The sequence below is a fragment of the Oncorhynchus tshawytscha genome, linkage group LG12, assembly GCF_018296145.1.
Source record: "Oncorhynchus tshawytscha isolate Ot180627B linkage group LG12, Otsh_v2.0, whole genome shotgun sequence".
Taxonomy (NCBI): Eukaryota; Metazoa; Chordata; class Actinopteri; order Salmoniformes; family Salmonidae; genus Oncorhynchus; species Oncorhynchus tshawytscha.
In genome coordinates, this window is record NC_056440.1 from 61,236,858 (window position 1) to 61,308,585 (window position 71,728).

At 43.7% G+C, this 71,728-nt stretch overlaps 3 protein-coding genes across 5 annotated transcripts; 2 read left to right on the forward strand and 1 right to left on the reverse strand.

Annotated features, from left to right (window-relative positions):
• Nucleotides 1-5,091: 5,091 nt before the first annotated feature.
• LOC112263572 (7-dehydrocholesterol reductase) lies at nt 5,092-29,013 on the reverse strand. Of its 3 annotated transcripts, none has more exons than XM_042330861.1 (8): nt 28,909-29,013; nt 12,015-12,126; nt 8,688-8,910; nt 8,488-8,578; nt 7,134-7,347; nt 6,836-7,040; nt 6,561-6,692; nt 5,092-6,362 (listed from the first exon to the last, which is right to left on the reverse strand). In XM_042330861.1, the coding sequence occupies exons 1-8, from the start codon at nt 28,958-28,960 to the stop codon at nt 5,898-5,900; spliced, it is 1,494 nt and encodes a 497-aa protein (XP_042186795.1). In that variant the 5' UTR covers nt 28,961-29,013; the 3' UTR covers nt 5,092-5,897. The 3 variants fall into 3 exon arrangements, with proteins under 3 accessions (XP_042186795.1, XP_024295753.1, XP_024295752.1); XM_024439985.2 differs by lacking the exon at nt 28,909-29,013 and adding an exon at nt 28,756-28,778; XM_024439984.2 differs by lacking the exon at nt 28,909-29,013 and adding an exon at nt 13,497-13,608.
• nadsyn1 (NAD synthetase 1) lies at nt 14,582-27,888 on the forward strand. The gene is made up of 21 exons (XM_024439983.1): nt 14,582-14,830; nt 15,116-15,176; nt 15,420-15,536; nt 15,674-15,727; nt 15,828-15,917; nt 16,547-16,598; nt 18,329-18,417; nt 18,658-18,775; nt 19,299-19,430; nt 19,620-19,691; nt 19,995-20,119; nt 20,587-20,635; nt 20,758-20,860; nt 21,006-21,174; nt 21,315-21,450; nt 21,735-21,841; nt 22,011-22,142; nt 22,246-22,315; nt 22,784-22,912; nt 23,528-23,704; nt 27,454-27,888. The coding sequence occupies exons 1-21, from the start codon at nt 14,746-14,748 to the stop codon at nt 27,490-27,492; spliced, it is 2,106 nt and encodes a 701-aa protein (XP_024295751.1). The 5' UTR covers nt 14,582-14,745; the 3' UTR covers nt 27,493-27,888.
• Nucleotides 28,104-45,999, forward strand: tpcn2 (two pore segment channel 2). The gene is made up of 24 exons (XM_024439982.2): nt 28,104-28,596; nt 32,418-32,473; nt 32,603-32,679; nt 32,997-33,174; nt 33,322-33,438; nt 33,569-33,675; nt 33,965-34,037; nt 34,308-34,407; nt 34,501-34,566; nt 34,671-34,735; nt 34,843-34,952; nt 35,033-35,114; nt 35,236-35,322; nt 35,484-35,603; nt 35,719-35,907; nt 36,318-36,367; nt 37,532-37,631; nt 42,875-42,946; nt 43,089-43,162; nt 43,312-43,417; nt 43,836-43,918; nt 44,345-44,426; nt 44,532-44,623; nt 45,368-45,999. The coding sequence occupies exons 1-24, from the start codon at nt 28,458-28,460 to the stop codon at nt 45,441-45,443; spliced, it is 2,301 nt and encodes a 766-aa protein (XP_024295750.1). The 5' UTR covers nt 28,104-28,457; the 3' UTR covers nt 45,444-45,999.
• The last annotated feature ends 25,729 nt before the right edge of the window (nt 46,000-71,728 follow it).

Consider the following 71,728-nt stretch of genomic DNA (forward strand, 5'->3'; position numbering starts at 1 on the left):
TATTTGATAGAGTCCCTGTTGTATGTGTCCTTCAAAGTATCCTCTAACATGGTAGGGTGAGTAATCAGAAAACCAATATATATTTTAGTGCACACATAGCAGGACACTCCTTCTCTACTCCCTCAATTTTTTCCCTCATCCTTCTGCCTTGTTGTTTTCTCCCCCTAAAATTGTATCAATCAGTTTTAGATAGTTTACTCTTTTTTTCATTCAGCACATTTTTTCCCCCCATTTTTCTCTGTCAACCACGTTGCGTAAAAGCAGCTTTCCCCGTTCGACCTGGGAAACATTCTCATCACAGCTTAGTCAGAAGTGGGTCACATCAGCACTGGGAAGGGGAACATAGGTAAACAATCAATGGACCTTTTCCTGGAGATCACAAATACACCAAAAAACTCTGCATGTCATTGAAAGCTTACAAAGCAGCACTGCTACGGCCGATGCCCAAAGGAAGCAGGAACTGCTGCTGCTGATGACAATAGTGATAGCATTGTGTGTGCGTGTGTGTTTTAGGTGTGTGTGTTTGGGGGGAGTGGGTTGGCATCAGGGTTAGCTGTGTTATGCCCTAGTAATGGGCTTTTAGCATGTGAGCTGCAATGGTTTGGATAAAACAACTGGGACGTAGCAGCGGGGGGACGAGCGTGACGGAGCGAGCAACATGTGATTGTTCTAATGACCTTAGATGGAAATATGTCACGTTTTGTGGCATGCTGACAATTGGACATGCTGATGATGATTCAGCAGTCTGTGTGAGTGAGCGTTGAACCTCTTCCCTTACCAGTAAAACAGCACAATGATGAACACCATGTCAACATAAGTCAAATAATGCTGACGGGGCAGAATCTCTCACATCCGGCTCAGGCTCCACCACATCTCATAATAAATAGATGGAGAAGAAGAAACTGTAGGGGACTGACAGAGAATGGAAAATAATGAGGTTTAGAGTAAGGGAGCCTGGACGAGAAAGAGTGGGAGACAAACAGAAGGTAGAGAGCTGAAGAAAGAGAGGGGTAGAAATAGATGGATGATAGAGTATAAAAGAGTGAGCGACCGGCTAGGTTGGTTGGGAGGTTACATGGTTATGGAGTCTCTGTGGATCAGTTTTAGACTCTTTAAGTAGATATATCCACTCTAAATTCACATGTTTGCTTTTTATTTCCAGCACTGATTCTGGCATGGGTTATCTGGCTCTACATCAAGCCTGAAACGGTCACACAAAGGTCACTATCGATAATATGGCAAGTCAAGAGGTTTTCTAAACCTAAGCCATCATAATCTGTGTATAGTGTGTAGTATAATCGTCTGTATTCATTTCATGCGTGACTGAGTCTAATGGAAGAATGATCACCCACAATGATTTATTAAAGACAGGCCATTAAAGTTGTGCGCTCTGAGAAGCACTTTACTCTGTGGCTTGTTCGATAATGAGATCCGGTACAGACCAGACCATTTAACCACTGGAATGGGCTGAGCACTGCATGCGGTTCACTGGCCAGGTCTCTCTGCCCTGGGTATGGCTCAGTCCTGTCTGCCAGGGAGAACTGGATGACGGGGTGACCTTGCTGCCTGGTCTCTGCCAAGTTTGGCGATGGGTCCGTGGGCTGTATTACCACCCAGCCCCCCTGGACAACTGGCCACTGCCTCCACACCTGCCCCACCCTTTCACACCCATTCCAGGCCAAACGTCCGCTAGACTCCTAGATAACCAAACGTGTCGACCTCCTCCCACAGGAAACTCCCCCGCCTGTTCCCTGCTGGGTGGAGAGTTATTCGTTACGGGGTTAATGCTGCTGGACCTAGGGAGAGAATGGAGAAAAAACATCTGAGATATAAATGAAGTATAGTAGCATTGCATGTGAACGCAACACATGCTGACCACAAGAATGCCAAGTAAGCCTCCCATGGAAGAAACCCATCCCTTGCACCCTCCATCAGAATTTAATGGACTATTTCAGACTGCAGGCCTCCCCAGAGAGGGATTTGGGTAAGGTCAGGGTCAGGGTGTGTGCGTGCATACGTACATGAACATGCTTGTGTATACTGGTGTCTGCATACTGTCAGGGTGGGAATGTCCAGGGAGAAATACATTTCAAATTAAATCAAACTTTATTTATCACGCACCGAATACAACAAGTGTAGACTTTACCGTAAAATGCTTACTTACAAGCCCTTAACCAACAGTGCGGTTCAGGAAGCGTTTGCCACTCCTGTTGGATTTCTTCATAATAGTAGAGATTCAGGAAATCTGTCCAGCTGATTATGTTTTTCCACAGTAATGTTCTGCCTATAACTCCCAGACCACATGGGAAAGTTCTAATTACAGTACAGCATGTATAGTTCTACAGCACTGTCATTTCCTGTCAGTATCAAATACTTCTCAACTACACTGAGTGCCTTATCACAACGAGTTCATCTCCACACCTCCATCTTCCTGGCTCACCCAGCAGTCTTCTCCTGGGATTATTAACACTATCAGTGGTTAAGGGGATACAGCTGGTTCTATGGTTAGGGTCAGAGAGACAGGTGTTGAACAGGGGTTGGGGATACAGTTGGTGCTAGGGTTAGACATGGGATAGGAGTAGGAGACAAGGCTGGGCCTGGGTGTGTGTGTGTGTGGTTCTGTTGAACGGGAAGAGACTGAGGTCAGTGTCACTCTAAGGCTAGGTGTGTTTAGTCTGCTTTTTCTCTGGTCATCTCATCACTCCTCATGCTGGCAAGGAAGGGCAGGAGAGGGCAGGGAAGGGGTCAGAAGGGTAGAAGAGTCCTTAGCTCTTGTCTGTGACAAAGAGATGATCTCAGGCTGAGGGGGACGGGGGGGGGGCGGGGTGAGAGAGGAGAATCTCAGTTGCATACTCCTCGTGTCCTCTCTTCTCGCCTCCTTTTCAAAACCCATTGGAGGAAAAGGTCAGAAGGGAGGGACCTCTGGTTTTCTCATCCAATGGGTTTTGAGGAGATGAGGAGAGAGGACGCGAGACTGTGAGACATAGAGAAAGTACATTAACACTAAATACACCATAGTTCCTTCCCACGAGAAATATAGAAGCCCACTACTCAACATGTCTGCTCCATTAGCTCCTTTCCACCAGATCAGCCAGTCAACCAACCCCAATGACCACAATCTGACATCCTCTGTTCAGATCACTGCTTTTCTCTGCTGACACACACATCAAGCCCACATCCACCCTCTGCCTCCAAACTCCACTATAAAAACTAATTTGGCCTCTTGGGAAATCATCCAGATTTTATTCATAATTGGCACTGAGTCCAAATATTTCATTGTACTTTTTGTATATTTAGTTCCACTCGCTCTCACTCTCTCGCTCTTTCTCTGTCTGGCTGATCCTCAGTGCTTTGCAGATAAAACCATATTGTCTTTAAAGTCCGAATGAAAAACAGATAAAGAGGAAGTCAAAAGAAGTCAACATGTTAAGGCTGTTTGCATTTGGAAGTCATGTGTGGGGTGATATTTGGTCTAATTCTCACAAAACTATCCCTCAGTTTTTTCTACTCCGTTTTGTAATGAGAATCAATAATGTATACTAGGACATTAGTAATAATGTCATATTCAATCCGCTGTCGTGGCTTTGTCTCTTCTTCTTCAGTTCAGTCATCCTCTAAGTGGCATTCATTTAAAAAAGAAAAGCAATTTTATTCTATGTAAGTCAATGTAATGAATTTGCTGTACATTGGGTTCACTCTGAATAAAGACAGGGGAAATCAATGCATATTCCATTACCTTAACTGACTTGCGTCCATTATTGTCCTTGTGGAGCATCTTATCAGTGGTGTGGTACAGTCTCTGGGCAAGTGCTTACATTGTGTAATGGACCGTTTATTTGAATGAGAAATACCCCATTCTCCCCCTTGGTTATCACCATTGGTCATTGGTGTGTGAATGTTTCTGTATGTTGTGTAGTTTGAGGATTGGGAGCAGTCGTGTAGTGTTTCTGTGGATAGGACATTAGGGTCCAGTGTTTGTTTATTTGTGTCGGTGTGAAAAGCGATGGGAGAGGGGATTGAGTATGTGTGTATGTGAATGACTGAACAGGGAGTAGAAAAGCGCTCTGTGTTTATTTGTCTAAGTCTGTGTGAATAATGAGTAAAGATACGTGTGTCTGGGTGAATCATTTGGATCTTTTGTGTTGTCTTTAAAGTTCATGTTGAGGAGATGTTCATCATTAGGTGTGCTTGCTGAAGGCAAAGCACAGCTCTTGATTTCTTACATACTCCTATTATTATAATTTGATGACTTTAGCCCGCTCTAAAGCCTAAGCGATTTTCTCTATGAACACGAAACCAATTTCCAAAACGTACAGATGGCCCCAACTTAGATTGTCTGAGAAAACATTTTTGATAGCATTTCTACTTTTGAAAATGAGCTCCCAATACATTTCAATGGGGGAAAAAAAGGGTCCATAGACTTCAATGGTAAAAATAAATAAATAATTCTCTATGTTCAGGCTATTCTAACATCAAATTCTTTAAGATCTTTATCAACTATAAATATATAAAATGTACTTAAAATGACTCACCAACGCTCTTTGATTGTTTTATATCCCCTAGAACCAGTGTTCTTCTGCCACCTGCTGCTGAATGTCAGATTTGAGGGAAGAGAGGGATAGAAATATGAGGATTAGGGAGACATAAGAACAAAGAGGAAGAAAATAGTCAATGGAAGTGAAGAGTGCACTCTTGACATTAGTACAACCACCACCACTACCAGTGAGTGATCCCTGTCATACCCACTCCAGGGGTCTTTCCACCAGCCACCACTTCCACATCCTCCCCCTCCAACCTCTTGTCTGTCAGAGCCTAACATTAGCCTCACATCCAGCTTCAAACGTCAGTGTTTGTTTAACTCTTTTCCTGGCAGCTGTGGCGATCTGAAGGGGTTTGGGGTCAGGCCGGCCAGCATGAGGGACAGGAGGCCTGATCAACCTCTTCAGTCACAGCAGGAGGAAGTGTTGACCTCTCCAAGGCCGTGTCAGCACCCTTCAAAGCACAGGAACAACTCTGTGATGATGCAATGACACCTCCGTCATTGCCATTTCCTCCACTCACAAAATACATATGAATTGATTGGAATCAAAGTAAAGAAATCAGAATGTTAGGTTTATTTACTTTTCTAAGTTATCACTTTAGGAAAGGCAGATAAGGTAAAAAAGGAAAACACCTGAAATCAAATGGCAAAAAACACTGTTGGATAAAGTAAAAGCACTATTTGCACAAAACTTCAAAATAACAGGTACCTCAAACATATTGACAGGCATAAAGACAAATGAATTTTCGCAGGAACAATCATTGTATAGTTGTAACTGCTTCTTGAACATAATATACTAGTCTGCTGTTAGCATCATGTAATGTTGTACCGATCCCTAAGTAGAAGACACATTTGTCAGACAGTGCATTGTCAAAAAAACAAAAACATCTAGATTATTGCTCACTTGTAGCTGTAGTTACTTTACCCATGGCAACTAACTGCTACGGTATGGTTATGTGGTGTTCACACTTCAATACAGATTTGAATTAGAAATCAATTTCTGAGTTTCTCATAGTGTCTATGTACCATAGTACCAACATTTATGGAGAAATGCTCCTAGGCAGCAGTGAGAGAAGTTCTGAGAGTACCTGAGGGTTGCTTCTTGTAGTCAGACTGCCAGCTTTGTGCTCTAAGTGAAGATCTCACTCTGAGTACTACATATTTTCATACAGAGAAACATGGAAACACACATTGACATCCAAAGACACCACGGCACACACAGACACACACACACATTTTGCTCAAAATTTCATCAACATCTTTCCCATGGCATGTGAACAGTCCATTTAACACACATCTCCTTCTTCTGTTAAACTTCTTTCAGGAAGCAGGGATTCCTTCAACCTCTGTGTCGACTCTAGAAGATCCCAGGCAGCAGGCGATAGGGAACTGCATCCGTGTAGCGCTTCCAGTCTTTGCCGTACTTGCTGCTGCAGCGATGCTCGTCTCTCACACAGCGGTGCACCAGCAGGATGGTCATGTAGACGATGTAGAAGTAGGGGTGAATGTGGCCGAAGCCGCAGGCTGCACAGTAGGCCAGCGAGCCCATCAGGTCGCCCGTGTAGTTGAGGTGGCGTGCCACGCCCCAGAAGCCGGAGGTCATGAGCTTGCTGTGGTGCAGGCTGCCGTCACCCGAGCGGTAGGCACACTCAATGAAGGTGGGCTTCTTGCCCCAGACGGAGCACTTCCCCTCGGTACGGCGGAACAGGTCCTTCTGGTGGTTGGTGGAGCGGAAGACGTAGTAACCCACCAGACCCAAGAGGAGGACAGCAGCAGCATGGGTTGTGGAGAGCTGGACTGGGTTGTACACCAGATACAGGCCCTGTAGAAAGAGACATACAGTATGATGTCTTGGCCGTTGAACGGAAAACAAGAGACTCCATAACAGCTACATTTAACTCAGGGTGTATAATCGAAGCGCATCAACTCAACTACAATTTCCATGACTTATTCATATTTTTGCAGTGGCTTCTGTGTTGGGTGTCTGACTAGTTAATTATTTTACGATGATGTGACTTACCTGCAGCGTGTAGAGGAAGGGCAGCCACACACAGTCTCCCCAGCCCAGGTACCAGCCAAAGTGGTCATGGCAGATGTCAATCGTCTTCAGGTACCATGCCTCATTCCAGAAGAAGTCGAGAACATAGATTGCCTGGAGGAGTAGCTATTACATTAGTAGCCATTCATTGGAGGTAAAGCTTACCTAAACTGGTTCAGTCAAAGCTACCACTCTAAGGTCTAGTCACTCGCTAACATACACTGCCATCTAGTGGTAAAGGGAGAGGAGTGTCTCACCTGCAGCACATTAACCAGGATCATAGAGTTAGTCACATAGCCATAGAGCTCCTGCTGTTTGGCTGCATAGGAGAGGTTGATTAGAGTCCAGGCAACAATACCAGGTCTCCCGTTGAAGAAGAGCTTGAAGTCGAACCATTTCCCGATGCGGGGATTGAACTCAATGCCCATCATGTAGTTATAGAAGACGTTGCCTGTGAATTTGCTGGAAAATGATAAAGGCAATTCAGATTAAATAGGCCCAAAGTGACAAGTTTGAATGAAATATAACATATTATTGGACGCATCTAGTCCTCACCAGTCCTCGGCATTGGTGGGGAAGAGGTAGGCCTTGACAAAGGCAAAGGTGGACACAACATAGCCCAGTATGTTGGTGCACCACAGCAGTGGGATCCAGTTGTCGAAGATTATGGTGGGGGAAAACCAGTGGAAGTATTGAGCGTTGGCATACCATAGGGCATGGGTGATTAGCCACGACTGTAAACCGTTGATCTCATACTTGTTTATGAGGCCTAGGAGAGAACAAACAATGTGGGGTGAAACCAATGACTGCATATATGAATGGACAAAGCCAGGTGACACTATTCATTCCTATGTGAAGACTCAATAGCGCATTGAAGCTGTTGTTTCAGATGGCGTCTCATGGAGACAATGTGCGCAGTTTGAGCTACTCCTGGAAGTGGCATTGCAGGCTAGCTAGGCGCTGCCCTCTCTCATTGTGAATCAGGTTGAAGGTCGATCAGGGTACTGTAGGCTACCATTTTTTTTATTTTTTATTTTACCCCTTTTTCTCCCCAATTTCGTGGTATCCAATTGTTTTAGTGGCTACTATCTTGTCTCATCGCTACAACTCCCGTATGGGCTCGGGAGATACGAAGGTTGAAAGTCATGCGTCCTCCGATACACAACCCAATCAAGCCGCACTGCTTCTTAACACAGCGCACATATAACCCGGAAGCCAGCTGCACCAATGTGACGGAAGAAACACCGTGCACCTGGCAACCTTGGTTAGTGCGCACTGCGCCCGGCCCGCCACAGGAGTCACTGGTGCGCGATGAGACAAGGTCATCCCTACCGGCCAAGCCCTCCCTAACCCAGACGACGCTAGGCCAATTGTGGGTGGCCCAACAGACCTCCCGGTCGCGACCGGTTACGACAGAGCCTGGGCGCGAACCCAGAGTCTCTGATGGCACGCTGCAGTACAGCGCCCTTAACCACTGAGCCACCCGGGAGGCTACTGTAGGCTACCATTAGCAGCTAAATGATCCTTATAACTTTGTCTGTGTGTGATTTTTTTTATTTTTATGATCTATTCAAGGACATAAATCTTGTGTATTAGAAGCAATTATTGGTACCATTAACGGTCTAGATTTTTGGGGGGAATTTACACTACGATTGTCCTTTTTTCATTCACTACAATGGGGGATCATGTTTTCTGAAAACAATGCCTGCAGTACCGTGGTCAGGCTTGAACTTCTGTGCCTTCAATGAGAGGGGGCAGTAGTTCTCCCGGGTAGAAAAGAGCCAAGTGTTTGCAGACGACAACACTCAACACTATTGTGCACATAAAATATCTGTAAATATTAATAGAAACCAATCCTTCATGCAAGAAATCTCCAAAAACTAAAATGTTCTCTTCTCAGGTGCCTTACCTGCTGGGGTGCGAGCTCCATCCTGAACCCCACCAGCATAGCCAGGCAGGAACTTATGAGTGATATCAGGAACACACATGTAGAGCACCACCTGATGGAGAAACAGTGTCATTCCACAGAACTCCCATCGTTGAAATATTCTGATGCAATAAACCATAATAAAATGTCATTTACACACACGGCTCTACCTATGGCCTTACCTGGAAGGAGACCCAGACGGTGTAGATCTGAGCAGCGGTCCAGGTGAAGGAGGGGGCCTTTTCCCAGATGGAGCGCAGGGTGGCCTCTCCACTGTAGAGCTCTACCAGGGGCTGGCTGACCGAGCACTGGTATTGGTCACACACCATGACGAAGAAGAACACCAGGAAGGGGGCTGTGCACAGTAGCAGGATCACAGCGCTCAGAGAGAACCAGTCCACCTCCCTAACAGAATGGTAGGTGTGGAGGAGATAGGGGAAATAACATACAGAGTTGTTATGGTGAATAGGCATAATCATTGGAGCATTTATAATAATTCATCATTCCTGAAAATGTTTCCGTAAAAATGTTTTAATAAAAGAAAACACAAAAAAAACCACTTGATAGCCTACTGTAATTTATTTGAGAGTTGTTATTATTAGGCTGTAGATCTAATCTAACATAACGCTATGGGCAGAGGACTTTGCCTTGTGGTGTACTGCCAACTTTGTTAGAATTCACTTTTAAAGATAAGCATGACCAGTTTATCTTACAGGCTCATTTGAAAACCACTGATTATATGACAAGAATGATATAGGCCAACATTTCAGTGACTGTCTGTCCATGTAGTGACTGTCCATCAGTGGAGGCTGCAGAGGGGAGGAACGGAGTGAATAGAATGGCATCAAAATACCATGCCACTTATTCTGCTCCAGCCATTACCACGAACCCATCCTCCCCAATGAAGGTGCCACAAGCCTACTGTGCTGTCTATGTACAGCACAAATCAACATAAATCCTGAGAGCCTAGTTTTTCCTTTTTTAAAATTATTTCGTATTGAATCCATTCGCTAACCTGAGTTTTGTATAAGGGCTACAATAGCAAAGGGCTACAATAGCAAAGGGCTACAATAGCAAAGGGCTACAATAGCAAAGGGCTACAATAGCAAAGGGCTACAATAGCAAAGGGCTACAATAGCAAAGGGCTACAATAGCAAAGGGCTACAATAGCAAAGGGCTACAATAGCAAAAACATGTACAGTGGCAAGAAAAAGCATGTGAACCATTTGGAATGACCTGGACTTCTGCATAAATGGGTCATAAAATGTGACAACATTTCTCAACAATAGACAAACAAACAGTCTGCTTAAACTAATAACACAAACAATTATATGTTTTCATGTCTTTCTTGAACACACCGTGTAAACATTCACAGTGCAGGGTAGAAAAAGTATGTGAACCCTTAGATTTAATAACTGGTTCAACTTTCTTTGGCAGCAATAACCTCAACCAAACGTTTTCTGTAGTTGCGGCTCAGACCTGCACAACGGTCAGGAGGAATTTTGGACCATTCCTCTTTACAAAACTGTTCCAGTTCAGAAATATTCTTGGGATTTCTGGTGTGAGCCGCTCTCTTGGGATCATGCCACAGCGTCTCAATCGGGTTGAGGTCAGGACTCTGACTGGGCCATTCCAGAAGCTGTATTTTCTTCTGTTGTTGATTTACTTCTGTGTTTTGGGTCGTTGTCCTGTTGCATCACCCAACTTCTGTTGAGCTTCAATTGGCGGACAAATAGCTTAACATTCTCCTGCAAAATGTCTTAAACTTGGGAAATCACTTTTCTGTCGATGATAGCAAGCTGTCCAGGCCCTGAGGCAGAAAAGCATCTCCAAACCATGATGCTCCCTCCACCATACTTTACAGTTGGGATAAGGTTTTGATGTTGGTGTGCTGTGCCTTTTTTTCTCCACACAATGTTGTGTGTTCCTTCCAAACAACTCAACTTTAGTTTAATCTGTCCATAGAATATTTTGCCAGTTGCGTTATGGAACATCCAGATGCTCTTTTGCGAACTTCAGACATGCAGCAATGTTTTTTTTTGGACAGCAGTGGCTTCTTCTGTGGTGTCCTTCCGTGAACATCATTCTTGTTTCATGTTTTACGTATCGTAGACTCGTCAGAGATGTTAGCATGTTCCAGAGATTTCTGTAAGTCTTTAGCTGCACTCTAGGATTCTTCTTAACCTCATTGAGCATTCTGCGCTGTGCTCTTGCAGTCATCTTTGCAGGACGGCCACTCCTAGGGAGAGTAGCAACAGTGCTGAACTTTCTCAATTTTTAGACATTTTGTCAAGCCGTGGACTGATGAACATCAAGGCTTTTAGAGATACTTGATGTAACCCTTTCCAGCTTCATGCAAGTCAACACTTCTTAATATTGGGTCTTCTGAGATCTCTTTTGTTCGAGGCATGGTTCACACCAGGCAATGCTTCTTGTGAATAGCAAACTCAAATTTTGTGAGTGTTTTTTATAGGGCAGAGCAGCTCTAACCAACATCTCCAATCTCGTCTCAATGATTGTACTCCAGGTTAGCTGACTCCTGACTCCAATTAGCTTTTGGAGAAGTCATTAGCCAAGGGGTTCACATACTTTTTCCAACATACACTGTGAATGTTTAAATTATGTATTCAATAGAGACAAGAAAAATACAAGAATTTGTGTGTTATTAGTTTAAGCAGGCTGTGTTAGTTGAAGATCAGATCTAATTGTATGACCAATTTATGCAGAAATCCAGATAATTCCAAAGGGTTCACATACTTTTCCTTGCCACTGTGCGTCACTTTTTAACTTATTTTAGTGGCAGCAACCCATAACCCAATGAAATCTGGAATAGACATATCATGGAAATATAATGTGTGGGTGATGGAAGCTTGTGAACTGATTCAAACTGGTTGTTTATTTTCCCCAGTCAAATACTTTACTTCCTTTTCATACTACCTTTGTCTACTGAAGATTAAGCAGGTCCCCACACACAATCTTGCCCAATACTTTGAGCAGCTGCCCTCCCCAAACAAATATAAGGTCCCACTGTTCAGCAAGAATAGGAGCAGGGCAAGTTTCATTCCGACAGCCTGAACAGTGGGATATAGGACAGATGTAGGTCCAATGGTCAGACAGTAGCCCACAGGGACTGTGCATATGTGTGCATTAACTATGACATTTCCAGTGTTTTCTGTATTAGGTATTTGTAAACTGATTTCACACAATTAATTTCCATATAAATGGAGATTAAAGATGGAATCCGCAGATGGGGAAACAGCGCCACAGTCTGCCCCAAAGCCGTTTTTTGTTTTTCTTTGACGAAGCAGAGGTGGGGAGTGTACAAGAAATCGCAGTCTACATTGTTGCAAACAGATGTGTCAGTTTTGCCATTAAGGATTGCAGCTTTAAGTATATTTTATCATAATCAGTCCTGAACCAACAGACAGTGAACATAGTTACATGTGAACCCAGTTACCCGAGTAGAGCATTAATGACTATAGGCCTACAGTAGGTCAGCTTCATCTTACCATGCTCTTCCCCACTGCCCTGCAGGTTCCTCTGTTGTCTCAGACGCCCCCCCGTTAGAGCTGAGCCTCTGGCGCCTCCGGGTGGCCTCCATGGCCACTGCAGAAGACATCTCTAGAGAAACAGAGAGAGAGAGTAGAGAGTCATGGTAATGACCAAGACATAACAAACCGACTGTACCTTATAGCCAATAAGGTAATGTGGGATATCAAAGGACATCTGGTGGCCTTTGAGGACCTGACCTAAAACATTATGTGATGGTGCTGTACATGATACATGGTTAAATATTATTAGTAAACCTTAAGGATCAAAAGTCGATTACACAAGGCTGCATGGGGTGTGTGTCCAAGAGTGATAATGACAAGCCAGATGGCTACTATTTGATGCACACAGGATGTTGTATAATACAGATCAAAATGTCACAAATCTTTTGGTCCCAGTGTGGTAAGGCCTACAGTTTGTCTGTTTGACACATGCACAATTCTAAAGGTTTATGAATAGACATGAGCATGATAATTCTACAATGAGAGGTTTTAGCACAACACAGTTGTGTATGTTAGCAAATCTAATGCAAATGTTGAAACATATCAAACACACTGGAAAAAATGTGTACTTACACTTTAATAACACCATAACTGCATATGATTACTACATGGGCTCAAAGACACCATAGAACCAAACAAACTTTTTCACCCCCATTATTAAACTACTTCTAATGTTGCTCATCCCCTCCATTAATATTAACATGTATGCATGCATTACTTCATCGCTTTGGTTAAAAGTGTCTGCTAAATGGCATATATTATATTATTATACCATACATCAGAGGTAGGGCCTACACATGTACTGTAACAATCCACAGAAGGGGTAAAGCAGACACACAGGGATAGTAATAGCAGGTCTCTGGGTATAGGTCATGTTATGTCACCTGAAACGTTTTTGGACTAAATCCAACATACAGATACAACGATAATGCTGAGGGGAACACATTTTGTACGTAGTTGACAACAACACTTTCGGCAGAGTGACGGCTGTCACACATTCACATAGACCACTCAAATATTTTTGTATACAAGACTGATTGAAGTAAGTAGAAGATGAGTTTCATAAAAAGCATAGACTTCATTCTCCACCCTTTTAACGTTACTTAAAATTATTGATAGGCCTACAACAAGCGTCAGCTGCTTTTACACCCGATTATTGAATAAATACCCGCAAGTCCCTGAAATTGTATTGTCAATAATTCTGTACGAAATGTAGAAAACGGATCGAATGAATAGACGTTAGATAGAGGCTCTCACAAAACAATTGATAATAAATTGCCTAACGCTGCCATAACGCACCTCCAGAAAAAGCCATAACTCATATGGACAATAGATAATGCATAATGTCGAGGATCATAGACGGAAAAATAACATAAGCATTATAAGCAGACATTGAATTTCAATAGGTCTGTCTAAAATATAATTTCGTAGGCTACTCACCAACTTCTAGGACCTATGGGAAAACTCTTGGACCAGATGTGTATGATATAACGAATAAAAGGTTCTATATTAACAACAACTCCGCCCAAATAATAAATGCGTGCGAACCTACAGCCAATAATGTCTCAGTAGGGTACGCGCCGCACTGCCATATCGACCTCTGATTGGATAACACTGATCTGAAGCCACGAGCGCCTGATGAGCTCATGAATAGTTGGGCCATTAAAAATAATACATCCACATTCAACAAACCGACAGACCCAAATAAATCCTCAACATATTTTGAACCAATAAGTGGACAACATCAGACAGTCACACTGTCTTCATGATGACAATATCTGCATACAGCTGTCATATGATGACAGAATAATACAGGATGATGTAGCTAAAATAAATACAAATATTTATAGATTAAATAGTAGGCTACTTTTATATTGTATTTTTTTTCATGAAGTCGCAACTTTACACAACATGTGAAGTTTGAGATCTACTTTTCATCTTGGTTTCCACAATATTTTTATTTATGGAAGCATCAACATTTTTAAGTCTGAAATATGGACAAATTTTAAAACATATTGAAGACGACCGGTAGATCTACTCAATTACAGGCATCCTAATTTTGTACAGAAGAGGCACAGCAGCTTGTTGTATAAATAAGTTTCCTGTCTCTTTAATAAGACGTACGAGGAGGAGGGGCAGTACAAGCAAAGATTTGTATCCCTAAACCAAGATAAACCACAGCCTGTCGTTTCAAATGGTTCATAGTGGGCAGAACAAGCATGGAGGTGGGCAGGGCCAATAACGCTTTAGTGAGATCCTATTGGCGCGTTCTAGCAATGTTTTGAAACTTTGTCAAAGGGTAAAGTCTACAAAACCTTATCCACTCTGTTCGTAACATATTTTTGGGGGGGGAACTGTATTGAGATAAAATGATGAGAAAATTAGCACAATGTCGGCCAAAATCCATAGCATTCCATCTCTCCCACTGCCGGCCACTCAGCTTCCGCTCACTGTCATATTTGGTACATTATTTGAGCGAGTGAAAAGCCACTCGGGTGCTTCACATTTATGCATCCGGTGAAATATCTGTCTCGTTGTTCTATCTGTGGTAGAGGTTCCCGGATCGAAGTGACACAATTCCAATTTAGATATTTTTGAGTCGAGTGTTACAGTAACTCATTTGAGAATTTAAACTAAGGTTTCAACGTTTGAATATCAACAAGGCTACTTTGTTGCACCGTTTTATGAAATGGGACGAAAGGTTATATTAGCTACGTGCTCCTTGAATCAATGGGCACTAGATTTTGACGGAAACTTAGAGAGAATACTGAGAAGTAAGTCCGAATAAAATAATTGAGAATCACACTCTCCAAGCTTCTCCGAAGTAAAAATCGTCGAATTGAAGATGCATTGTCCATTTAACTTAAACTGTAGTGGGTTCATATACAGAGCTGTTTTAAAGGTAATATGGTGTGTTGTAATGATTTATAGATATTCCACTTAGAAGCCTGGAGTATACTATACTAGGCAACTTGCTCTGCGGGAATAGCTTGCAAGTCTTGCAATCAGGACTCTGGACATGCCATTCATTTTACTAATGATATCTTTCTCATGACTAGGTATCGCGATAGCCAAGTCTCAGGGGGCTAAATACAGACTGGGACCAGAACTGGAAATATGGTATATATAATCTACATCTCTTTCATCAAAGTTGTGATTGTTGAGTACATTACTGTATACAGTATGTAGACTAGAACAAAAATGTAGCTTATTAGACAAATGTATGTCTTTGTTTGTGGTCTTTTTATTTGACTCCTATAAAGCTCTGCATTTGCATATAATAAGCATCCTACATTGCCATGCCTGCTCTGAATTTCCATGAACTCTCCCTCAACCTCCTCTCTTTCTGTCCCTGGTCATCAGTGGGTATGGCTGTGCAGACCACTTCTACGAGTCAGACACCCTGCTGCACTGCTTCCAGGTACTCAGGAAGCTGCTGGAGTCACCTGTCACCCAGGACATCATCTGCGATGTTGGCATGTCAGTCACACTTCCCACAAGCACTTCAGCTCGGTTGTCCCTCTCTTTGCCTCCTGGACTATCATACCCCACTAAACAGTGTATGTTGTAGTAAGATTTCCGTAACCTGTGGCTAATGTTCTCCATGTCCCCCTCAGGCCCATCATGCATCATAATGTTCGGTATAACTGCAGAGTAATTTTCCTCAACGGGTAAGTCTCGGAAATAAGCAATTCTGCATTGATGTAGGTTATGTGCATTGTCAATAGTAAGTAGGTGTAATTGTTCACAATTCTTACCCACTTTTTAAAGGAAAATCTTGTTGATCCGACCCAAGATGCTGCTGGCCAACTATGGAAACAACCGGGAGTTCCGCTGGTTTTCACCATGGAATAAACTCAGGTAAGTGATCAACATTGAATCTGCACAAGAAACCCTTCCTTCTGAACATAATGATAATACTTTGATAAACAGTGAAATTAGAGAGATTCTCAGGTACTTTTGTATACTTTTTAGCCAGTAGTTCGGACAGTAAGGCTTACGAGCCAAAAGTAGTCTCAGAAAATTGCATACTATGTCACATATGTTCAGATATGTGCACCATGTCATTGCTCTCACTCTGCTGTGTGGGCATCTTGCTAGTTGACACTCAAATGGCGAGGGGCTGAAGGGGGAAAATGGTGCAGCACAGCTTCCAGAAAACAGTTGCTTTCAAACTAGGGATTTTGTGGCTAATTGAAGTAAGACAGTACTTCTGCTCATATATTATGCATATATGAACTACACATGGAGACTTCCGGTCCAAAGTGAGAGGTTTAAAAAATACTTGGTAGTCGCAAAAGTTCCGGAACATCTTTAGATGTTTAGGTCAAAGCAGATTTGGTACGTGGAAAAGGACACAAATCCATATTTTTCACATCACACGTAATAACATACGCATTTTGCTGCACCTGTCAAAAAACCTGCAAATCTCTCTACGTGACCATTAAACTTTGATTTGAACATGGCATTATTGTGTTTGTCTGCCACAGACATGTGGAGGAGTACTACCTGCCCAGGATGATCCAGGACATGACAGGACAGGTAGGATCCATCTCTCTCTAATGGCAGGGTGTTGGTATGCACTAACAAGGATCAGTGATAAGAGGATTATTTGCACGTTTCTTCATTTAAAGGAAATCTGCACCATTAATATACAGTACCAGTCAAAAGTTAGACACACCTACTCATTCAAGGATTTTTGTTAATTTTTACTATTTTCCACAATGTAGAATAATAGTGAAGACATCAAAACTATGAAATAACACATGGAATCATGTAGTAACTAAAAAAGTGTTAAACAAATCTAAATATATTTCATTTTTGATTCTTCAAAGTAGGCTTCTTTTGCCTTGATGACAACTTTGCCCACTCTTGGCATTCTCTCAACCAGCTTCACCTGGAATGCTTTTACAACAGTCTTGAAGGAGTTCCCACATATGCTGAGCACTTGTTAGCTGCTATTCCTTCACTCTGAGGTCCAACTCATCCCAAACCATCTCAATTAGGTTGATGTCAGGTGATTGTGGAGGCCAGGTCAACTGATGCAGCACTCCATCACTCTCCTTCTTGGTCAAATAGCCCTTACACAGCCGGGAGGTGTGTTGGGTCATTGTCCTGTTGAAAAACAACTGATTGGCCCACTAAGCGAAAACCAGATGGGATGGCATATCGCTGCAGAATGCTGTGGTAGCCATGCTGGTTAAGTGTGCCTTGAATTCAAAATAAATCTGACAGTGTCACCAGCAAAGCACCATCAGACCTCCTCTTCCATGCTTCACGGTGGGAACCACACATGCGGGGATCATCTGTTCACCTACTCTGCGTCTCACAACGACACAGCGTTTGGAACCAAAAATCTCACATCCACCGGTCTAATGTCCATTGCTCATGTTTCTTGGCCCAAGAAAGTCTCTTCTTCTTATTGGTGTCCTTTATTAGTGGTTTCTTTGCAGCAATTCCATGAAGGCCTGATTCACGCAGTCTCCTCTGGACAGTTGATGTTGAGATGTGTCTGTTACTTGAACTCTGTGAAGCATTTATTTGGGCTGCAATTTCCGAGGTTGGTATAACTCTAATGAATGTATCCTCTGCAGCAGAGGTAACTCTGGGTCTTCCTTTCCTATGGTGGTCCTCATGAGAGCCAGGTTCATGTTTTTTGCGACTGCACATGGAAACTTTCAAAATTCGTAAAGATGTCTGCTTTGACTGACCTTCATGTCTTAAAGTAATGATGGACTATTGTTTGTCTTTGCTTATTTGAGCTGTTCTTGCCATAATATGGACTTGGTCTTTTACCAAATAGGGCTGTCTTCTGTATACTACCCCTACCCCTACCTTGTCACAACACAACTGATTGGCTCAAACGCATTATGACGGAAAGAAATTCCACAAATTAACTTTTAAGAAGGCACATCTGTTAATTGAAATGCATTCCAGGTGACTACCTCATGAAGCTGGTTGAGAGAATGCCAAGAGTGTGCAAAGCTGTCATCAAGGCAAAGGGTGGCTACTTTGAAGAATCTCAAATATAAAATATATTTGGATTTGTTTAACACTTTCTTTTAGTTACTACATGATTCCATATGTGTTATTTCAAGTTTTGAGGTCTTCACTATTATCCTACAATGTAGAAAATAGTAAAAATAAAAACCCTGGAATGAGTAGGTGCGTCCAAACTTTAGAATGGTACTATATATGTGCAGCAATCAATAGTATCATCCATTTAATGTGATCGTTAATGAAATTCCTTTCCATTGTTCTGTCTCCTGAAGGACACTGTCCCCTTTGGTGACTGCATCCTCTCAACCAAAGACACCTGCATTGGGAGTGAAATGTGTGCAGAGCTGTGGAACCCTAGGAGGTACATTCAATGAAGAGTCTCAAATGAAGGCCTTTTCTTTTCAAAACATTACTCAATTTCTGTAATGAGTTGTGTAATACTGTGTGCCTTAGTTATTTGTGTAATGGATCAAAGGAGAGCTCAAATGTTTTTGAGAGATGAAGTGAGATTGCATATGTGAATAAATATATACTGTATGTGTGTTTTTCTAGTAAGCTACGGTATGTAATGATGTATGTGGGAATGTCATGTGCTTGGCAGCCCCCATGTGGACATGGGTCTGGACGGCGTGGAGATCTTCACAAACTCCTCAGCCAGCTACCACGAGCTACGCAAGGCAGACCACAGAGTGAACCTGGTTAAATCAGCCACCATGAAGGTGATTGTACACACACGAACGGACGGATACATGCATGAACACACGCGCATGTTAAACAGCCCTTCAAACTCAACTCTGGACCTGGAAGCTAGTTCCACTGCATTTTTTCATTGTTCCCCTCTAATCAGGGACTAATTTAGACCTGGGACACCAGGCGTGTGCAATTAATTATAAGGTAGAACAGAAAACCAGCAGGCTCCGGACTACGTAGGGTAAGAGCTGAGTACCTCTGTTGTGCAGTATGTTTAGTGAGAATAGAGGTACTGCATGTTGCCTGCCCAGTAACCACTTGGAGGCACTGTTTTGTCATTATAATACTGCTCCATTTCATACATTGTTTTGCCTACATGTATATTTTGACGAGTATGAGTTTGGGTAACACTTATCATCACATTGATCCTAGACGTGTGTAATAACACTACTACATAACAACATTGTTGTTACATGTTATTTTAGTCAATTGTTATTGCATAGTAATGAAGTTGAGTGATTTCTGATATTACAAGTGTGTTGTTTTGCACAGAGTGGGGGGATCTACATGTTTGCCAATCAGAAGGGTTGTGATGGAGACAGACTCTACTACGATGGTTGTGCCACGGTGGCCATCAACGGGGACATAGTGGCCCAGGGAAGACAGTTCTCCCTGGATGACGTGGTAAGGACAGGTTAAACATAACAAAATGTACATGTGAGAAGAATATCTTACAGCCTATTATTTCACCCTCACTTCACACACCAGGGTGAGATGTGTTTGATTATATGGGTTGGCCAAGTCAGCATGTTGTATAATGCTAGCCATTCCCGAAGTGAACTCTTGGACTGTGTGTGTGTGTGTGTGTTGCAGGAGGTTGTGACTGCCATTCTGGATCTGGAGGATGTCCGCAGCTACAAAGGAGAGCATTGCCACCCACATGTGGTGAGCTGACACCTCTCTTCAAAACAGGGCACTTTTTACTTCTCAGAAACGGTAGGTGTGATTCAGAAACACATTACTCCCCAAGTTAAACTAGCCACACAAGGGGAACCAGAGGTAATCCTGTTCAACATTCAACTCCCCAACCCAAGGCTCTGTCTCTGCCCGGTGTCGTCTTTCCTCCCTACACTGGGTACACACAGAGAGAGTCCCTTCAATTATTGACTCGGGACTCAAAATAGCATGCCGGTTACATTTGAAATGTCACATGGTTTGCTGATATGTCCTCTGCTCCACTGTGTCCAGGAGTATGAGCACAAGCCGTGCCATCGAGTCAAATTGGACTTCTCCCTGTCTGATTGTGAAGATGTCTACCTCCCCACTCACCAGCCCATTGAGTGGCAGTTCCACACCCCTGAGGAGGAGATTAGGTATGGCACCTCCTGACAAAGACTGTGATCACAAGAGTGTTGTGTGCTTTATATGCTTCCCAGAATGAATAGTAGCTATTTTTGACTGTATTTAGTATCTCCCTGTATTTAGTTTTTTTCACCATGGAATCATTGGAAACAGACAGCAATAGCAGCCTACTATATTGCCACACATTGGATTCAGGAGCTTGGCGTGTGACATTCATTTACCCTGACTGCTCCCTTTGTGTCTGAAACTGAGCTGCCTGTCTTTGGTGGAGCCAATCTCTGTCTGAGAGAAGTTAACTTGAGAAACACATTTTTTTAAAGCTACTTTCCATATCATGTGACTGCCCACCTCTTTACAGTTTACACATACATACCCTTCCATTCAGGTGACAAACAGCACAGGGCCTTCAATCTAACCTACAATTTGACCCATGTCAAATACATGCGTGTCTGTGTGATCTTGTCTTTGGTGTCTTCAGCCTGGGTCCAGCATGTTGGCTTTGGGACTACCTGAGGAGAAGTGGTCAGGTGAGTAGTGCTATATTTGGTTTAAATGATGTGTAAATGTGCTTATGCGTACCTGCTTATTACTGATTATTGGTATTGTCTGTATCTCTATCCATAAACACTCCTGTTATTCCCTGCTCCAGGCTGGTTTCCTCCTGCCTCTCAGTGGTGGTGTGGACAGTTCCTCTACAGCCTGCATTGTCTACTCCATGTGTGTGCTGGTCTGCCAGGCAGTCAGAGATGGCAGTGAGTACTGGACTGGATACTGGGGTGCCAACAGGCCCATAGTGTTTTGTTGTGTGACACAAAAGCACATGGCTCCTATTCTAAAGTTTGACATTGCATTCAGAGTTTGTCACTACAGCTTCAGCTTCTTCTCTCCCTGTATCAGACACCCAGGTGCTGGAGGATGTTCAACGGGTAGTGAATGATGGGTCCTACACCCCCCGGGACCCACGGGAGCTGTGCAGACGCATCTTTACCACCTGCTACATGGCCAGTGAGAACTCTTCAGAAGGAACCCGTAACAGGGCCAAAGACCTGGCCTCTCAGATTGGCAGGTGAGTGTCACTGGCCCCATCATAGTTGGGCAGTTGCAGACTAACAAACTAGAACACAATGAGACTCACATCTGTTATAAATCTCACCTTATGTTTTTCTTCTAAAGTTATTTTCCTTTGTATTTATCTTGTTTATTCAGCTCACACATGAACCTCAACATCGACATGGCAGTGAAAGGAATGCTGGGAATCTTCTCCATGGTTACGGGAAAGTGTCCCCAGTTCCGTGCTAACGGTGGAAGCACAAGAGAAAACCTTGCCTTACAGAATGTGCAGGTGGGTTGAGTGTCAAGGAGTACATTGTTCAGGTGTTACCTGAAACACTTCAACAAAGCAGAAACCCGTTATTGCAAAATTAATTTTAAAAATGGTTTCTGAGATGAGCAGAGCTTTTCCCCTCGCTTGCATTTCTCTTTAATCGCACCATTTACTTGCATTTTCACACATGCTCACCACAATCCTCACACTATCATGTTCCAGTTAAACGGTCTGATCTGAGTAAGCAATTGTGTGGTGTGTGAATTGTATGAAACCCTTATCCACTATCCTGTCCCTTCCAGGCCCGAATCAGGATGATTCTGGCCTATCTCTTTGCTCAGCTCAGTCAGTGGGCTGAGGGGAAACCTGGTGGCCTCCTAGTCCTTGGCTCAGCCAATGTGGATGAGAGGTTAGTGAGTACGAGAGAATGTCAATGTTTCTCTTTTTTTCTTCTTTTATTTTTTAACTATGTGCTATCTGCTTCAGTCCAACAGAAAAGTACAAAAGGTGTATGATCCCTCTCTGTATGGACCCCTCTCTGTATTTGACCTACACCTCAATACCCCTCTATTCTGCAGTCTCACTGGCTACTTCACTAAGTATGACTGCTCCAGTGCTGACATCAATCCCATTGGAGGCATCAGTAAGACAGACCTAAAAAGCTTCCTGCAGTACTGTGTCGAACAGTTCCAGCTCACCGCCCTCAAAAGGTGAAGCACGCTGCTCTGCAATCCCGTCTTCTTCTCTGGGACAATACAAAACAGTCAGTCAGGAGACTCACCATGTTGGCAACTGTCTTTATGTCCTCTGTAGTATCATGGCTGCACCTCCCACTGCAGAGCTGGAGCCCCTGACGGACGGCCAGGTGTCGCAGACTGATGAGGTAACGAGTCAGCATGTCACCTCAAGTGGAGCCAGATGTGGTCTTGAGCCCTCTGATTATGTTGATCGTTGTGGGTGTGGGCCAACCACATACGAAGTGACAACTTATTTTTCTTTCGATTTATTTATTTTCCTCACATACTGTGCACACACTGCTATGATTGACTGTTCTTTATACGTATTAAGAAAAGTTGACATTTCAGACTTACAGGTGAAAGTCATACCATAAACCCTCAGCTCTATTCAGCTTGACTACTGTTGTTATTGTCCCGCCATGTTTTTCTTCTGTGACTGTGTGACTCAACTTCCCCTGTCTATATATATACCACCTCACAAGCTTGGAAAATTAATGTCTCTTCAGGGATGTCATCTGCGCACATGGTTTGTTCAGTTATGGTGTAATCTGACCTCTTCCTTATTCCTTGCTGTCGTCCTCTCTCTTGCTCTCTCTGTGTCCCCCTCTCATTAGTCTGATATGGGGATGACATACTCAGAGCTGTCTGTGATTGGTCGGCTCAGGAAGATCTCCAAGTGCGGCCCGTACAGCATGTTCTGCAAACTCATCCACACGTGGAGGGAGGCCCTCTCCCCTCTACAGGTCACTCTACACCTCTGTATCGCACACCATTTACTATCTCAATGATAGTGTTCTGTGTCACACAAAGTCTACATGTTTACACTGAGTGGACAAAACATTAAGAACACCTTCCTAATATTGAGTGTCAAAAGCGTTCCACGGGGATGCTGGCCCATGTTGACTTCACTGCTTCCCACAGTAGTGTCAAGTTGGCTGAATGTCCTTTGGGTGGTGGACCATTCTTGATGATCACGAGAAACTGTTGAGCGTGAAAAACCAGCAGTGTTACAGTTCTTGACACAAACCAGTGCGCCTGGCACCTACTACCATAGCCCGTTCAAAGGCACTTAAATCTTTTGTTTTGCCCATTCACCCTCTGAATGGCACACACACACGATCCATGTCTCTCAATTGTTTTAAGGATTAAAGGTCCTTCTTTAATCTGTTTTACCCTTCATCTACACTGATTGAAGTGGATTTAACAAGTGATATCAATAAGGGATCATAGCTTTCCCTTGGATTCCCCTGGTTAGTCGGTCATGGAAAGAGCTGTTCATAATGTTTTGTACATTCAGTGTACGCTATCTATTTCTATGATTTGAGAATAACACTTCTTCTGACCATTTGACATTTCAGGTGGCGGCCAAAGTGAAACACTTTTTCCAGATGTATTCTGTGAACCGACACAAAATGACAACTGTGACACCATCCTACCACGCTGAGAGCTATGGCCCCGATGACAACCGCTTTGACCTCAGGCCATTCCTCTACAACACTCGCTGGTCCTGGCAGTTCAGAGCCATTGATAATCAGGTGGGGATCTGACAGTCAACATGACATTTTGTTTTATTTGACCTTTATTTAACTGGGGAAGTCAGTTAAGAACAAATTCTTATTTACAATGACGGCCTACCCCCGGCCAAACCCTCCCCTAATCCGGACGACGCTGGGCCAATTGTGTGCAACCCTATGGGACTCCCGATCACGGCCGGTTGTGATACGGCCCGGGATAGAACCTAGGTCTGTAGTGACGCATCTAGCACTGCGATGCGGTGCCTTAGACCGCTGCGCCACTCAGGATATTTTTTTTTTTTACTGTGGATCTCTCACATTTGGTTGTTCCCTCCTCAACGGCTTTATCAGATTTTATTTAATTTCACAAGAATTGTGAATGTCCATGGAACATGGTAAATTACACTGCCTGTCACCATCATTTTGTGTTAAATGCTCTACAACAAAGCTTTCTTAGTGTCCAACAAGCTTTCTCTACGCTTAACCCTGTTCTGAACACCTCCAAAACAAATGTCATGTGGTTTGGTAAGAAGAATGCCCTCCTCCCACAGGTGTTATTACTACCTCTGATGGTTTAGAGCTTGAGGTAGTCACCTCATACAAGTACTTGGGAGTATGGCTAGACGGTGCACTGTCCTTCTCTCAGCACATATCAAAGCTGCAGGCTAAAGTTAAATCTAGACTTGGTTTCCTCTATCGTAATCGCTCCTCTTTCACCCCAGCTGCCAAACTAACCCAGATTCAGATGACCATCCTACCCATGCTAGATTAAGAAGGCATCACTTGAGAGCCCCCTTATAGCAGGTAAGGGGGCTCTCAAGCGGCTAGATGTTCTTTACCATTCGGTCATCAGATTTTCCACCAATGCTCCTTATAGGACACATCCTATACTCCTCTGTAAACTGGTCATATCTGTATACCCCTTGCAAGACCCACTGGTTGATGCTTATTTATAAAACCCTCTTAGGCCTCATTCCCCCCTATCTGAGATATATACTGCAGCCCTCATCCTCCACATACAACACATGTTCTGCCAGTCACATTCTGTTAAAGGTCCGAAAAGCACACACATCCCTGGATCGCTCCTCTTTTCAGTTCACTGCAGCTAGCGACTGGAACGAGCTGCAACAAACACTCAAATTTGACAGTTTTATCTCAATCTCTTCATTCAAAGACTCAATCATGGACACTCTTACAGACAGTTGTGGCTGCTTTGCGTGATGTATTGTTGTCTCTACCTTCTTGCCCGTTGTGCTGTTGTCTATGCCCAATAATGTTTGTACCATGTTTTGTGCTGTTACCATGTTGTGTTGCTACCATGCTGTGTTGTCATGTGTTGCCACCTTGCTATGTTGTTGTCTTAGGTCTCTCTTTATGTAGTGTTGTCGTGATGTGTGTTTTGTCCTATATTTATATACAGGGGCAAGAAAAAGTATGTGAACCCTTTGGAATTGCCTGTTTTTCGGCTAAATTTGGTCGTCACATTTGATCTGATCTTCATCTTCACAACATTAGACAAACATAGTGTGCTTGAAATAATAACATACAAATTCTTGAATTTTTCTTGTCTATATTGAATACATAATTTAAACATTCACAGTGTAAGTTGGAAAAAGCATGTGAACCCCTTGGCTAATGACTTCTCCAAAAGCTAATTGGAGTCAGGAGTCAGCTAACCTGGAGTCCATTCAATGAGATTGGAGATCTTGGTTAGAGCTGCCTTGCCATCTAAAAAACACTCACAAAATTTGAGTTTGCCATTCACAAGAAGCATTGCCTGGTGTGAACCATGCCTCGAACAAAAGATATCTCAGAAGACCTAAGATTAAGAATTGTTGACTTGCATAAAACTGGAAAGGGTTACAAAAGTATCACTAAAAGCCTTGATGTTCATCAGTCCACGGTAAGACAAATTGTCCTTAAATGGAGAAAGTTCAGCACTGTTGCTACTCTCCCTAGGAGTGGCTGTCCTGCAAAGATGACTGCAAGAGCACAGCGCGGAATGTTCAATGAGGTTAAGAAGAATCCTAGTGTCAGCTGAAGACTTACAGAAATCTCTGGAACATGCTAACATCTCTGACGAGTCTACGATACCTGAAACACTAAACAAGAATGATGTTCATGGGAGGACACCACGGAAGAGGCCACTGCTGTCCAAAAAAAACAACATTGCTGCACATCTGAAGTTTGCAAAAGTGCACATGGATGTTCCCCAGCGCTACTGGCAAAATATTCTGTGGACAGATGAAACTACAGTTGAGTTGTTTGGAAGGAACACACAACCCTATGTGTGGAGAAAAAAAGGCACAGCACACCAACATCAAAACCTTATCCAAACTGTAAAGTATGGTGGAGGGAGCATCATGGTTTGGGGCTGCTTTGCTGCCTCAGGGCCTGGACAGCTTTCCATCATCTACGAAAAAATGAATTCCCAAGTTTATCGAGACATTTTGCAGGAGAATGTTAAGCTATTTGTCCGCCAATTGAAGCTCAACAGAAGTTGGGTGATGCAACAGGACACCAACCCAAAACACAGAAGTAAATCAACAGAATGGCTTCAACAGAAGAAAATACGCCTTCTGGAGTTCTGACCTTAACCCGATTTGAGATGCTGTGACATGACCTCGAGAGCAGTTCACACCAGACATCCCAAGAATATTGCTGAACTGAAACAGTTTTGTGAAGAGGAATGGTCCAAAAGTCCTTCTGACCGTTGTGCAGGTCTGATCCGCAACATCAGAAAATGTTTGAGGTTATTGCTGCCAAAGGAAGTTTAACCAGTTATTAAATCCAAGGGTTCACATACTTTTTCTACCCTGCACTGTGAATATTTACACAGTGTGTTCAATAAAGACATGAAAACGTATACTTGTTTGTGTGTTATTAGTTTAAGCCGACTGTATTTGTCTATTGTTGTGACCTAGGTGAAGATCAGATCAAATTGTATGACTTATTTATGCAGAAATCCAGGTATTTCCAAAGGGTTCACATACTTTTTCTTGCCACTGTATATACACTGCTGTTGAAAAGTTTGGGGTCACTTAGAAATGTCCTTGTTTGTGAAAGAAAAGAAGAAGAAAAAATTGTCCATTTTTAAGATAACATAAAGTTGATCATAAATACAGTGTAGACATTGTTAATGTTGTAAATGACTATTGTAGCTATTGTAGTCCTCAACTGGCAGCTTCATTAAATAGTACCCGCAAAACACCAGTCTCAACATCAACAGTGAAGAGGCGACTCCGGGATGCTGGCCTTCTAAGGCAGACTTCCTCTTTCCAGTGTCTGTGTTCTTTTGCCCATCTTAATCTTTTTTTATTGGCCAGTCTGATATATGGCTTTTACTTTTCAACTCTGTCTAAGAGGCCAGCTTCCCAGAGTCACCTCTTCACTGTTAACGTTGAGACTGGTGGTTTGCGGGTACAGACTGTGGTTGCTGATAATGGGCCTATCTAGATATTCCATAAAATATCATCCCTTTCCAGCTACAATAGTCATTTCCAACATTAACAATGGCTACACTGTATTTCTGACCAATTTTATGTTATTTTAATGGACAAAAACGGACCTTTTCTTTCAAAACAGGACATTTCTAAGTGACCCCAAACTTTTGAACGGTTGTGTGTGTGTGTGTGTGTGTATTTATTTATTTTTTCGGCCCCGCAGGAGGCCTTTGGGTAGGCTGTCATTGTAAATAAGAATTTGTTCTTAACTGACTTGCCTAGTTAAATAAAGGTTGAATATAATAAATATTATTATTTCATACACAGGTGTCTAAGATGGAGGTTGGGAATGACTACCACGACTAAGGCTCATCCCAATGGCAGAGCAACATCCCAAAGAACTCATCTAAACTGTGACAATAAACACTGTAGTGCAACTCCAAACACTCTTACTGTACACACAATGCCTTCTTACTGAATAGTAATTCTAATTTCTGAAAATAGACTTAGGATATTGATTGGTATTATAGACTCTAACAAGGAAGGGTAATTCAAAATAAGTATTTTGTGTCAGTGGTTCAGCATGATGTGCATTAATTATGTTATCGTTCTACATGCTCTAGGCCAGTTTAAACTGGCGGTCAAAAGGAGTAACAATGTTAAAAATATTCACAACAGTCTATTCTCTCAGGTTCAAATACAATACACTTGTTCATTGAAATAGTGATGTACAGCTTTACTATAAAACACGTTTTTATCTTGTTTTGTACTGTTATCAAATATGTGTATAACATGAGTCTAAGTGGTAACATTTACTACCAAGGAAATGGCCAAGCGAAAACGAGTAAGTGTGAAACGTCTTCTAACGCACCACTTTTACTGGCGCGTAGAAAGCTGCTGACTAACAAAATAGAGAGTAAACTACCACTAGACCTTAAGTAGACTACCATTGTTTTAAATTAAGAGCTACTTTGAGGACAGGCTACTTTTGAGTTACGCGCGGTATAGCTCAGTGGCGCGGTGAGTCACCCGCTGGTGAAAAGTGATACTTGAGAGAACACAGGGAGGAGTTCGTTTCCTAAAAACAGATTTCCCGTACAGTCGTAACTAAGTGGAGAAACTGTCTGTAAATATAAAACTATGGATTTAACGAATTTACACGTTTTTGACAGCATAACATGTTTTCTGTCTCTCTGACAGTTCCAGTATAGTTCTCATTCTCTTCACTAAAACTGGCCATTTACACTTGGCGGAGGTTCAGTTTGTTTTACCTGAGTTACAGGCGCCGCATAAACAAGTTTACACTCGCTTAGTTAGGTCAAATTTACTAGATGGAATCGGAACCACTGCTGACTGGAAGCATTAACTACGGCTCCCACCCTGACAACAATGATCACCTTGAAAAGGGATCCCCAAAGACAAGACGTCTGTCCTACTCGGTTGCTGCAGAGTATTGCTGTGTCGGAGGAGGTAAGCGTTTCAGTTCACAATATTTGAAGCATAGCTTCATAACATGTTATAACACGGTCATAACCATTTCATGTCATGACTGACATAATATTTTCACAACGCTGGCATTACACATATTTAGACATGTTGTGACATGTGACATATGATACGGTCCTCTACCTTTTCGCCGAAGTATACGATCAGGCCGCTGATCACCCAGTCTCTTCTTGTCTAGACAGTGTTACACTGACATGAGATGGAATTAAAATGGTTGTATACTACGGTCAACCAAATGTAATTATTGACTGTAATGTGACTATCATGAGCGCATACCCCGTAGCACTTCCAGGATGATCTGCATCTCCTTCTTTGCAGCACCTCTCATCTTGAACAATGACAACAGTCTTGTAATGATCCAGCTTCTCCACGAAGGTGGACTGAAAGCCGGGTGGTTATAATCCTTCTGAATTCCTTCTCAATCTGTGAGAGAAAGAAACAGAGATATGGGACTGATGCTGTGATGCGTATCTCAGATCAAAACAACAAAGAATAATGATGAATCATTACATTAATTATTGTCTATTGTCATTCAACTGTAATTGGACGCGAGTTGGCTGAAACAGGCCCGGACATTTGTCTTTGAGGTCACTCACAGGAAGTTAGACTCCCAAGTTTTTTTTTATGGCTGCCTCCCTCAAAGCCTTAACCTGCACAATGGATACAGATGCATGAGCTAGCTACTTTCTCTGAAAAATATAAGTAAGGAACAGAAATCAGAGTAGACTATGCAACAATGGGGTAATACAGCTAAAGAAAGACACACGAAAAGCTAAGGCTACATACCAATAGCTAACGAATCCACACATTGTCAAACACATTAAACTCTTATTTTCTTAACGTTTTCATAACATATAGCTAACGTTAGCTCTAAACTATTCATGTAGCTAGCTAACTACAGTACCAAGTTAGCTAGCTAGTGTTTGTTAATCACTATATATGTTGGTGTGGACAACTACTAGGTAAATATCCACCCATGCATTGTAACGTTATAGGCAACAACAGTACTACAGCTATTATCCCGCGAGGTGAGGTATTGAAAACAGTGGTGTCAATCATTTGTAGCCCTACCTTTTTGAGAAAAAAGGTATTACCTGTTAAACATGATATTTTCCTGAGCCATTGTATAAAGTAATATCATTTCCCCATTTGTTGTGAATACAATGTAGCTCAGTATTTAAATTATTTATTTTACACTGTAATTTTTGTTCATTTTATCAAGGTTGTCAATCATTTCGGACCCCACTGTATGTATATATATATATCATTTCATACTGTCTAGAGACCTATCACATACATCACCATATATCAGTCTTAAGTCAAAAATGCTGTCCTGCTCTTGAAATCATGCAAGTCATCAGCAACAGAGCATTGGGGTAGGCACATGTTTGATATCAATGTATGTGCAATTGCCATGGTAATACAATTGTCAATTTCAGGAAATTGACCATTTTGGTGTGTGCCTACCCCAATGTTGTGTGGTAGGTTTTGTGGGTTTTAACACTCTTAAGTAGGTGTCATAACCAGCCATAAAACATTGTAATATATGTCACAACACACATAAATATGTGTTATGACAGTGTTATGACAGGTCGTGGTTATGGTTATGGTTATGACCGTGTTGTAAGGCGTTATGACGCTATGCTACAAGTAAAGTGTTACCAATTGTTTTTAATGTCTCAAAACTCTATTTGAGTGGTCCACAATGTGTTTATAAAAAATCTTTAAGATACTTGATGACAGGAAGTTGAAAGGAAGTTTTCTTTGGCAGCATATTGTGGACTGATTTTGAGAAAAGTTGCCCTTGTCAGAGACAGCCATGATGAGTGATGACACATAATGTGGTTGTAGTCAGCAGTGGTAGTGTGGAGGGAAACAAAGTCTAATATGAGTCATCCAGTCTGGGTTAAGAACAATTGCTCTATGGGCAGGACATGTTCTTTCAAAATATGTAAAGAAAATAATAGTCACCTGAAAAGGGAAATACTATCAAACATGCATGTGACCATGTATTATGACTGGAAAATGTACGTTTAAAGGTTAGACCAGTGGAGTGACATTGCAGAGGCAGTGGGATTCTGGGTAAACAGTTCAGCTGTATGTTGAGAATTTGAATGAAGCTATCATTCTTGTCATACTAAATGGAGGGAAACAATAAACAGCCCAAATCCTATGAATTGCCCTGAAGCCAGGTTGAAATGCCAAGCTCCACATTGTGTTATGTCCTGTTGATCAAGGATGGCCCTGCACTAGATTACTCTGCCCTTTTCAAACGTCCTGTTTTACTGATGATGTGCAGCTCTACTTTACACCCCATACAAAGCTTTTTTTGCTTGAGGCAGTCATGTAATGAAATAAGAGCACATTGCCAAAAGTATGTGGACACCTGCTTGTCAAACACCTCATTCCAATATCACAAGCATTCATTTGGAGTTGGTCCCTCATTTGCTGCAATAACAGCCTCCACTCTTATTGGAAGGCTTTCCACTAGATGTTGGAACATTGCTGCAGGGACTTGCTTCCATTCAGCTACAAGAGCATTAGTGAGATCGGGCAAAGATTAGGCCTGTCTCAGAGTCAGCGTTCCAATTAATCCCAAAAGTGTTCGATGGGGTTGAGGTCAGGGCTCTGTGCAGGCTAGTCAAGTTATTCCACACTGATCTCGACAAACCATTTTTGTTTGGACCTCGCTTTGTCCACGGGGGCATTGTCATGCTGAAACAGGAAAGGGCCTTGCCCAAACTGTTGCCACAAAGTTGGAACCACAGAATTGTCTAGAATGTCATTGTATGCTCTATCGTTAAGATTTCCCTTCACTGGAACTAAGGGGCCTGGCCTGAACCAAGAAAAACAGCCCCAGACCATTCTTCCACTTCCACCAAACTTTACAGTTGGCACTATGCATTCGGGTAGGTAGCGTTCTCCTGGCATCCGCCACACCCAGATTCATCTGTCGGACTGCCAGATGCTGAAGTGTGATTCATCACTCCAGAGAACACATTTCCACTGCTCCAGAGTCCAATGGCAGCAAGCTTTACACCACTCCAGCCAAAACTTGGCATTGTGCATGGTGAACTTAGGCTTGTGTGTGGCTGCTCAGCCATGGAAACCCATTTCATGAAGCTCCCGACTAACTGAATTAGCTGAATTAGCCAAATTCACTCATTTGTAGGGGGACAAAGACAAATCCAGGAGATAATATGGCTTCTTGACACAGATCAAAATAGCTGTATGAATGTGATATATTATTGTAGACCCAAACTGAAAATAATAATTGAATTGAAGTGATAGTCCAGTAAGTGAAAGAGAGTTCAGTTGACATTTAGATGTGTGATCAGGTCTGTGGAAAAATGCCTGGAATCAGTAGCTAATTTAATCTGATTTGGCGAGGGATGTTTGAAGCACACTATCCATCCAGACTTGGTTATAATTCAATTGGAATATTTGAAAGATTAAGATGAATTCAGACACGCTAGTATTGAACTTTATTGCAAACACATGCACACAGGCCTATCATAGGATTAGGATACGTGCTCAGACTTTGACCTCTGTGGAACAGTCAGTACTGTTTTTGTTGTATAATCAGTGGCCACTGATAAAAGGTGAGCATGAGATGCAAGGTTTTGGTTGTGGTTTATTATTCTGCTTGAGAAAAACTACAGATAGGTCGATAGGTTTGTTTTCAATGTTTTGTTTTCAACCAACACAAAGTATGACTTCATTTGCTTGAGAAAAACTATTGTTTCACATCACTTGCTGAATCATTTCCCTCTCCTCTTACACAGGTGATGTGGATCTCTACCTCCAGCAAGCTGTTGTGTTTATTGAGGACGCCATACAGGTGAAACATATATATCCTTTGTGTGAACTCTCGCTGTAACTGATTGAAATATATTATTTGTATGACTTGATTATGAACTGTCCCTAAACTGCGGTTTCAAAACAATGACATGTGTTTCTCGTTCTACAGTACCGATCCATCAATCATAGAGTGGATACAAACTCGTTACGTCTGTACAGGTGGTACTACTCCAGGTTATGGCAATGGTAAGCCCCTACTGTCGTGATGAGTCAAAGTATATTGTTCTGGATTGTTCTGCATGTTTCTATTCTTATATTTGTCCTATCCTCTAAAGCCAATCCTTATATCCTCTCTGCACTGCATCTCACTGCAATGTGCAGTATTCAGTATTGTCGTCAGTCATTGCTGACTTAACTCTGTCCTGTCTTAGCTTCCTCTGTGGTTAAGTGTAGTGAGAAGAGCACTTTATGACGGTGAAGCCAACCATCACCCTTCCCGTTCTCAGTTTGAAACCCTCTCGCGGGTTTTGTGTCATTGTTAAACGACTCTCTGTGTTGCTCAGGGGGCTGGGCCTGACTATTGCGGTCGTCTTGATGCTGGCTTTCATCGAGAGGCCCTCGTCTTTCTCCTACACATCAGACCCCCGCTTCAGACCTCCCCCCTGGGAGCCCCCCTGTGGCCTGACAGAGGGCATAGAGATTGTCTGCCTCATCATCTTTGCCATTGACCTCACTACCAAGGTAACCATCAGGCCATGTTTCTGACAATGTCAACGGGGAAGAGAGTAGATGGGCAACAAGAAATCTCAAAGTACATGAACATCCCTTTTGTGTCTTTATTTGCAATAAATATATTTATATGGCTCAAGCTTAATCTATTGTCCTTAGAGCTATTTGATTGGCTGGGACGAGTTCCGGAAATGCAAGTGGTTGATTGTCTACATCTTGGCCGTCTCAGCATCTGTAATTGATTGGACGTTGACGTTGAGCATGTATTGTGATCAGGTGAGATCATATTCCAAATATTGGTTTATACATCCTCTGTAACATGTCTCTTGACAGTTGATAAAGACATCATTTACAATACAAAGACTCAAATGGAATATTGCTCTTTCCCTTTGTTGTTCGATGTCAGAACTTACGAGTTAGGAGACTCATTCGACCCTTCTTCCTCCTTCAAAACTCCTCCCTGATGAAGAAAACATTAAAGTGCATCAAGAGGACTCTCCCAGAGATAGCCAGGTAATTGTGTTAAACACCAACACTTTGTTCAATCTCATATCTTCACTTCACAGCTTTACAATGATCGTCAACCTCAAAATACTCTCACTTCTGTTATCACATACATAGTTCCCTAAAACTGCTTTGTAGGGTATATGTAGGGTTATATACTGATACATGATTCACTCTTGTTTCAGTACATGTGAGACCCGCAGAGGGCACCTTAATCTACTTGTACATGTATATAGGCCTGACTGTCATTGCAGGGGTGTGTGTCTAATGCACCACTCCCCTCTCACTTACCTCCCAGTGTTATCCTGCTCCTGGCCCTCCACCTCTGCCTCTTCACCATGATTGGCATGCTGCTCTTTGCTAAAGGAGAGGTATGTTCTGTTCCACCCTGCTGGCTGTACTGTTGACGCCCAGTTCTCAAGCCTGAACATGCCCTTTTACCTTACCTCACAATTGTTTTATTCACTCGGGGGTACCGGCTTTAACAGAGCTTGTAGATGTGTAGAATTACAACTGCCTGAATAGAGACCTGTACAGAAACTCACCCCCACATGACCAGGATGAAGCACAATGGATGTCCATTTAACATTGTTGTTATAAGGGAGTTAAGTATCTCCGTATTATCTCTGTTTTGTCCCTAGAACCCAAAGCACAACGGGGAGTGGGAGACCTACTTCAGAGACTTGCCCACGTCTCTCTCCTCTCTCTTGGTGCTCCTCACTACAGCCAATAACCCTGATGGTAAGTTCACTGTGTAGGTCATAATGAATTAAACATATATTTCCTGCTGTCTGCTGTCTACTCCACCTAAAGTTGTCTTTGTGTTTTTAACAGTGATGATTCCAGCCTATTCCTTAAACCGAGGATACTCCATCTTCTTCATTCTCTTTAGTGGTTTTGGTAAGAGCTAGCCACCAAATGAACTGTTCAGGGACAAGGGAAATATGAAACAGATTGAGTGGTAATACAGTCTGTTGTTAATTTGTACTATTTACTGCTTCCAGGGACCTACTTCTTGATGAACTTACTAACTGCCATCATTTACAACCAGTTCAGGGGATACCTGCTGGTGAGTTTAAGACTGGCACTGGACTGATATGATTTAAATATCAGAGCATTTTAAGGTACAGCGTAAACCCCATAGAATATCATGATGAAACTGTTCTCTTGTGGCAGATGTCTGTCCAGGCGTCCATCCTAAGGAGGAGACTAGGCGTCAGAGCTGCCTTTGAGGTCATGTCCTGCCAGGGGAGGAGTCAGGACGCTACACACTCAGAGGAGCATGTGTAAGACTGCTCATTCTCTTACCCTTAAGCCCTACACACACAAACACACACTGAATGGCCTTACATCCTGTCCCTCCCAGAGAGCGTGTGCGGGTGGATGCCTCCTTGCAGGTCATGGCGAGGGTACAAATGAAGTCCTACTACAGACAAGCCATCATCAAGGTGAGAAAAGACTACAGTGCAAATCTTTAGAACATGTGGATAAACATTTGAATATAACTCCCTTTGAATTTGCCTGTTTCCCTGTCTCTCTCTCTCCCTATATGTCTCTCTCTTCCTGTAGAGATTGCAGCAGTTGTCAGATGGCTGCATCCAGTGGGAGGCCTTCCGGGGTCTTTTTGATGAGCTGGACAAGGACCGCATCAAAGAGGTGGGGCCACAGCTCATTAACTACTCTGTGCTTCTTCACCGGATCAATGTTAATGTTTTGGATGAACTTCATTGTTGGTTCTAAACTGGCTTATTTTACCTAAATGATAGCTGGATTGCTCCTGTATGATTTGACGAGTCTTCTTTGTCTTTCTCCTGCAGCACCCTCCAAAGCCAGAGTACAACTCTCCACTCCTTTTGAAGCTTCAGTTGGTTTTCAGCCACTACTATGTAATGATAGTGGGCAACGCCGTGGCCCTGGCCAATGTCATGTGCATCTGTGTAAGTCCAGGACCTTCTCACAGACAGTATGTCGTGCCTGTTGTTTGTTTTTTCAGCATATTAGACCGAGGCTCAACTTGTTTGGTCTCTCTGTTTCTCTCTCGGTGTGTTGCAGACCATACTGGTGCTTGACTCCGAGAAGTCCATTGCAGAGCGGGATGACTACTACATGGAAGTTATTAACTGCTTCTTTATTCTATACTACCTGATGGAGATGAGTCTAAAGATATTAGCCTTTGGGTGGAGAGGCTACCTGTCATACAGAAACAACATCTTTGATGGTCTTCTCACATTTTGCCTTCTGGTAAGATATTCTGAAAATGACAGGAAACATATTAAAGGTGCAATATGTAGAAATCACTCGACCATTTCAATGCTTCTCCTAATTTCAGTTTGACAATGTATAGTGTGTGTAGAGAATCATTGTACAATCTAAACTGCTCTGAAATTTATTTTCAATAACCAAATATATTGTTTTTTTTTCAGCTGTTTGAAGCTAGTGTACAAAACCGAAAGAAAAAAGACGCTAAAATGTAACTTAACGGGGAGCATAGAAAAAGCACACACAGAATGGGTCTACCGCTTCTCAAATCTATAACTCACATTTCTATGTGAATTTGGTCGGGTCGCCCCAAAAGCTACATACTGCCCCTTTAAGCCTATTTCTGTCTTGGTAATATAACTGAAAGTATTTTTTAATATATTTTTTTACAGGTCCTTCAGATCACCATTTTTGCCACCTACAGGCTTCCATTTCCTAAATGGTTGGTGTCTTCACTTCGGTCATATTTCTCACTCAACAAATGCATTCTGTAGAATGAAATTGTCTTAAAGGATGTTGCTCAATTGTATATACAGTTACAATAGTGATGAAAGAGTAATTTGGTTTACACACTCACACACAGGTACATGGGGATGGTTGAAAACATGAATAGAAGCATGGACATATAGATATGGTACATTGGGATGGTTGAAAACAGGAATAGAAACATGGACATATAGATATGGTACATGGTGATGGTTGAAAACAGGAATAGAAGCATGGACATATAGATATGGTACATGGTGATGGTTGAAAACAGGAATAGAAGCATGGACATATAGATATGGTACATGGGGATGGTTGAAAACAGGAATAGAAGCATGGACATATAGATATGGTACATGGGGATGGTTGAAAACAGGAATAGAAACATGGACATATAGATATGGTACATGGGGATGGTTGAAAACAGGAATAGAAGCATGGACATATAGATATGGTACATGGGAATGATTGAAAACAGGAATAGAAACATGGACATATAAATATGGTACATGGTGATGGGACATGATAAACATAGCAGAGGAAGAGTGTTACTGAGTAAAACACTACAAAGGAAGAGTGTTACCTTTGGTCATATCTCTCACTCAACAAATACATTCTGTAGAAGGAAATTGTCTTGAAGGATGGTGCTCACTTATATATACAGTAACAATAGTGAAGAATTGTTGGCTCCCGAGTGGCGCAGCGGTCTAAGGCACTGCATCTTAGTGCAAGTGGTGTCACTACAGTCCCTGGTTCAATTCCAAGCTATATCACATCTGGCCGTGATTGGGAGTCCCATAGGGTGGTGCACAATTGTCCCAGCGCTGTCTGGGCTTGGCTGGGGGTAGGCCGTCATTGTAAGAATTTGTTCTTTACTGACTTGCCTAGTTAAATAAAAGGGTGAAAAAAGGAAAATAAAGGGGGGGGAAGGAGTAACACACACACGTAGGTACATGGGAATGGTCTGAAACAAGGACATGAAGAGATGTTACATAGTGATAAACATAGCAGAGGAAGAGAGTTACTGAATAAAATGCTCGGAATGGATGAACGATGATAGATAAGAAACTAAGTAGCAGTGTGAGATTGAATACACCTTTGTGTTGTGTGGTTGTCCCAGGAACCCAGCGTCGCGTGGTCTGATGTCTCTGTGGGAGATGGTGCGTCTGGTCAACATGCTCATCGTCGTCCGCTTCCTCCGAATCATCCCTGATATCAAGGTGAGGAAGTGGTGCCGCTGGGTAGTATTAGTGCCATCATTTTCAATATATGTGATAAGACCATTATATATGTTGTATTTGGCTCCACCTAGTGGTGGAAATGGTTTATTGCTTGACTTGCTCTATTTCGGTGTTTTTAAAAAAAATTTATTTCACCTTTATTTAACCAGGTAGGCCAGTTGAGAACAAGTTCTCATTTGCAACTGCGACCTGGCCAAGATATAGCATAGCAGTGTGAGCAGACAACACAGAGTTACACATGGAATAAACAATTAACAAGTCAATAACACAGTAGAAAACAAAGGGGGGAGTCTATATACAATGTGTGCAAAAGGCATGAGGAGGTAGGCGAATAATTACAATTTTGCAGATTAACACTGGAGTGATAAATGATCAGATGGTCATGTACAGGTAGAGATATTGGTGTGCAAAAGAGCAAGTAAATAAATAAAAACAGTATGGGGATGAGGTAGGTGAAAATGGGTGGGCTATTTACCAATAGACTATGTACAGCAGCAGCGATCGGTTAGCTGCTCAGATAGCTGACGTTTGAAGTTGGTGAGGGAGATAAAAGTCTCCAACTTTTATCCAACTTTCTCCAACTTTTATCCAAAAGTCTCCAACTTTTATCAACTCCAGTCACAGGCAGCAGAGTACTGGAACGAAAGGCGGCCAAATGAGGTGTTGGCTTTAGGGATGATCAGTGAGATACACCTGCTGGAGCGCGTGCTACGGATGGGTGTTGCCATCGTGACCAGTGAACTGAGATAAGGCGGAGCTTTACCTAGCATGGACTTGTAGATGACCTGGAGCCAGTGGGTCTGGCGACGAATATGTAATGAGGGCCAGCCGACTAGAGCATACAGGTCGCAGTGGTGGGTGGTATAAGGTGCTTTAGTGACAAAACGGATGGCACTGTGATAGACTGCATCCAGTTTGCTGAGTAGAGTGTTGGAAGCCATTTTGTAGATGACATCGCCGAAGTCGAGGATCGGAAGGATAGTCAGTTTTACTAGGGTAAGCTTGGCGGCGTGAGTGAAGGAGGCTTTGTTGCGGAATAGAAAGCCGACTCTTGATTTGATTTTCGATTGGAGATGTTTGATATGAGTCTGGAAGGAGAGTTTGCAGTCTAGCCAGACACCTAGGTACTTATAGATGTCCACATATTCAAGGTCGGAACCATCCAGGGTGGTGATGCTAGTCGGGCATGCGGGTGCAGGCAGCGATCGGTTGAAAAGCATGCATTTGGTTTTACTAGCGTTTAAGAGCAGTTGGAGGCCACGGAAGGAGTGTTGTATGGCATTGAAGCTTGTTTGGAGGTTAGATAGCACAGTGTCCAATGACGGGCCGAAAGTATATAGAATGGTGTCGTCTGCGTAGAGGTGGATCAGGGAATTGCCCGCAGCAAGAGCAACATCATTGATATATACAGAGAAAAGAGTCGGCCCGAGAATTGAACCCTGTGGCACCCCCATAGAGACTGCCAGAGGACCGGACAGCATGCCCTCCGATTTGACACACTGAACTCTGTCTGCAAAGTAATTGGTGAACCAGGCAAGGCAGTCATCCGAAAAACCGAGGCTACTGAGTCTGCCGATAAGAATATGGTGATTGACAGAGTCGAAAGCCTTGGCAAGGTCAATGAAGACGGCTGCACAGTACTGTCTTTTATCGATGGCGGTTATGATATCATTTAGTACCTTGAGTGTTGCTGAGGTGCACCCGTGACCGGCTCGGAAACCAGATTGCACAGCGGAGAAGGTACGGTGGGATTCGAGATGGTCAGTGACCTGTTTGTTGACTTGGCTTTCGAAGACCTTAGATAGGCAGGGCAGGATGGATATAGGTCTGTAACAGTTTGGGTCCAGGGTGTCTCCCCCTTTGAAGAGGGGGATGACTGCGGCAGCTTTCAATCCTTGGGGATCTCAGACGATATGAAAGAGAGGTTGAACAGGCTGGTAATAGGGGTTGCGACAATGGCGGCGGAAAGTTTCAGAAATAGGGGGTCCAGATTGTCAAGCCCAGCTGATTTGTACGGGTCCAGGTTTTGCAGCTCTTTCAGAACATCTGCTATCTGGATTTGGGTAAAGGAGAACCTGGAGAGGCTTGGGCGAGGAGCTGCCGGGGGCAGAGCTGTTGGCCGAGGTTGGAGTAGCCAGGCGGAAGGCATGGCCAGCCGTTGAGAAATGCTTATTGAAGTTTTCGATAATCATGGATTTATCGGTGGTGACCGTGTTACCTAGCCTCAGTGCAGTGGGCAGCTGGGAGGAGGTGCTCTTGTTCTCCATGGACTTCACAGTGTCCCAGAACTTTTTGGAGTTGGAGCTACAGGATGCAAACTTCTGCCTGAAGAAGCTGGCCTTAGCTTTCCTGACTGACTGCGTGTATTGGTTCCGGACTTCCCTGAACAGTTGCATATCCCGGGGACTATTCGATGCTATTGCAGTCCGCCACAGGATGTTTTTGTGCTGGTCGAGGGCAGTCAAGTCTGGGGTGAACCAAGGACTGTATCTGTTCTTAGTTCTGCATTTTTTGAACGGATCATGCTTATCTAAAATGGTGAGGAAGTTACTTTTAAAGAATGACCAGGCATCCTCAACTGACGGGATGAGGTCAATGTCCTTCCAGGATACCCGGGCCAGGTCGATTAGAAAGGCCTGCTCACAGAAGTGTTTTAGGGAGCGTTTGACAGTGATGAGGGGTGGTCGTTTGACTGCGGCTCCGTAGCGGATACAGGCAATGAGGCAGTGATCGCTGAGATCCTGGTTGAAGACAGCAGAGGTGTATTTGGAGGGCCAGTTGGTCAGGATGACGTCTATGAGGGTGCCCTTGTTTACAGAGTTAGGGTTGTACCTGGTGGGTTCCTTGATGATTTGTGTGAGATTGAGGGCATCTAGCTTAGATTGTAGGACTGGCGGGGTGTTAAGCATATCCCAGTTTAGGTCACCTAACAGAACAAACTCTGAGGCTAGATGGGGGGCGATCAATTCACAAATGGTGTCCAGGGCACAGCTGGGAGCTGACGGGGGTCGGTAGCAGGCGGCAACAGTGAGAGACTTATTTCTGGAGAGAGTAATTTTCAAAATTAGTAGTTCGAACTGTTTGGGTATGGACCTGGAAAGTATGACATTACTTTGCAGGCTATCTCTGCAGTAGACTGCAACTCCTCCCCCTTTAGCAGTTCTATCTTGACGGAAGATGTTATAGTTGGGTATGGAAATCTCTGAATTTTTGGTGGCCTTCCTGAGCCAGGATTCAGACACAGCAAGGACATCAGGGTTAGCAGAGTGTGCTAGAGCAGTGAGTAAAACAAACTTAGGGAGGAGGCTTCTGATGTTGACATGCATGAAACCAAGGCTTTTTCGATCACAGAAGTCAACAAATGAGGGTGCCTGGGGACATGCAGGGCCTGGGTTTACCTCCACATCACCCGCGGAACAGAGAAGGAGTAGTATGAGGGTGCGGCTAAAGGCTATCAAAACTGGTCGCCTAGAGCGTTGGGGACAGAGAATAAGAGGAGCAGGTTTCTGGGCATGGTAGAATATATTCAGGGCATAATGCGCAGACAGGGGTATGGTGGGGTGCGGGTACAGCGGGGGTAAGCCCAGGCACTGGGTGATGATGAGAGAGGTTGTGTCTCTGGACATGCTGGTTGTAATGGGTGAGGTCACCGCATGTGTGGGAGGTGGGACAAAGGAGTTATCAGGGGTATGAAGAGTAGAACTAGGGGCTCCATTGTGAACTAGAACAATGATAACTAACCTGAGCAACAGTATACAAGGCATATTGACATTTGAGAGAGACATACAGCGAGGCATACAGTAATCACAGGTGTTGAATTGGGAAAGCTAGCTTAAACAGTAGGTGAGACAACAGCTAATCAGCTAGCACAACAACAGCAGGTAAAATGGCGTTGACTAGGCAACGGGGCCGACAGATAAAACATAAACAAGCAGAATGGAGTACCGTGATTAATGGACAGTCCAGAGTGCATCAGCTATGTAGCCAAGAGATCAGTGTCCAGGGGGCAGCGGTGGATGGGGCAGGGAAGCTGGACTGGCGAGTGTTATCCAGGTTGAAAAAAGTTAACAATGACTAAATAGCTTGTAGCTAGTTAGCTGGTTAACTTCTGGAGGTTCTTGAGTGTGTTCTAAAAATTAAAAATAATAGCGATTCCGTATCACATTGGGTGAGGCAGGTTTCCGGAAAGGTATAAACAGATTAAAAATCAAGAAGAGATAGAAAGTAAATATGGGTCCGGTGAGTGTTTGGGACGCGGCGATTCAGACGGTTAGCAGGCCTGTGCTAACAAGCTAACAGTTCGTAGGCCCGGGCTAGACAAGCTAGCAGTTAGCAGGCCTGTGCTAACAAGCTAACAGTTCGTAGGCCCGGGCTAAACAAGGTAGCAGTTAGCGGACCAGGGCTAGACAAGCTAGCAGTTAGCAGGCCGAGTTTAGCAAGCAGGGAGATAGCGAGGGCTAGAGAGTTGGCCTTTAGGGGACGTCGCGATGGGGTGAGTCTGTTTATTCCTCTTCATGCGGTGACATCGATAGGCCGGTCGTGGGCCCGGGTATTGTAGCCCAGGAGTATGCTACGGTGGTAGTACAGGTGCGCTGGCCGGGCTAGCTTCACACTAAGAGGGTGGAAGCGCTAGCCAGGAGTAATCATCCGGGGTTGCGGTTTAGCTAGATAGCTAGTTGTGAAGATCCAGCTGAAATGTTCCGTTTGCGGTGGGAATCCAGGGATGAAAAAAAATAAATAGGTCCGTTATGCTCTGGTTAGAGTCGCGTTGTTCGAGCTGGCGAGAGCTTTCCGAGCTAAAGGTTAGCTTAGCTGATGACCGGTTAGCTGAAGACCGCTAGCATAGCTGGTGGTTAGCCGGCTAGCTTCAGTTGAGGGGTTCCGGTTCCGAAGTAAATATAAATACTTTAGGAAAAATAGCTACATTGGGTGAGGCGGGTTGCAGGAGAGTATTTGGAAGTATTTGGAAGCTTAGGTTTAGCAAAATGTTTTTGAAGAAAAATATGTAAAAAACGAAAAATAGACGATATATACAAGGGACACGACGAGACAGGACGACTTACTGCTACGCCATCTTGGAAAAGGTGTACTCTATTGTCAATAGAGTTTTATTGTTGTAAATTCATGCCAGTACAGCCAATGTCTTTATCATCTCTGGTTATGCATGTTGGTATTACAATATATAAAAAATAGTAATCCTTATGTTTTAATGCCTCTTTTAGCTGATGGCCCTTGTAGCGAGTACTTTGGTTGACCTGGTGAAAAACCTCCGAGCTTTTGCAGGAATACTAGTGGTGAGTGACACAATGACACTTTTTTTCTCTCTTTCGTTCTCTCATCCAGCTAGTCATTTTAAATGCATCTCCATACACTAGGCGTCTGTTTGCTGGACATCATGGATTCCCTATCACAGCTAACATTCTGTTTGTTCTTTAGGTGGTGTTCTATGTGTTTGCTGTCCTTGGCATCTGGCTGTTCCAGGGAGCCATCACAGCTCCAGGGAAGATGAGGTACATTTTGACAATGATGTATTTGAACGCTTGTACACTATTCACAAACATCGAAAGTAGCAATGGCCTCATACAGTAGCTAATATGGCTGTTTTAATGTGTTTACTGCGTGAGGTAATTGGAAGTTGTTTTGTACGTATACATTACAGTGTGATGTCCAATTCCAGTATGGAGAACATCACCATTAACTTCACCATGGAGTGTGGTTCCTACGAGCAGCTGGGCTACTGGCCAAACAACTTTGACGACTTTGCTGTGGGTGCCCTTCTCTTGTCCCTCGCTCTGCCAGCCCGTGAAGTAGAATCATAGACAGAGAACACAGGGGAGGCTTAGCTCAAGGCGAATATTCTGTCTACTGTTGTAAGAGACCGGTTTAATGAGAATAGACTTTGGAGGGAATGAAACTGTAAAACACATGGTTGTCATTCTATCTGTGACTCATGTGTACTGGCTCAGACTGCGAAGGCTAGTGTTGTGCGGGTAACCTTTCAAGGGGATAATGCACTGAAGTAACTTTTAAAAGACACCCGTAAAATACCATTGGTGGATATGTTGACATTTCAGTCCTGATCAATCAAAGGAATCTTTAAATTGTGTCTAAATTTTGAGAGAGAGAGAGAGAGAGTGGACACTAACCAGTGATTTCTTTCTCCTCTCCCTCGGTTTTGCTCAGTCTTCCCTCGTCCTCCTTTACAACATCATGGTGGTGAATAACTGGCAGGTGTTTATGGATGCCTACACCAGATACACCACAGAGTAAGCCAACAATAATACAAATCCGTACATGATTCTTATGATCCAACTGTCAGACGCTGCAATTAGTTTCGCTATCCACTAGAGGGCAGCAGTTGACGGTGAAGCACATCAGTCCTTTTCATTTTGGGCCAAACCTTACTTTAGTGAGCTCCCACTTCATAATATTTATCTATTTTCAGTTGTTCCCTAAAGAATTGCAACTGTTTGGTTGGTTAAATAAGCTTTTGTACCCAACTCAGGAACAAGGCTAGTAACAGTGAAAATACATGTAGGAGTGGGGCCATAGTTCACGATCGTTATTTGCCCTGCTTAAAGAGGATGAAGACAAGTTAATTGTGCATGGGGCTCCGTTTGTAAAACAGATGATTATGGGTAATGGTTATGTGTCCATGTAAACAGTTGATCAGGTTTCTTCTCTCCTCCCAGGTGGTCCAAGGTCTACTTTGTCTCCTGGTGGCTTACCTCCTCTGTCATGTGGGTCAACTTGTTTGTGGCTCTCATCTTGGAGGTATGTATCAACTTATGCTGGCCTGATTTGTACTTACTGTAGTTTAAGTGCAAGATGTTTTCTGAAAAGATGTAAGCTCAATGAATCCTCCGTTTTATGTGAAAGAACTTCATCTATAAGTGGGACCGAAGTGTCACATGTTCAGTGGCGGACGTTGAGCGAACAGGCTATGAGACCACTGTCCAGCTCATGTTCAGGTAGGTTGCTTTTTTAACTCCGCTCTGGCTTTTTGCTTCTGTTTGTTGTCTGGGCGGCTGCATATTCCTACTATTTGGTGTTGGTTTTAGGCCTATCCCAGTCACCAACGGGGATGCCCTGACTGTCAGCGGTTCTGCCAGTTCTCTGTGAATGCAGTCAAATGTTTTGGCTGTACGTCATTTAGCATCAAAAGGCACTGCCTTAAACCATGCTCTTTGGCTACTCACATTTCACTCACATTTATCTGGGCAATTGTGTCTGGGGAGTTTTCTGATAACAAACTCTTAAAGGGCATGTATTTCTTTGTGACCTAGCTTCTAGATAATGCATTATATAGGATAGGCGCAGGTACAGCTTAGGTGTTTAGGCGCAGGTACAGCCGACTAGCATTTTTGGGGGGAAAAAATCGCTACTAGTCAAAAGTATCGAGATAATATCGTCACAAATAATATTGCGATATGTAACTGTATCAATTTGTACCCCATCACTAATATAATTGGTAGCAAAAACATCTGCCCACCTTTTTAGCCACTTAACTAAACGCATGTCGCTGAAATATTTGCTGAAGGTGTGGTTGATATGTTTAGCAGGGGCAAGTCAGAAGAGCAACCTTTAATGCCCGTCCCTAAATGCACGTTGTGGACTACAGCAGCCGCTTGCATGAGCGTGCTCCGCTTCAACTCGCTGTGTGTCTCTTGACACAGTTTCGTGTCCTGTCTTTAAAACTGCACTGTTTCTTCCAGAGAACAAATTCAGGAGCCTACAGAGGAGGAGCTGGTCACCCAACTCCACCAGCACCCTCACCTGCATCTCAGCTGATGACCCTTCACCCCTCACACACCATTGGACCCTACGTCCGACCAGGCTTGTGCCAATCCAAAATAAACAGGGCCTTTACTGGCTATCACGTATTTCTGTGTGAATGTCAGGGACTCAAAAGGGACAATATTGTTAGTGCTCTCTCAATTCTGATTCATCCTATGTTGTCACATTTTGTATGTTTTTGCACTCAAACCACTGAACAAATGCCTCTCTCCCTGCATCCGTTCCTTTAAAAGTGAGTTTGAAAGATTAGGTTGCTAAGCGTTTTGTTCATGTTAAGTCTGTTATCACTTTCGTTTGATGGCAATCACTATATGCCATCAAACAAAACAAAATACACCTCTGTTCTTAATGAAATGATTTAATAGGGAGTAAAAAGGGGAAAGGACTAGTTTTTATTCAGATATTTGTCATGAAAGCTGTTTCTTTTGCTTATCTGCAATGTAAATAGGATTTTTAAGCAATTTATAAAAAGAAAGCTGTACAGGGGGAAACATGGGATGCATTTTATATTTGTGCTTTTAGCTAAATAAAGAAATCTCAGTGAACTTGATATAAATTATGAAATATGTGTTTAGCATGGGTGGAAATTATTATTTCAAATGTGTAAAACAAATTTTAGACAAGGCCCGCCTTTGTTGTTTTTATGCATTAGGTAAAATCTCTCTTGGATAGCTACAGCTACAATTTCATCTTTTATTTGTATTTTTTATTTAACCTTTATTTAACTATCTTGAAGTTACATAATTACCTGACTGTTGCAATCAGTTGAAAGGTGCCGGCGTTGTGTGTTTTCTGAGACCCTCGGGTCTTCCCGACCATAAGCACCAACTGATGTCTCCCTCTTCCACACTCATCAGGCCAGGCTAGTTAGTGCTAAGATTAAATGAAGATTTCCTGCTGATGCATCCTGGTGATGGTCATTTCAGATAAGGGTAATTAGCTCTCCCCGGGGCATGCAAGTCTTGACTGAGGAATCCTGCTCACACTGCGGAATGGCATGGTATAGAATGGAAAGGAGAACTGTTATTCTACCTGAAGGGCAGTGGGAGAAACATGTTTTTGTGAATAATAAAAATAGCACGTTTTACAACATCATAATAAAATGCAATCCAAAAGGTAATTACGGTGATCAAGGCATGGCACCGTTCTAGGCATTGTCCCTGGGGTTTGTTCTGTGGTTCTATGCTAATAGAGTGCACAAACACACACACACACTGGTGTTGACACTCCACACCCCACACACTCAAGCATCATGTTTACTGGAAACAGACAAAGGCAAACAAGCCAACCTCCAGAGGGCCTGACATCAAAGCTCTGACCTCCTCTCCTCCCACTATTTGTTTGCTTTTCCTCTTGGTGAGTTTGGGCTCGTGCAAGACCTTACCACAACCACAATAGAATGTAGGGACATATCAGGTTAAAAGCCCATTGCATGACAATATGACAGACCATTGAGATATGATGTAGGCTAGCTAGCCTATGTAGGGCTATCTGGACCCTTCTCTTTGAGTCTTTTCAGAGTAGTGAGTTCTACATTCTAGAACAGGGATGGGCAACTGGCGGGGGCCCACTTTTGTAGGCCAGCGGACCAATTAGAATTATTATTTTTTTGGGGGGGGGACTCAGTCGGGGTCTGAACTTACTTTTGAGAGTTAGAATAATAGAATACCCAAGATGCAATTTGGAGATTTGGTTGTGCATCAGAAGTCACACAATTACCCCATGACATGTTTTTTATTTATTGGTAAGTTAGTTTATCGGCCAGCTATCTAAACTTGTAGTAAGCATGGTCGAATTACCAACCGGCGTGGATCCCATTGATCATCAGATATCATATTAAAAACAAAAACATTTTATCTACGCCCATGGCAAGATGTGCAGAATTGCAGGAAGTTAACTTAAAACTTAAACTTAAAAGGTTGAAGCTTCCATCAATTTTGCCAATATGTCAGCCATGTTCTATCTAGATCCCACCACTGCAGTGAAGGCAGAGCCAGAGGCATCCCAGATGAGGCATAATTGGTGATAATTAGAAGCAGGTGGTTAATGAGTCCAGCAGACTAATGACTACTGTTTACCCAGCTTGATGAGGACAGATTAGGTCAACAGAGCCTGGCTGTCTGGAATGCCAACACTAGCAGGAGGGATAGGCCTAGGTGATGTGTGGTAGAGCAGGGGTTACCAAACTTTGTTACTCAGGCCCCCTTTCCAGCTTTGGAGAACATCCCGTGCCCCCTCCCCCTGCACACTTTATATTGGCACAAAGCACTGTTCATGATACAAACTGTTCAGACTCCTCTTGTTGGCGAAGAGAAAATGCAATTCTACAGATTTTGTTATGGTGTGCTGTGCAGAGAACCATTAGCAGTTTTGAAGTAAATTTCCTGGAATTCTCCACATTTTCCTGTCTTATGTGTTTGTGATATTTCAGTGACTCAAACATGACAACAAAATCAATGGGCTAAAAAACCTAGCTAAGAAATTTGAACTGACATGATCTATACATTTCTGAAAAGTTATAAATAGCGCTCTGTGGTCTGCAATGGTTGACAGGACAAGAGGAACTGCTGATGCACTACCCAATTTCGAAATTGCACCATTTGCATTTTACTATAACAACATTCAGAGGTAGGTTGAAAGCCGGTTTCCTTAAAAATGAAACAAAATCATGCAGGCTAGCTGTGGGGCCACAGTCTGGAAAGGACTGCTAGAGGAATGCAGGCTGGGCAGATGTATGTACGTGGAGATGTAGACTCTAGACATACTGTCCTCCTGCTCAAACATGGATACGGGACAATGGTTGATCCCCAGTGGTTGCTGTAGTTTCATTGACCTCAGTTAGTTGTATTGTAATGACTGTGGTGGCATTTATAGTCATTACATCCCCTAGGAACCTACTATATCACTGCAGTGTGTTTCTTTACCAGACCATATTTTGTTTACCATGTTGTTTATCCAGTCACTGAGCTTGGCTGGGTTTGTTTCTGCTACCTCAGTGTTGGACTGCCTCACTTCTCACTAGGCACTCAGTTTCATCAACTTCTAGGCCAGTGTTTCCCAAATTCAGTCAACGGGACGCAAAGGTTTTTGGTTTTGCCCTAGCTTCGAAAGAGCTGATTCAAATGTAAAACTTGATGATGAGCTGACTATTGGAATCAGCTGTGTAGTGCTAGGGCAAAAACCGAGTTTGGGAAACGCTGGTCTCTAGGCCTACATGCATACCAAACAGCATGAGGAATCAGGGTTACAGTAATTGGTTGAATGAGTCACGTGTCGCTCTGTCTGATCGCCAGCTGTCAGTGCCTCTACCCCCCCACACATTCCCTGCAGAAGATGCTCATGGGAAGCTAGCACTCTGTGTTACCTGCCAAACTAAATGATGTCATAGCCTGACAACCTTTTGCTCTGTGCGCTGAAAGGCCATGGATGAGAGATGTCAGTTCTCCAAGCATTTTAAGAATGCAGGTGCTGACAGGGGAGGAGGACCCAACAGGGTTAGCTCTCTCGCTCCCTCTCTCTCTCTTTACTAAAGAGGATATTGGAAACAAAGTGAGGCATTCACATGCAGTGACAAACAGACTAGTTGGTCTTGCCTCTTACTGCTTGAAGAAGTTGGTGTTTGTTGCTCACAGGACTACCAATGCTAGTTACAGCACGTGGGACTGACCCCCTGGTAACCCTTTTTGTTTCTAGAGTAGCAAAAATATCATAATTCACACTGCTTCTGAACCTGTATTTCCCTACTAGTGAACTCATTATGGCGGTCGTCAGTCCTTCCAGAATTGTTCTACTAATTTCTTGTCATTCTCACTGACCTGAAAGGGTTCTGAGCAGCTGCCCCATGTTCTCACTGATTACTGAGGGGGTTTTTCTCCATTATTTGTCTTTTCTCTCTCTCGTTCTGTAATAAGGGAATTACTACTCTTTTTTTGTTCCTGATCAATATGCTTCACCTGATCCATCAGGTGGTTTGACTGTATCTCAAGGTCTTTCTTATTTGAGTGAATAGACCTAATACCAACATATCTGTTATTGAAAATCCAATTGAACTGCCAATTCTGTCCCTCTATTGAATATCAAGCTGTCACCCTTATAAGTAGTGTGGCATCTAGAAAGTTGAAGAATATTGAACAAAAAGATTCCATTCACCATCCAGCTGCTGATTGTGGATCATCTTTCACATCTTAAATCCCGCCACCATAGTTAATAGAGGAGGAGCGAGGAAACTGATCCAGGAGCAACTGTCGAGGGGCAGGTTTAGTCGCCACCTACTTCTCCACCTTTCCCTGTTCACCTGAAGGCTTAGCTAACCTGCCTCTATAAGCTCTAATGATACCTGCTGGCCCCGGCCTGTTCTCTCACCCCTTTCACCAAATGCGGGAGGCCTGCTTTTACAGGACCTTTTGAAGTTGCCGCACCAGGGTGTGATCTTATGTTTCGCCCAGGGAAAGCGCGGATTTATATAATTAAAGGGATCCAACTCCACAGGTCTTTATGGTGAGGTATGGGGCATTCTCACCTTTTGTGAAGCCACAGGAACAGAATAGAAGGAGATGTCCCTATGCCCAAACCTCCATATAGCCTTTACCCTTTACTCTGAGACCAGGCCACCCATATCTGGACACACGGGAGAGGTATGACCTACACCACATATCACCTCCCCTTCACCACCTACTGCCTCACAACTTCGTCACCACATCTTCCAGGTCCTATATGAGGTCTCCCTGACTAATTACTCAGCCGCCCACCAAACCGACCGACCAACCGACCTGGCCCCTTTCTTCTGTTCAATGGCTGCCTGTCCGCCCTACTGAGTGGGAGCAGATGCACCTGCCTGTCAGGCCCAGCCCAGCTCCTTTCTCTGCCTGGTGGAGAGGCGGAGCTGGGGCTGGTGCCCACTCAGGTGAGCGGGGCCGTTGATCTGGGCCACGGTGCACTCTGGCAGCCTCCTCCAACACCTGCCAGCCAGGTGCCACTTTATCGCCTCACTGCCCCCTCCCTCTCGCCTCTGTCCAGTTTCACTCCCCATGCAGGATAAGGAGGGCTGTAAACAATAAGGGAGAAAGAGAGGGGAAAAGTTCAGGACATTCCACTTTCAGCCTGTCTCACGCCCAGCCCATCTTTAGCAAGCAGCAGCTGGTTCTCACTCGCCCACTTTCTCTCTCTCTCTCTCTCTCTCTCTCCCACTCTGGATGTGTGAGGGAGACAGAGAAGTGCATTGCTTTGATCAATACTCCAATTTGCATGACACCATAATAAGAATTTTTGTTGAAATGACTAAGCATTAGTTACAGATATTTTATTGAAGTGCCCTTTTCTGATTGAATATTCAGTTAAAAACCCACAAGAATACTTTCATCAAGTTTCTTCCACACTTTATGGCAGAGCAGACTTCAGAAAAAACGAGATGCTGTTCAAAGCTCTGCCAGCCTAATGACATGAAAAGCGATTTCTGCAAACACCCCTCTCTGTGTCTGGCACTGTAACTCTCCAGTAATAAATTAACTTGTGGCCAAAGTGCGGAATGCATTCTTCAGCAGCGGAAGCAATCAGTCTGCCGTACTGCCCTTTCTCTCCCGCTCAAAACACTTAGAGAGCATGCTCATTAGCATACAGGTGAGAAGATGAAAGTAGATGAGGCAGGTCTTTAGAAAGGGAATAGGGAACGACCAGGGCGATGATTGCAGAGTAAGAAGCAAAGGTTTTTTTCTGGGAACAGAATGAGGGGGATTTTCCCTCAGAAAGATTTAGGTCAACATTGGCATGTAGACAGAAGCCAGCAGCTGTCCTCTGGGCTCTGTCTGTAGGAGGCAAGGCAGCCATTAGTCTCTGTCAGAGCAGAGCTGCTCTTGGGAGCTTCCATACTTAATGAGAGGGATCTCACCGCTAGATGGCAGTAGTTGCTTCCTAGATGCAACAAGTCCTAGATGCAACAGGTGGTGAATTCTATGAGACCATCTTACCCCCACTTTTTCTATGAAGAGAAAACAAAGGACTTGTAGTTTATGGAAGTTTTTAAGACCTAGGCCTACGGTGTTACCAGTTTTATCAGGCATGGTGTGCAAACATGACCATGGAAAAAGTCCAGTTCCCTGTTGTTGGACGTAGCTGGCTGTTTAGTCATGCTGTTTGGTGGACCCTGGTTAAATAGAAGGACTGCTCTGCATGGCTTTGATAATGATGAGGTTATCATATGATGTCCATTGTGGCCCAGCTCTTATCACCCCTACATAGCAGCCCCTACTCCCATCCCAATGTTGTTCTGATTTCTCAGTAATCCACCATGACAAAGTCTCATATTTTTATTAATGCTGATTGACCCCCATTAGACCCCCCCATTAGATATAAAACCTATTTAGCTACTCTCCATATAAGGGCCTAATGTTCATCGTCCACATTCGTGTGTGTGTGTGTGTGTGTGTGTGTGTGTGTGTGTGTGTGTGTGTGTGTGTGTGTGTGTGTGTGTGTGTGTGTGTGTGTGTGTGTGTGTGTGTGTGTGTGTGTGTGTGTATAGATGAGGGGGAGCCATCTCCTGTGGGCAGAGTTGTACTTAGTTGCGGTGAACGTGAGAAGGGTCACTGATGTGGCATCTTAAGTTTCCTGGTAATCGCTCTTGAAGGAAGTGTTCAGAGTTTCCCACAGAGACAGGACAATGAGTCTAGTCTTGGTTAGTGGAACGCGGCTACCTGCCACCCCTCTCCCTCACTCACTCTCTCCCTCCCAATCTCTCAAATCATTCTCCATTGAAAGGGATCCTTCATATTTTCATAGATCAAGTCTCTTCGCATAGGGTATGTAATGGATACCCCGAGAAGGAAACTGTTTATATTGGCTTTAATAGATCTACAACCTTACCTTGAAAATGTCCAAAGCTGTTTCAGTGATTTTTAGGGAATACGATTTCTTAATCATGTTTTTGCACTGGTTATACGGTAGGTGGGGAGAATTACAGGTAGTGAATTCAGGTGTGTTTCAAAGCGTAGCGTTGTAGTCCTTAATGAACTACGTGTATTGTTCGGTGTGCAGTGTCGTTTTGGCAGGACTGTAGCCTACCCAAGTGCCTTGAGGAAATGTGGCGGGATTGGCCGGATGGACGTGTGTGTCTTTGCCATATTAGTGGCCCATCCTGTTAAAGCCAAGGATTATTCTCTGCTTTAAACCCATGTCACCACTGTTAAAGACTGTTAGTGGCTCCAATACATTATCTCAGAGGCTGACGGAACCACCCAAGCTCATTACAGTCCTGTGGGCAGCGGTGTGGTGTCTAGTGGTCGACCCTGCTGACCCCAGAGGGTCGTGGGGTCAACATGCAGGGTCAACGGAGGGGGTGCCATACAATGAGGCTGACATGATAAACATGAGCTCCCAAGGGACAATGCTAACAATTCTCTATTCTGGATCTATACCCCTGAGCTATAAATTGAATGCATCCATCCAACTTGATTTCATTGATGACCCTGAAAAGGAGGGAGTCTATGGGAATCCGGGGTGAAGTTGGGTGAATGGTTGGTGTGGAGATGGGGAGCTAAGGAACAGACATTCTCACTAGAATGTCCAAGCTGCTCTCTGATATGACTTGGCTGCAAAGTCCAAACATTGTCCTGGCCTCCAACCTTAACCCTTGTGAACGGTAGTCTTCATGGCTCTCCCAGGCAGATCAGACCACCACCAGGCCAGGGATGTGAGAAGTGAAGTGGGGAAAGCAATGAACATGGACGTCTCGGTGCATAATGTTCTGGTGTGGATCTCGGATGGATCCGGACTTGTCAGATGAAGGGAGAGCTGGAAATAAAAGAGGGTGGAAATTATGTCAATGAAACAAATGAGAATAATGAAGAGGAATAATCTCATGTAAAAGAAAGCTCCTCATAGTCTGAATGGATGAACGAGGGAGGCGGGAGGAGAGAGGGGGGAAGAGACAGGGTGCTGAAGAGAAGGGGGCTCCTCACTTTGCTCGTCTGCTCGATTAGCACGGTGTGCAGTATTTTAGCTTCCCCCCCCTCGCGCATGCCTCACACAGTTGCCATCGTTAGCGGCGGCAGTAGCCTGTCAGGCGCTCTGGTGTGCAGTGTAGGGCCTCCTTTGTGCCAAGGTGGGGAGGGTGTTGGAGGGAGGGATGGAGGGGGAAGCAGGGGCAGCCGGCGGGGCTTTGCAGCTGTCGCGAGGGTCGGCCCATGGACGCCTGTGATCAGCCAGCCGTGAAATCTGCCCTGAACAGCTCTGCATTCAGGGCACAGGCAGACCCTGACCCAACCACACACACACACACACCCTCTCTTTGACTAAACCTTCCCTTTACTAGTGGGGCTCGAATGGCGCCGACTATTAGTTGCCCCCTTTCTGTCAATAACCCTACCCCCTTTCCTATTCTAAACAGGCATCTAAATACACTAGTAACAACTTAAAGGAATGTAACTTCACTTCTCACTGAGGAAATTACTTGTTCAGACATACTTTTGAAAAGCTTAAAAAGGATGAAACTGGTCTGTGCGTTGCATTTCATAACTTGTGCTAGATATCACGTTTCTCTTTACAGAGAGATAGGATCATAGTTAAGATAAGGATTATTCCCTCTCTCACCCTACTATCACCAGACTGATCATCAATGGCCCAACTGTTGCATGGTATGCTTGGAAGTCTGGTAGTGGAAATTTACTGTGACCTCAGCAGGCAAATGTTGGATTTGCATAATGGGTGTCGGATGGTGATTGGTGAAACCTGGCATTCCTGGTCTTGTCTGGCTCCCCTCTCTGACACTGTGTTCAGGGGAGAAGGAAGATGGGCGCTGGGGGGGAGCGGGGGGCATTCCCTAAAGCTATGGAAAGAATTGGATGTCTGATTAGAAGGAAACATGTTTGGACCACTTCCATTACAGTCACACAACAGTCTTTGTAATTGTTGATCAATTATTTGTTTACGTTTGATTATTTATTCCGTTGACGATAGTGATGATTATGACAGCGCAATGCTTGTGAGTTATTGAATGTGTTGCCATTGGCATAGATATGAATTATCCTTAGGAACCACAACCCTTTTTCTTTAAAATGGCCAAACTCGCCGTACCCATCACAAGCAGAAACTGTGATGCCGTATGCTCTAAACGGGACCTGGTGAATAATAGATGGGTGTGACACCTCAGGATTCCATCAATATGATGTAGCTTAATGATGTTGTGATCTGCTCTGGAAAATCAGCTCAGGTCTGAATGGAAGACAGGGAATGCAGAATGGTTCATGGGTGAGTCCTGTGCCCTGGCTGCTGGGCTCTAAGCTGGAGGTTGGATCTTGGATGGGAACCCAGACGGCTGCTCCTGCCATAGCAATGAAGCAGCCGCCCCCCTCCACCTCCCTCCTCTCCTCTTCGCCCCCATCCAACCCCCTTCATCCTTTCAAGTTGTGCCAGAGCAGAAGTCTGCCCTCTCCACTTGGGGTTATTGTCTGCCACTTCCACTTCCTCTTTTCTCTCTCTTCTCCTTTCCTGGAGACACCACTGTGTGTTTAGTGACTACACCCACCACCCGTGCTGCTTCTCCACTTGCACGGTTCAACGCTTTCTGTTGTATGAAGCTAGAAGTACAGTATGGTGTGCCTTCAAGGAAAGCCATGACATTTACTGCAATGATCACTTTTAGACTGTGACATTTCATATTGCTGCATTTATTGCAATTCACCCATATTGCTGCAACCCACTGGTTGATTCTTATTTATAAAACCCTCTTAGGCCTCACTCCCCCCTATCTGAGATATCTACTACTGATATCTACCATCTATATCCTCCACATACAACACCCGTTCTGCCAGTCACATTCTGTTAAAGGTTCCCAAAGCGCACACATCCCTGGGTCGCTCGTCTTTTCAGTTCGCTGCAGCTGGCGTCTGGAACGAGCTGCAACAAACACTCAAAATGGACAGTTTTATCTCAATCTCTTCATTCAAAGACTCAATCATGGACACTCTTACTGACAGTTGTGGCTGCTTTGCGTGATGTATCGTTCTCTCTACCTTCTTGACCTTTGTAATGTTGTCTGTGCTCAATAATGTTTGTACCATGTTTTGTGCTGCTACCATGTTCTGTTGCTGCCATGTTGTTGTCATGTTGTGTTGCTACCATGCTCTGTTGTCATGTGTTTCTGCCTTGTTATGTTGTTGTCTTAGGTCTCTCTTTATGTAGTGTTGTGTTGTCTCTCCTGTTGTGATGTGTGTTTTGTCCTGTATTTATATTGTATTTATTGATCATGTTGATCAGGTCTGAGGTGAAAGAAGGATTCCCTAAGGTCAGTGGACATCTGTGTTGGTAAGAAAGATCGGCCAGTGATAGAGAACATGTCTCTGCAGGCAAGAGAACTCGCCCTGGAGCTTCGAGAGAGAAGTGGATGGACAAGTGGGCTACACAAGTCATATTTCTTTCTGAACGTTCTTCAGTAGACTCAACTCCCAGACAGGCATATATGATTTTCTTTCTGAAAATCTTATTTTTACTCCTTGTTGATACCAAGTAACTCCTGTGCGTCTCTATGGAACTAAACAAACACAGCTATAGTTGACCTCAACATCAAAATGAGGCTGGCTGTCCTGCTTCCTGGATGCCCTGTTTTTCTGCACTTTGTCTGTTTCACCTCTGAATCAGTCGCACATGAAGAACCGTTTGAACGGTGACCTTTCACCATGACATTCCAATCTCTTCCAGAGCCCCAGAGCCCCTGGCCAGGTCTACATCAGTCCTGATGAGTCGGACTGCTAGTCATGGTTTATGTGTTTGGTGTGTTTGGTGAGTGGGCGGTTGCTGGTGTTTATTTACTGCCCGCCGAGCAGAGAGAACAGAGTTTGTTTTCCTGGAGCTTTGCGCCCCACATTGACAAGGCAGTGTTAAGCTTACAATTTATGTAACGGTACTGTAACTATGTTTTGGAAGCCATTTTGGATGGATCCCTCATCATGACTAAGGATACACTCCACTTAGCTCTCCCTTCTGTTGCAATGTGGTAGAGCAGAGGTAGTCACATTTAAGCATGAAGGTCTGGAGTATTGATGGTTGTCTTTCCTCCCTGGGAGTTAATTGATTGATTAATGTCACCGATTGGCCAGACAGTTCCTTCACCTGGAGCCTCAGGGTTGGATCAATTCCTGATTAGGATGAAAGTATGGAAACCAGCATGAGTCAGACCTCCAGGCCTGGAACTGAGAAAGGGGCTGGTATGACCTCCAGGCATGGAACTGAGAAAGGGGCTGGTATGACCTCCAGGCATGGAACTGAGAAAGGGGCTGGTATGACCTCCAGGCATGGAACTGAGAAAGGGGCTAGCAAGACCTCCAGGACATGGAACTGAGAAAGGGGCTGGTATGACCTCCAGGCATGGAACTGAGAAAGGGGCTGGTAGGACCTCCAGGCATGGAACTGAGAAAGGGGATGGTATGACCTCCAGGCATGGAACTGAGAAATGGGCTAGCAAGACCTCCAGGACTGGAACTGAGAAAGGGGCTGGTATGACCTCCAGGCATGGAACTGAGAAAGGGGCTGGTATGACCTCCAGGCATGGAACTGAGAAAGGGGCTGGCAAGACCTCCAGGCATGGAACTGAGAAAGGGGCTGGCAAGACCTCCAGGCATGGAACTGAGAAAGGGGCTGGTATGACCTCCAGGCATGGAACTGAGAAAGGGGCTGGTATGACCTCCAGGCATGGAACTGAGAAAGGGGATGGTATGACCTCCAGGCATGGAACTGAGAAATGGGCTAGCAAGACCTCCAGGACTGGAACTGAGAAAGGGGCTGGTATGACCTCCAGGCATGGAACTGAGAAAGGGGCTGGTATGACCTCCAGGCATGGAACTGAGAAAGGGGCTAGCAAGACCTCCAGGACTGGAACTGAGAAAGGGGCTGGTATGACCTCCAGGCATGGAACTGAGAAAGGGGCTGGTATGACCTCCAGACATGGAACTGAGAAAGGGGCTGGTATCATCTCCAGGCATGGAACTGAGAAAGGGGCTGGTATGACCTCCAGGACTGGAACTGAGAAAGGGGCTAGCAAGACCTCCAGGACTGGAACTGAGAAAGGGGCTGGTATGACCTCCAGGCATGGAACTGAGAAAGGGGCTAGTAAGACCTCCAGGCATGGAACTGAGAAAGGGGCTAGCAAGACCTCCAGGACTGGAACTGAGAAAGGGGCTAGCAAGACCTCCAGGACGGGAACTGAGAAAGGGGCTAGCAAGACCTCCAGGACGGGAACTGAGAAAGGGGCTAGCATGTGATTTGACAGACAATGTCATTTTTGGAGGCATCTGACTGCTCTGAAACGGAAAAACATCTGAATACGTGTACCATGAACTGATCTAAGAAAATAATCTCAATGTCGACAGGCTGTTTTCCCTTATCAGGAAAGTCAAAACGAAGGTCTTTAAATCACACCCCCATGGGTAAACTCCATGTACTAGTCCTATACTTTATTCAAGATAAGGCTATTCTTCACACTACTGGCAGATTAGTGCACTCAACACCTTTCACAGCAGACTGTTATGACTCGTCTCCCCTCAGACGGAAAAGCCAGTCAGGCAAGGTGAGATTCTTTTGTGATATTTACACAGCATACTTAGAAAGTATACTTAGACTACAACATCAGAGAAAGGCTTTGGTGGCCCAATAGGGAGATAGCTACAGTTGATTTTCAAGTTTGTTTTGTTTTACAAACACACAACTGCCTGTCCCTCAGGCTGTTCCGAACCCGGACGGACACCTCTTCAAACAGGATACAGTGGTGGACAGAAAAGGAGATTTGAAGTGATAGAGGAGAGAAAGGACACAATTGTCTCTACAGCCCCCTTCTCCTTCCCTGTGACAGCCCTGCGCGCCTCTGGCGAAAGAGAAAGGAAAGTGATTTAGAGAGAGAGTGCAAGCGAGTGAGAGGAACGCAGTTTCGCTGTGCAGCTGCTCCTCTGGATGATTTTGGATTACATCAGCAGCCGAGAAGAAAGGAGGGAAGGAGGGATCGAAAAGGGGGCACAGGGAGAAGGGTGTGAGGCACACTCCACAAATCAGGGCTCCTTTCTGAAGGGAGCAGGAGATTGCTCCGGAGTTCCTCTTGACAGAGCTATCATTGTTAGCAGGCTGAAGTGGCTGAAGACAGCGATGAATAGTGCTGTGGACTGTGCCCCCCACCCCCACCCCCCCCGCAACCCCACCACTGCACCCCATTCCACCGCCTCTGAGTTATCTCTGTAGGCTGGGTTTGTGAACAGCATACAATCACATTCCTCAGGACTGTCTCTATTTCTCCTCTAGGATTAATAGATTCACATGTTTGAGGGAGAGGGAGAGAAATGTATAAAAAGGTCAACATTGGAAGGGTTGATGGAAATGAATCAGTGTCCTAGATGAGTAAACGTTACATAATATCTTGTGGACAGACAGAGACCACGTAAAACATCTGACCAAATTCTGTGAGATTTGAGTTCTGGGTTAACCGAGTTTAGTGGTTCCATTGCTGTTATTTCTACCATGTTCTCCGGTGCTCTCATGGTAGTGCTGGTGGTCCTGATTCTCTTTTGGAGGATCATATGGCATACTGTCTGCCTTGTTATCGGGGACAAGATGCTTAACAGGCCTGCTAAGACCAGAGCAGCCACACCGGTTCTTCATCATATTAATAATAATAATAGGCAGTTGAGCCATGATGAGGAGGAGGATTTGTTCCCATAACTAATATGGCTTTCAATTTCATTCACTGACTATTTGTATGTGGATATTCTGTGTATTCTCACAGTGACAATAATAAAGAAATAAACATGTCTTCATTTGTGTGACTGGCTGTGTGTGTGAGAGCGACTTGGGTGACTCACTCTTTGTTTCGTCATTGTGTGGACAATATTTAATTACAGCCCGAAAATGATTCATTGAGTTATAAAAATAAAAAAATCTGAGGAAATAAAATGTCATGGTGCTTTGCAGAAAAATGCTCCCTTAAAACAGAGCAATGGCTTATATGCAGTACAATACATATACGGAGAGTTGAATTACACACGTCTCTTTCCCATGCTCACACTTAATGGACATCTCAAGGGAAGGTTTGCTGTGATCGCAGAGCTATGTGTCATTGAAGACTATTTATATTGGTGAAAAGCACCAGTGATGTCTTCTGGGCTTTGTTTGCTTAAAACGAGACCATTGCATCACTGTGGAATCATTTATTTTATTGTTACTTTATTTGGGGATATTTTTAGAAGGTCAACTGGTCTCAAGGTCTCTGGTTTGTTGTAGTCTAGCAGGAACCAGCGAACAATGCAGTGCCGTTTCAGACAACCTAGAAATAGTCAAATAACAATGGTGCAAAAGATTGAATGCTGTTCTGACAAAATAAAGATTATTTAATTTACTACCCTGGTGCGTGTCTGCGAAATACAATAGTAATCTATAATGGTGCTGTAATATATTAGCATCCAGTGGGCCTGTGGTTCTGGGTGTGTGGCCACTCTTGAGCCCAATTACCAGCACAAGCTTTGTCAACAGGAATCATAATATACTAACCCTGACATTCTGTTCGATCTCTGAACACTCACACAGTGGAGCTGGGATGTTTTGTAAGGCTGGTTTATGATGAGGAAAATGGATGTTTGATTGTTCGGGCCCTATGAAGCAAGAGCTGGAAAAAGACATGAATCAACGCATGAGCCAAATGTTATATGTGACACAAAGAGAAGTGACACATTTATGAGGGGGTTACTGTGAAAGAATGACCCTTTTCTACTAGATGGGTCGTCTGCCTTAAATCGGATCTTTGGGCCGCATTTCTTTCTCATTTGTGCTGAAATGAGACCATTGTGTTAGTCCCCTTGTTTATGACTTTTTTGTGACTGTTGTTTTGTTACTTGTAAATGAGGGCACAGCCCCTCTTTGTGTGATAACTCTGCCCCGAACGAACAACACAGTGGGGTTGGGGATTGTGATGTGGAGGGTGTGACTACATACAACCTCTCCCTCAGCAGATCCTTGTTGTTGATAGAGGTTTAATGGCACGTTCATTAGCCCTAAAAGTCAAGGGCCTCACCTATTGGAAGGCAGGGAGATGATATCTCTGCAATATGGGGTGGTCCATCACTACACTTGTGCTCATTGTTCCTGCCATTCTGTCTTTCACCTTGGTAGGTAATGTTCCCACTGTTCAGCTGTAGAAGAGGAGGGGTGACTTCCTCCACTAGCTGTCAGTGTGTTAGGTATACGGAAAGGCTGCGACACACAGCACGCATGCACACACACACACACACACACACACACACAGTGCATCTGGACCCCATGATCAACTTTTGTGACCCCCTATGAATTCCAGCCCGTGTTTTTCTTGCCAGAGGTGCGTGGACACAGGGATGGAGACTAGCAGCACAGTCACCCACCATGTTACAGAGTTTCGCTTCTGCTCCAACCCAGGATGAAAGCAGGTAGGGGAGGGAGAGGGGATGGGTTTACCAGTCTGCAGGGGCATAGGCCTTCCCATTGGAATACCAAAAGCATGTCTGTTGACCATTCCAGACATATTCCAGCTAAAAGACATTGTCAACTTTCTTCTCGTATTCATTTCCATATTGAACATATGCACGATTAATACATTTATTGTACACTGCTCAAAAAAATAAAGGGAACACTTAAACAACACAATGTAACTCCAAGTCAATCACACTTCTGTGAAATCAAACTGTCCACTTAGGAAGCAACACTGACTGACAATAAATTTCACATGCTGTTGTGCAAATGGAATAGACAACAGGTGGAAATTATAGGCAATTAGCAAGACACCCCCAATAAAGGAGTGGTTCTGCAGGTGGTAACCACAGACCACTTCTCAGTTCCTATGCTTCCTGGTTGATGTTTTTGTCACTTTTGAATGCTGGCGGTGCTTTCACTCTAGTGGTAGCATGAGACTCAGGTAGTGCAGCTCATCCAGGATGGCACATCAATGCGAGCTGTGGCAAGAAGGTTTGCTGTGTCTGTCAGCGTAGTGTCCAGAGCATGGAGGTGCTACCAGGAGACAGGCCAGTACATCAGGAGACGTGGCGGAGGCCGTAGGAGGGCAACAACCCAGCAGCAGGACCGCTACCTCCGCCTTTGTGCAAGGAGGAGCAGGAGGAGCACTGCCAGAACCCTGCAAAATGACATCCAGCAGGCCACAAATGTGCATGTGTCTGCTCAAACAGTCAGAAACAGACTCCATGAGGGTGGTATGAGGACCCGACGTCCACAGGTGGGGGTTGTGCTTACAGCCCAACACCGTGCAGGACGTTTGGCATTTGCAGGAGAACACCAAGATTGGCAAATTCTTCACAGATGAAAGCAGGTTCACACTGAGCACATGTGACAGATGTGACAGAGTCTGGAGACGCCGTGGAGAACGTTCTGCTGCCTGCAACATCCTCCAGCATGACCGGTTTGGCGGTGGGTCAGTCATGGTGTGGGGTGGCATTTCTTTGGGGGGGCCGCACAGCCCTCCATGTGCTCGCCAGAGGTAGCCTGACTGCCATTAGGTACCGAGATGAGATCCTCAGACCCCTTGTGAGACCATATGCTGGTGCGGTTGGCCCTGGGTTCCTCCTAATGCAAGACAATGCTAGACCTCATGTGGCTGGAGTGTGTCAGCAGTTCCTGCAAGAGGAAGGCATTGATGCTATGGACTGGCCCGCCCGTTCCCCAGACCTGAATCCAATTGAGCACATCTGGGACATCATGTCACGCTGCACCACAGACTGTCCAGGAGTTAGCGGATGCTTTAGTCCAGGTCTGGGAGGAGATCCCTCAGGAGACCATCCGCCACCTCATCAGGAGCATGCCCAGGCGTTGTAGGGAGGTCATACAGGCACGTGGAGGCCACACACACTACTGCGCTTCATTTTGATTTGTTTTAAGGACATTACATCAAAGTTGGATCAGCCTGTAGTGTGGTTTTCCACTTTAATTTTGAGTGTGACTCCAAATCCAGACCTCCATGGGTTGATAAATTTGATTTCCATTGATAATTTTTGGGTGATTTTGTTGTCAGCACATTCAACTATGTAAAGAAAAAAGTATTTAATAAGAATATTTCATTCATTCAGATCTAGGATGTGTTATTTTAGTGTTCCCTTTATTTTTTTGAGCAGTGTATAAAAACCTCTTGCAAGGTGACACTTTATTTAGCCTGCTGCTACTCGCTGTTTGTTATCCATTATCTATGCATAGTCACTTTAACCCTACCTACAGATACAGTGGGGCAAAAAAGTATTTAGTCAGCCACCAATTGTGCAAGTTCTCCCACTTAAAAAGATGAGAGAGGCCTGTAATTTTCATCATAGGTACACTTCAACTATGACAGACAAAATGAGAAAAAAAATCCAGAAATTCACATTGTAGGATTTTTAATGAATGTGTCTGGTGACCAAATACTTATTTTCCACCATAATTTGCAAATAAATTCATTAAAAATCCTACAATGTGATTATGATGAAAATGACAGGCCTCTCTCATCTTTTTAAGTGGGAGAACTTGCACAATTGGTGGCTGACTAAATACTTTTTTGCCCCACTGTACATCTTACCTCAATTACCTCGACTAACCTGTACCCCGCATATTGACTTAGTACCGGTACCCCCTGTATATAGCCTCGTTGTTGTTATTTTATTGTTGCTGTTTTATTTGTTACTTTAGTTTATTGAGTAAATATTTTTTCTTAACTCTCATTTTTCTTAAAACTGCATTGTTGGTTAAGGGCTTGTAAGTAAGCATTTCACGGTAAGATCTACTACACCTGTTGTATTCAGCGCATGTAACAAATACAATTTGATTTGATGCTATAGTTAAGCAAATAAAGTTAACCAGGGCTGTCAAATGGTTTTTAAAAAATGTGATCTAGTTAATCGCAGGAATTGCTGTAATTAATCACGATTAACCGCAAATTCTGAATTTGCACAAATTAAGCTGTAGTTTAAGATTTTTTATACAAAATCGTTACAACAATATTGCCGTTTTAATTTTGCCCAAAGTAACAGCTAGAAAAATAATGTAGATTGATAAAGCACACTTTCTTTAACCTCAATGTCAACTTTTTGTCATGTGTGCTCCCTCTCCGGGCCTCTAGGTAACCAGGCTGCTCGTTATGGCGCACACCTGTCACCATCGTTACGCGCACCTGCGCGTCATCAGACTCACCTGGACTCCATCACTTCCCTGATTACCTTCCCGACCACCAGCGCACATGTTACACTTGTTTTGACATCTCATTGTTGTTTTTAGCGGTGTATATGATGTATTTTGGATGTTTTCAGTGTATTTTTAATGATTTCAGACAATACGATTAATTACCAAAAATTAAATAATTTGAGCACAAAAATGACAAAAAGTTAACTTGAGTTAACTGATTAACTATGACAGCCCTAAAGGAGACGTTGAGGATGGTCTGAGCTCTTGGAATGAGAATTTCCACCCCTGCAGGCAAAACATTACGAGGCTCTTCAATGCTAAAGGCTGCTACAAATGTTTGTAGATAAGGCTGAGTAGCCCATAGCCCTGGGAGAGAGGGGGTTGTGAGACTGACTGACTGAAGCCATTACCCTCCATTTTTGTGGGTTTGGAGGATTGAGTTGTGCAGATGGGATCAACCTGGATATGGATCTGGGTAGGGTTGGTGAAGGTAGAGGGGGGAGGAGAGGTGGGGGTTTGGAAGGGGTTTAAGGTGTCAGCATGCTTCAGTTCGACTGGCGGCTAGCCGAAGTCGGCCTGGCGAACCAAACGAGTGTGCTCGCATACTCTCTTGAAAGACATTCTCTTGAAAAATGAAAAATGTCTATTTTGACACGCCATAGCCACTTCCTCAAAATAGTCAGAATTATTCTAAGATAATTCAAGAAATCAGTCATTGATTTTGACGTTTTTGCCGAGATCTTAGTCATGCAATTTGACATCTAACTAAGATGTTTGGTGCAGTATTTAAAAATGAAAAAAATTGCATGAAAACATGTCCCAAAATGAACAAAAACCTCACAAAATGTAATCGTTATATGTGCACAAACTCTTCCGAACTCTTTCGGCTGGGAAGCAGAGGGGTGGGTGTGTAGAGGAATGCGGGTGTTGCTTGGAACTCTGGGGTATTGGATAACAAAACAAAAAGGGTCAACAAAACCCACACAGAGGGTGTGAAAGGAGATATGGTGTCAGGAACCAGGAGAGATACAACACTCTGTTTCAAGAGCCACATGCTGTTCTTGTTTGTTTGTTTTGCTTTATGGAGCATTTTCTTTATGTATAGACAACAACAAAAGCATTTTCAAATGGTGATGAATATGTTCGATACTGTATGCCTGTTATTCTCTTTGAATATAAAGTACAAATATCAATTCTGTAATGAAACAGCAGCCAAGATGTGAACGCTTGCAATAGTAGAATGGGCTGGTGTGCTTATACTGTGTTCGTCAGTTCATTGGCATTGTGTTGTAGGCATCATCCTGGTGCCTAACCTCTAAGAAAACATTGTATCTGAGTTGGGAAAGCGTTTCAATTGATCCCCCCTCCGACACTGAGTGGTCAATCGACTCGACCATCAGCGGTGGTGAGACAGTGGCGAGTCACAGACTAGCCCCTCTACCTCTAGACAGCTGGTGGATGGCCCGCCAGTTCTCTAAATGTCTCCTTGATGTCTTTGTCATCTCACCAACCGGATCGTAAAGACACCATTAGGATTCCTGAGATGCCAGGGGCTGGGGCATGTCCGGGTGGACGCTCCCCAGCACCGTGCTGGTGATAATGGTGCTGCGTTGTGATGCATTTCAAACGACTTCCTTCTCAACGAGCCGCATCTTCAGCCCCTGCTATGGAATAGTGCTCTCCAGTGGAGGGTTAAGCTCTGGGTCAACTGGGATGCCAAGGCCTTAAAAAATGTCAATAAAACGAATGGCCCCTAATCGGCCCCTAATCGGACCACCAGTGATGGCAGGATCCTTGTAGTATAGCAGGCCTGTAAATTCTGCCTTTACTTCCCCTCCACTCACAGTAAGGGAAGGCTGTGAAATGCTTTAAAATACTCCTAGCTTTACAAGACAAATCGTAATCCCTTTATTGGGGAATAAGATTAAGCAGGCAGACGTCTCTAGGAACGTCCTTATTGTTACTCTGCCACTCACATTCTTCTGTTTGTTCTGTTTACTTATCTCTTTTTTTTAATGGTATTCTCATAATTGGCATGAAAATGCATACATGGTGTTAAGCATTGCTCTTCTAATTGGAATGTTTTGAAGTTTGTATTACTTGGACTTGTAACTCATTGACATCGAGGCAGTTGCAACATTTTTGTGGAAAGGACACTTCAAGGATCTAGGAGAGACGGCCATGCACTAAAACCAATCAAAGCTCCATGAGGACAAAGCCAGTCTCTTCTCTCGCCTGTCTGACACCAGGGGGGTTCCTTCAGCTCAGACATCACCCGTCACCCAGTGGCCACATAGCCGGGCTTTCATGACTTCAAAGACACTGTGAAGAGAGTGTTATCCGTCCACAATCCACTCCTACTAAAATAGCTGTTGTTACTCGCTGTCACCTGACACTGAAAGTGTCGGCTCATCACATGGCTGGAGATTTTGTTGAGATTCTTAGTGGCCTGAAACGGCTTTATGAACTGGGAAGGTGAAACATTGATTCAGTAACAGGATGAACAGCAGTTATCTCACCTCAGCCTCCTCTATGGCATGATCTTTTTAATGACTGAAGTAGATTAGACTTCTGATATTCAACCTTTATTTAACTAGGCAAGTCAGTTAAGAACAAATTCTTATTTACAATGACGGCCTACCGGGGAACAGGACAGATTTTGACCTTGTCAGCTCAGAGATTTGATCCAGTAACCTTTCGTTTACTGGCCCAAAACTCTAACCACTAGGCTACCTGCCACCCAAATATATATATTGGATTTATACAAACAGCATATTCAGTATGTGGCAATCGAACCCACAACCCAGATGTTTCCAGCACCATACCCTAACCCACTGAGCCATTAAAATCACAGATCCGTTCCGTGCCCAGATGTATCTGAGACAAGTCTGCATTCATGACCTTCTTCAACCCTCTCACCCCTTCTCCAACCCCCTCACCCCTTTCTCTATCCCCCTCACCCCTTTCTCTATCCCCTCACCCATGAGAGATCTTCACACATCAGTGCAAAATGCGGATTTCCCCCTTCCATCCTCCGAAGCTCATGAACCAACCGGTGCTTAACCCAGAGACATTTATTTATTTTCATGTCTGTGGTTCCCCCACCCAGTGCAGCAAGGGGCCATAGTGGGCCCGAGCCACAGGGTTCCCTGTGTGATGCTATTTAGAGCCACATCTGTTTGTGGCCCCATTTGCATCACTGAATGCATGCATTCTGAGGGCTACACCCACTCAGATTAGTCTCTCTGTGTAGGCTACCCATCTGTTAAAAAAACAGAAGAAGGAAAACATGTACATTCCCTAAACCAACTCCATCTGCCACGCAGGCAACTACAACAATGTGAGGTACTGTATCTGTACACCACAGGAGGCTGCTGAGGGGAGAACAGCTCATAATAATGGCTGGAACGGCGCAAATGGAATGACATCAAACACATGGAAACTATTCCCCTCCAGCCATTACCACGAGCCCCTTCTCCCCAATTAAGGTGCCACCAGCCTCCTGTGGTGTACAGACACAGTACCTCACATTGTTGTAGTCGACTGCGTATCTCGATAAAATAAACTGAAAGCAAACTGAGTTACATTAACGTTCATAATCTTAACATTGTGAAATGATTCAAATCTAACTCGGTAGTCCCATGGATGCATTTATGCATCTTATCATATATTTCTACTGTAAATTGCATAATTTAATGACAACAATATTTTAAAGGGGAACTGCACCCGCTGATTTGGCCAGCGTTTTTTGGCTTGCTCTTCAAGAAATGCTGGCGACCAAGACAGAAACCAAACGTGAGTTGGCTTGGGGGTGTGGTTTGATACGGATGTTTCTTGGGTGTGTTGCCAGCACCAAGATACATCCATCTGTCAGAACCTTGTCCGCAGCTGTTTCCCTCCGCTCAGTCACAACAAACAAACCTCCTGCAGGTCGAACTCAATAATTACAGGCGAGATGGTATGGTGAGATGCCGGGGAAAAAACTTGTGTATTTATTTATTTTAGGGTCTCATTCACAAGGGTGCCCTGACCACGGCAACACAATCATCAAACACAATATGAAACAAAACAGCAATCAAATGACAGCAAATGACCTTTGAACAGGTCAGCAGCCTACAGAGTAATAAGAGAATGCAATTGCTGAATTTATGTAGACATTCAAAACTAAGTGTTTTGATTACTTTCAAATGTAGTAACATGTCCATGTAGAATAAACAACACTTTACATAATACCGTAGAAGAAGTGTTCTGCTAATATGTGACCGATTGGCTCGATTCGGTCTTATGTAGTAAAATTTGAAATTGTGTTTTTTACATTGAATAAAAGTAGAGACTCAGAGCTACAAAAAATGGTATATCATACACTACAGTTGCACAACAATGGGAAAGTCATTCTGCTTTGTAAGTTTATACATTTGTAACCTCACGTTTGAGAAAATGGCTCTTGAATGTTTTGGTACATACTGGAGAGCTCTTCTTTGTCTACACCCATTCAGCATCATTCACACCCTCTTAAGCTTTAGCCCCACCCATCTCTTTGAGGATTCACATGTGAGGCCATGTACTAAACAACCAAAGATTTCAAGACTAAAGGCTAGTTTATACTACGGGTGTGTTCTTACATTTAATCTGGAGTGCCAGAGTGTGCTCTGGGCGTTAGTAAACAACTGCTGTTGTTAGGTCAGAACGTTGGGATCAAACCTACTTTTCAGCCAGAGCGTCTAGTGTGAGCACCGAGAGCGAAACGCTCTGGCTGAAAAGTAGGTTTAATCCCAACGTTCTGACCTAACAACAGCAGTCAAGGACCCAAGCTAACTGGCTAACGTTGGCTAGCTTGCGAGCTACTTCCAGACACAAATGAGAGAACAGCTCAATCTGACCATTTTACTCGCCCTAGCAGAGCTGGTTAGGCTGTTTTTATGTTATCCAAAGTGTTGGTGACTGTAACTGTGCTGCAGACAACAATTTAATTACGCATTTTTTGCCAACATTTACTGACACCAGCCATATTCATTGAGCGTTTGTAAATTCATCAGTTATTCTGCGCAATGGCACATTCAGACGAGAGTGCTCTGAAATTGGAGTAGATAGCCAGAGCAAATATACCAGCTACGTCTATCGACAGTTGTCGTAGTGACATCATAAACATTCTATTGAAATAGTTACTTGCATAGTGGTGTCTTTTGTTTAGACATTTAAACAATTAACCATAATCACAACTCATAACATTACTACCCTGCATGAATCTGCAGGTAGCTAACCAACCAGGTTCATTGTTAGCTAGCTAACATTAGGCTATAACTAGCAATGCAAATAGCTCTGAGATATGAATAATATTACTACAAATATCATACCCATAACATTACCTAGCTAGCCAGCCAGCTAACGTTAGCTAGCTAGGTAACAGTACACTTTAACTTCAAAATTAGAAATGCGTAATATCTGAAAATGTAGCTAGCTAGACTCTCTTACCCATATACATGGATGGACGCTTCTCCCTCTCTGTCAGGGATGCCATTGTTGCCCTTAGTTTGAAGATGTAATCCGGAGCCTTCTGTGTTCTCTTTTCGACTCCGTCTGCATATTTGCAATCAAGTGGCAGAATTTTTTCCATCTCCTTAGCTATCATACTCTAATTCCACTGATTTCAAAACTCGGTCCTCCAGAAAGTGGAGAGCAACACTTATGCAGTTCTACTACGTGATATTTTTCAAAAAGGCCGCGTTGGAAAGGATTACCTACACATACTAACCAGCTCATATTATAGACAGAAGTGTGCTCATGGTAGACCAATCCGAACTCATCTCTCGGCATGTCCAGCCCACTCATTATCTCAGCCAATCTTGGCTAGCGGGTAAGTTGCTGTCTTTTTCCATGGCTAAACCAACTAGGCTCTTAATTTAACAAATTTATTCCCCCAAAACGCCTTTTGATTTTTAAAAAATAGTTTACGTTCAAATAGCTCTCCTGTGAAGTAGTGACACGCGACATCCGCCTACTTTCCTGAAACGAGTCACATATAACAATGTGCACCATTGTCATTCCCAGCTGATACAGATACTGTCCCTATCGGCATTTTGTCTGGTGGTAATGAGGCTACCTTGGCAAACATGTCAGAGTGGTCATATCTTCCTGTGTGGCGTCCCGTGTACAACAGGATTTCCCTGATCCTGGTGCAGGATACACAAGGTTTCTCCCTGCCCATATTGACTGATACCATTCAATTGAATAATAAAAAAGACCCAAGTAAAAGTTATGTCTAGTAAAATGTTTATGCCGAGCTCCAGGTATATCTCCTTTGAGAGAAGCCCGTCTATGAGTCTGAACTTCATCACATCATTTTGCAAGTCTCCATGTGCTGGCTCCATACATGTTTCTGTGAACACAAACACACATATTCACTTTTCTATTACTAATGGCAGTTAGGGGAGGTCATATCTGACACACAAACAGGTGCTATGCTGACGTTTGAACAGGTCAGACTAAACCTACATAATTCTCTACTCTCCTTCGACAACCGTTGGTGAGCAGGCAAGTGGTTATGCTGGAGGTGAGATTCTTTGACAGAGCCCCCTTGACGGGCATAGCAGCGTAGATCAGCCCCTCATCAAAGTTACCAGTCGGTCACACCCACCCACACCCACACTCACACACACATACACACACACTCACACACGGAGCACTGATTACATGATCAATGTTGGTTATGATTGACCTGGTTGACCCAACCTGATCGCTGCATTCACCTTTCTATTTAACGTCAAATGTCAAAAAATGTGAAGTGAAATAGAATGGTGACGTCAGCGATCAGACTGGATCCGCCAGGCTAGGTTATGCCCTGGACATTATATGCATCTAAGAAGTAGAAAATAAGCAACTAATAATGTCAGGTTACATCATTTAAAATCCACGATTGGGCTATCAAATGTATCAAAGTAATGAAGACGGTTACCTTCTGTATTTGAACAAATGGTGAACCTGTGAAAGCTGTTGCCACTGACATGTGGCTGACTGTTCCATTCATAGGAATCCTCACAGTGAGGCATGTCTGCATGATGCTGATGAGGGCCCCCTTGCGGGTCATCTCTATGCTGCATGTTCGGCTGCAAACTGGACAACTCTCGAACAACTGCAACAGGCAATATTATAAGGTGGTGTGGACTGGGAGGGCCTGTAAAAGGGTGATATAATAGACAGCCAAGTGGTCAATTGCATTTAGTTCTATAGAAAATACAAAGCTTTTTGCTAATGCATTTCACAACAAAAATTACTAGTTGTATCTGCTTGGCTGGGGAATTAGGCTACTAGTTTATCAAGCTGGGTATATTTGAATACAACTTTTCACATTTCACATAACAAACATTACCTGTCGTTGTTGATGAAGCCGTCTGTGTCATATGGGCTGTAACTCGAGCCACTGTCAGAGTATGTCATTCCAATCACATTGCTGTAGATGTTCTGATAGCCACCTTTGCTCCTTCAGGTAGGTCCTAGGATCCATTCATGACAAGGGGATCAGTCTGGCACCCAACTGTGCACTTTGTCTAACAGGAAAACAGGGTCGGGGACATTCGGTGGCGAAATTTAGGAAATGGCTGCCTAGTTTTTTGTACTGCACATCGGTTAGGTGTTTCCCCCCTAAATTCAAGAATTTACTCTGAGCATTATAATAACTTACACAAAATGGAAAATGGGAAAATAGGAAAACAGCCTGTAACAAAAACAGCTGTTGTTACAATAGCTTATAACAAGTCACAGAATATATAATCGTAGACAAAACTGGGATGGCTAATGCTAGCGCAAATAAGCTAGCAGCAGCAAAATAACCCTCAAAAATATCCCCCAAATAACCCTCAAGATGTTCGAAAATAACAAAGGAGTTCAAGAAGGACATTATCTACAAGAATGGGGGACGCAGAACAGCGCATTGGGGAAACAGACACATGGAACAATGCACTCAAGGAAATACTTGAACCGTCTTTGAAAAGCCATCATCCACTACAGACAAAAGTGACACAAAAGTGACACTTCGAAACAACATTAGACTTTATTCTGTGGCTGAGGGCATGTCTTACGTGCAGCCTGAAAAAAGCCTGTTAACTTCCAAGGCCAACGAGTGTTCTTTGATC

Coding starts and splice junctions, on each gene's coding strand:
- nadsyn1 (XM_024439983.1), top strand. CDS start 14,746: ATGGGACGAAAGGTTATATTAGCTACGTGCTCCTTGAATCAATGGGCA. Junction 19,692..19,994: donor AGCATTGCCACCCACATGTG/GTGAGCTGACAC, acceptor CACTGTGTCCAG/GAGTATGAGCACAAGCCGTG. Junction 22,143..22,245: donor CAGCTCACCGCCCTCAAAAG/GTGAAGCACGCT, acceptor TGTCCTCTGTAG/TATCATGGCTGCACCTCCCA.
- tpcn2 (XM_024439982.2), top strand. CDS start 28,458: ATGGAATCGGAACCACTGCTGACTGGAAGCATTAACTACGGCTCCCAC. Junction 37,632..42,874: donor GAATCATCCCTGATATCAAG/GTGAGGAAGTGG, acceptor TGCCTCTTTTAG/CTGATGGCCCTTGTAGCGAG. Junction 44,624..45,367: donor ACTGTCCAGCTCATGTTCAG/GTAGGTTGCTTT, acceptor TGTTTCTTCCAG/AGAACAAATTCAGGAGCCTA.
- LOC112263572 (XM_042330861.1), bottom strand. CDS start 28,960: ATGAGAGGTGCTGCAAAGAAGGAGATGCAGATCATCCTGGAAGTGCTA. Junction 8,911..12,014: donor GGGCAGTGGGGAAGAGCATG/GTAAGATGAAGC, acceptor CCATTCTGTTAG/GGAGGTGGACTGGTTCTCTC. Junction 7,348..8,487: donor TGGAGCTCGCACCCCAGCAG/GTAAGGCACCTG, acceptor GTTCTCTCCTAG/GCCTCATAAACAAGTATGAG.